This window comes from Ostrinia furnacalis, unplaced genomic scaffold (genome assembly GCF_004193835.3).
Source record: "Ostrinia furnacalis isolate ACB-3 unplaced genomic scaffold, ASM419383v2 OfSCF7370, whole genome shotgun sequence".
In the NCBI taxonomy this organism is placed as follows: domain Eukaryota; kingdom Metazoa; phylum Arthropoda; class Insecta; order Lepidoptera; family Crambidae; genus Ostrinia; species Ostrinia furnacalis.
In genome coordinates, this window is record NW_021137609.1 from 8,479 (window position 1) to 80,567 (window position 72,089).

Below are 72,089 nucleotides of genomic sequence, written 5' to 3' on the forward strand. Positions count from 1 at the left end.
AACACCAATGGCGAGAATATCGAAACCTAGTTTCGAGCTACCATTGGTGGCGCTAGTGTCGCTAATTGAGGCGTGCTTAGGCGGTGGGGGACCGGAGCGGAAGTCACGTGGGCAGATTATACGTCAAAACTAGTACTCAAACAGGAAAAGACAGACACTACTCTCTCATTATAAAGGCTTCGAATAACGGTACAGTACTGTTTAATAAAAAAATATATCTTAATGTCGTACTGCAGTCTTAATAATATCCTAATTATGAGGTAGCCATAATGAGGGGACTAAGTCCCGAAGTCTGAAATTGTGTTCCACAGCTGGACTATATAGTATTTTTGCACTTAAATAGGAAAAGAAGATTGGCGCCGCAAAAAGATACTAAGTAGGTATTCTTCTTTTTCAATATAATATGAGATTAGGAGGCGACTTGTAAAATACACCAGACAGACCAAAACAGCTGTTTACTATAAGTGCTAGAACTAGAACTCTTTTGAACTAGAACAGCCACTGAACTAAAAAATACTGGTTAAAAGAAAAACTCTCAAGGCCAGATGACAAGTCCATAGAGCAACTGGTCGTCCAAGGTAAAGTCGAAGGAACCCGATCGCGTGGCAGGTCACCAATGCGCTGGACCGACCAAGTGAAATCAGCAGTGGGAGACGGCGTATGTGACTGCACACAACACAACACTTAATTCAAAATATTTTTAATTTAATTATTTCACTCGATATAAAATGTTTTTAATTCAAGTAATAGATTGAAATTGCGTCATGATGTTTGCATGCAATATGTAATTGGCTGAGTAGGATAATGAGCTTTTTCCTGTATTCCATCTGTACCTGTACCCTACTTAATGGCAAATAAAATGTTTGAGTTTGAGTTTGCACCAGACAGTCTGCCAATAGAGAGAGATGGTGGTAGATCGTGCGAGTTGTATCCGCCTCTACAACCGATGTGAACAACGCCTCAACATGACCACGACGACTCTGCCAAGAGCGAAACGAATAAAAGAAGAAGAAGAAGAAAAGAAAAACGTTTTGAAAGTTCCCTAAATACCCTGTAATTAAATTAGATAAAGTTTCAGGGAAATTAATATCGTTGATTCTTTTGGGCCTAAAGATAAGGTTTTTAATTGCGAAGTAATCTTGTTAGGACAGTTCGAGCAATAAATTTCTACGTGTCTTATAACGAGATTAATGGTTTCCCGGCATTTTTAATTAAGCACAATTTTAATATGCTCTACCGCAGTGCCACAGTATAATATTAGACAGATGTAAAGCCTGGTCCGTGAGCACGTAGGAATTTTGTCCAATGACCCCAAGCTACCCATCCTTATCGCTCGCGTGTAATTATATTGCTGTCGCGACTGTGCGACGCGCGCCCGCAGTGAGTGTGCGAGCGCGACAGCAACATAATTAAGCGCGAGCGATAAGGATGGGGAACCAGGCTTTAGTAGGTTTTGTATTCGCGAGGTTTGAGATAGGATGTACTACAATGTTGGTTCGTTTCAGCCAAATGACGTCCACTGCTGGTCAAAGGCTACCCCAAAGATTTTCACAACGACCGGACCTGTGCTGCCCGCATTCAAGTACTTCCCGCGACCTTTATCAGATTGTCGGTCCATCTAGTTGAGAAATTCTTGAATAAATAAATGAAATTGAAAAAGTTGAATATTCTTTTAGTAGAGTAACAAGACCGATTAAAGAAAAGTCTATTCTTTTAGTAGGATGACAGCATAAATGAACTAATCAATCAATAGGTACCTACCAGAACTGGATCATTTCATCATTTGGTCTTGTTCTATTCTCATCTCTTTTGATACTTTAACAGATAAACTTAGCGTATAATTATTCAAGTTTTTGTACGTTACAAAACAAGCCTTGGATAAAGTCTAGTTTTCCCGTGGCCATTCCTGTAAAACGGTCTCTACATTCTGCCTTAACTTTTACTGTGGCTCGCTAACTGGGAATAAATCTGAATGTTCAGTGATCCCTATTTAATTAGTACAGACAAGGGATCACACTGGGGATTAGTATAACCACATTTCAGATAACATGTGGTATGGTTTATGTATCTCAGTTATTTCGTCGCTTGCCTCTCTAACTGACGTAACTGACATTTTGCAAAATTTTCAAGCGATTAGATAGATCGATTCGTCTTGCGAAATTGATTAAGATGGTGTAGATAACTCAGTTTCGAAAAAAATATCAGCCCCCCTAGACAAAACGCACTTTTTGATCGAATCGAAAATCGAATCCGTCAAATTCCATATAAAAAAGGGGCTTTTCGACCACTTTTCGACTGGTTTGCGATTATAATGGCACTTTGTCTAGACCCACAGATACGTCAGTTAGAGAGGCAAGCGACGATTTGTGGTATAGTTCCAAAATACTGGACTGTCCTGTCGATGACATTGACGGTGGGGCGCCACCGTCAATACCGGATCGCTGGTTCAGATTTTTGCCATGTTGGAAACCATATACTTGAACGATGGTAGCGCCCCCCTGTCATTGAGTTTGGCGGGACAGTTCAGCGTGGGTCATCTATACAGGCAGCGCCAAATACATAGTTCGTGACACCCAAAGTGTCCAAAAAGTTACACAACCTTATTCCAATTGTGACAACGACGTGTTGCGAACTTACGATGAATAAAATAATTTTTGCCTAGATACTCGTAGACCACCAATTTTTAGTTAGCCGATAGTTGGGTCGGGCTGTTAATCAGTATGGCCATTGGACATGTATGAAAGTCTGCACATTACAGCGATTTGGCAGATTCTTCATACAAATTAGAATCGGGCCAACAATCGGCTGACTAAAGTCGATGGTCTGCGCCTAGGCTTAATATGACCCATTTTTAATGCCAGTAAAATAATAAGTTTAAAACCAGACTACAGCTTTTGTTAGGAGCTTTAGCGATCGTAATTCCAAACAAACATGAGCTGAGCTTTTAAGTTATCAATTTACATAACAAATTATTTGTAGACCTTTATCTCTTTTCTAAAAAGCTTTGGGACTATTTACATTCGACACAATACATTTCGGCTTAAATTTAGGCGCTATTCTGCGTTGGGAAGGGCATTGTTCAGCGCTAGTTAGCATTGAGCTCATTATCGCCGTTATGCGCCGGCATAATGAACCGCCGTAATCTGGCTGGGGCGACCAAACTGATGAAAAACTTGGGACACTGAAATTAGTGAAAGAAAAACCTTGATTTCAAGCAATTTTGAGTATTAATTTTTAATTTACCTGTGAGTATTGGAATGTGTGGAATGCACAAGACTTTTTCACTTTCAGAGCCTGATCCCACATGTTGGAAGTCGAATGCTGATCTTGGTGAGAAGGAATCTAGTAAGGAAGGATATAGGAGTTTACCCCTTCATCATCATCATCATTTCAGCCATAGGACGTCCACTGCTGAACATGGGCCTCCCCCAATGATTTCCACAAAGGTCGGTTGGCCGGTTGGAAGCGGCCTGCATCCAGCGCCTTCTTGCTATCTTGATGAGGTCGTCGGTCTACCTGGGTGGGTGGACGTCCTACACTGCGCTTTCCGGTATCTTTCCTTACTCATTTCGTTATTATTGTTCTTACAGGCCTCTTGGCTAGGGAGAATTATATGAACATCAGGCTTGCAGAGCCAGTTTGACCAGGGTGGACAGTCGTTTGCTTCTAGTAAATTAGAGAGGATCGTGCAGTATAGACTAAATAATGACCCGAGAGGTTTTAAAGTATGATATCGACATCGAGTCTTTATTTCAGTATTTTTCTTTGTCTGTTTTGTGTGTGGTGTACTACCCAGTTAATATAATTAATATTAGTAACTTGTTCATCCTACTCACACGTTAGAAACTACGCACCTGGGTGGTTCCCATGGCGGACGGCAGTACCTTTGTCTACCCGCTATAATGGTGTAAGTGGTAAGCGGCTCAAGGACCGCCCCCACTTACAAAGTTGAAGGTTTTGTTAAGAAAATCTTAGCATTAATATCTAAGTGGATATGATAGGGCAGATATGTCGTAAGTGTGCCGCTTGCGTTAAGCCTTCTTAAGTATTTATCAGGTTATGTGTGATGTGTTGGATAGTAGGTTATGAAAATGGTTGTTTGGTTTACTCGCTGTTATGTGAGTACAAACAGAGTCAGAACAGTAGTTTAGAACTTGAGATGACGATGCTGATAATTACGAAGAGTATGTTAACATGCCCTCCCTAAATGACTTTTAAAGTATCAAAAAGTAATGAATAAGAATAGAATAAGGATACCTTTATTGATGTAAAACTCTGTAACATTTTATATTGAAACCCTGAATCCTAAACTAGTGTAAACTGTATTTCAGGAGCCAGAGTCTTCCCAATTTATAGGTGAATACAGACAGTTGATATAAACACATCTCAAAGAAATTATGTACATAAATTCTCAATAGAGATACCTAGTTACTACTTACGTTAATACATACTTTCTCTATTTTTTGAGATTAGGTACATAATAATTAAGTTTCTATCAAAGGATAAGTAAAGTAACAAAAACTAAATTAGTACTTAGGTAGATGCCTAATGCAATTCGATCTTAGACCTCTCAATCTGAAGAGTTTTCAAGAACTTAGCAATTAGTGCAATAATAATTACTCGTGCATTCAGGTACAGTTTGATTGAATTACTGCCAATATCGACAGGTATTTACTAGGGATGTTATGGATAAATGTAGTTTCGGTTACGGATATAGGAATAATATTATACCGGTTTCGGTTACGGTTACGGATATCTGCTTTAGAATGCAATTTGCAATAGTTGTCCAACACGGTTCTATCATAGCCGCACACTTTACATCGAATAAAAAGTAATAAAAAAATAAAAATTGAAACTAGATGGCCTTATAAAGGTAAATCAGGCTGTTATGCCTTTACAAAATAACGCTATACAAAAAAAAAATTAAACTGCCTACATCCGAAACTATCCGAAACTTTTGAATCGGTTACGGTTACGGTTTCGGATATTTTTTTATTTCGGATGTCCGAAAGTTTCGGTTACGGTAACGGATATCCATAACATTCCTTGTATTTACCTAAGAGGATCGGACGCGGATGCAAATTGAATTCGGCTGCAATGCGAGCTGGATTTTCGAGAAAAGCTGAAGTTCTTAGTTAATTCGTTCCGACGAGCTCAAAGTAAAACATTCGCCACCTGTATGCCGAAAGAGCCGATTGGCTAGGGTTGTCGCTTTTTCACGCACCACCAAAAATTACATAAGTAGCTATATTTAGAAAGTTGTAATTAAACACTATTCTTTCCAAAATTTTGTGTGGCAATGAACGCCCGTATTCACAAACGATGCTTGCTTAAGTGAAGCAGCAAATCGGACGCACAGAGTTGAATATGTGATTGGTTAGCGTGTTACCCTGTGCATCCACGTGCACTGTGAGTAATGTTCTTGAATACAGGCGGGACTGCGGGAGACTACTATAATAATCCTAAGCAAAAAAACCTTAAAATCATCAGGTGAAATGCAGGGCAAGAGCTTCATCGCTGTGGAATTTCGGAGAGTGTCAGCTTAATAACTGATTTCATTAGTTAAAAATCTTTTATTACCCAAGGTGTTTTTACCGACTGTGCAGATGCGATTTGATTCACTTCATTCGTGTTGTAAATTTATTATTGGTCTTGTATAATTAAGCAGTGTTGCCAGCCCTATCCTTCACGCGTTTTAGATTCAGCCGATATTGTTAGCGGACTCCGCTGTTGATATTCGTGTCTGTCTCCATTAATTGTGCTCTTTGTCAGAACGCGATGGCCGACCATGGATTCGATGGGAAATTTAACTAAGTTTGCTAGATTACGGATTATGTCCACTGTAGCGGAGATGAGAGGAGCGGATGTGGCAATATTATTAAGAGGCAGAGGAGCGGAGATTTAAAGCCATTGCAATGGTTAGATAGTATGGCTTACTATGGGCCTCATAAGAAGGCTCACGGTCACCCAAAGAGCGATGGAGCGTGCTATGCTCGGAGTTTCCCAGCGTGATCGAATCAGAAATGAGGAGATCCGTAGGAGAACCAGAGTGACTGACATAGCTCGCAGAATCGCTAAAATCAAGTGGCAGTGGGCGGGGCACATAGCTCGAAGAGCTGATGGCCGCTGGGGCAGGAAAGTTCTTGAGTGGCGACCACGAGCTGGAAGACGTAGCGTGGGCAGGCCTCCCACTAGGTGGACCGACGATCTGGTGAAGGTCGCGGGAAGTACCTGGATGCAAGGGGCGCAGGACCGGTCTTTGTGGAAATCCTTGGGGGAGGCCTTTGTCCAGCAGTGGACGTCTTTCGGCTGAAACGAACGAACGAACGAATGGTTAGTATGGGCTTTGGCAGAACTCCGCTTTGCTTTTCTTCTCTCCTCTTCAGTGGTCAGGCAGTCTAAAGATGAGCTATGAGTGAAGTGATAACAATAGAATAATATTATTTTTATAGCCACGATAGCCGAACGGTGAAGGGGCCGGAGTGGCCGACTCGAGATCCGAGGAACGCGGGTTCGAATCCCACCGACGCTTGACTAATATTGTGGTGAGCCCGCTCGTAACACAAGCTTATTTAGCTTAACACGAGGGGCTAATGGGACTAGTAGTAATTGGTGCAATACAAATTGCCCAAATTTAAAAAATATATATATCTATTTTTTCTAAAATACAAAGCGTTAGCACATTTTTTATTTTTACATCGCTCGACTCCATGTTTCTTTTTTATTTAAATCAAAACTTATAATGAAAGTTATGCTAATTTTATAATTAAAACTTGACATTAAAAGGTCTAGACTGTTTTTTATACCTAACTAAGCTACGTAGTTTCAAGTTGTGCCGTTTTTCACTGGCATTTGATTAAACTAGCTAGAGCAATCCCCAAAATGGTTTCGTCATTATTACGTAAGGTGAAAGCGACTAGACAGATAGAGTTGCTATAAAGTAGTTTTCTTTCTTGTTACCAATTTGTATCAGCCATTAAATTAGCTCTTTGTGAACTACAAATAATACTCTTTAAAAACATTCATGAAGTTGTTACTGCTATATTAAATTAAGTATTTTTAGTGTAGTTATACTTTCGTTCGTTCGTTTCAGCAACTGCTGGACATAGGGGAGGCCTATGTCCAAGGATTTCCACAAAGACCGGTCCTGCGCCGCGCGCGACCCTCACGAGTTGTACTTATTTTTATTTCCTCAGATGAAAATGATACAGAAAACTATATTTCGATATTTTTAATAAATAAAATTACTATCCGAAATATAAAAAAAGTACAATCTCGATCACACCCAATCGCGTTCACGTATTGCTCCCTCGTTCACAATTTTCCCGCGTTCTCTTGCAACGGTTTAAAGATGGCGGCAGGAAGCCATTTTGATAAAACGTGACAGGAATGACACGACTTAACAAGTTCCCGCTTATTTGGGATTTTTGGGAAACGTCGTCCCAAATATGTAAACTTATTCATAAGAAGATGACAAGATATCTTCAAGGAAAACTTAGGTACAAAGTAGGTAAAAGTTACCATAGACTACTTACAGACTTTTTCGCTCGTATTCACAAACGATGCTTGCTTAAGTGCAGCAGCAAATCGAACGCACACGTTGATAGAGCTCTGTGATTGGTTCGTGTGTCACCCTATGGGTCCACGCACACTGTGAGACCTCATAGTAATGTTTGTGAATACGGGCGTTTATCGGCCGATAGTTTGGTCGACTTCTTTGTGTGCGTTACTTTGATAGCTTGTTCATTCATTTAACAGCCTGACCAAACTATCGGCCGACAAAAAGGTTGTGGTCTGTAGGGAGTCTAGTGAAAAACTACCTGTGATGTGAAGCTCTACCTCTGGGCTTCGGCTTGACACTACTTTTTGGGACACCCTATATAATTTACCTATACATAATACCTACCTACCTAAAAACCTCAATAGTGTGTTGGCAACTCTTATTAGGTCTCATTTCAGTGTTTACAGAAAAAAAAAGACTATAAATTTACGTAATAAAAACACCAAAAAACACAGAAGGTAATGGCAAAAAGACCATTTTGCTTTACCATTATTGAAATACAATGACATTACCCAAACAGCCTTTTTTCACTTCCAAAACCAACCACAAAATTAATGCCAGCCACAAATAAGTAAATCATCTACATACGTTACAGTTGACCACCCATTAAAATCAACAACTTTATTCAGTTAAAATAGGGGCTATTTTCCCTACAAAATGAATATCTGAAGTGCTGTGGTGTACAATACCGCAGTATTAATGAACAACGGACTCCAATAGCCGTTCACGACAGAACGAGTTTGCATACAGCTCATTGAAACCAGGGTCGTAGGATATCCATAACCGTAACCGAAAGTTTCGGATATCCGAAATAAAAAATATCCGTAACCGATTCAAAAGTTTCGGAAAGTTAGTTAGTTTTTTTCATAAGCTTTTTTTAAACCAAAATATCGTTACAGATGCCAAAGAAATATCTCCTGTACCCGTTTTATGTATTTGTAAGGAATGAACCGTGTTGGACAACTATAGCAATTGGCATTGTAAGGCACAATTAATATCCGTAACCGAAAACTTCCGTAACCGAAATATCCGAAATGAAAAAATCCGTAACCATAACCGAAACCGGTATAATATTATTCCTATATCCGTAACCGTATCCATAACCGAAACTACATATCCATAACATCCCTAATTGAAACAATGTGGAGCAATAAATACGGATGGCTGCGGCGAGCGAAAGCTTTTAGCAATACAATAAAGCATTTATTGAACACATAATATTAATTATTTTCTGCTGTTTTAAACACTGGTACACATGCACTTGAATAGAGTTATTCGTCATCTCGCACCTCTAAAGATGCTAGTTGGCACCTTCTGTTTTTTATGTCATCAACTCGCACCTTTTTGAAATCTGACGTGTTTATGTATAGTCATCTACAAAAATGTTTTAAAAAATGACTTAAAGGAATGTGTAAGCCACTTGCAATGAGTTTAATAATAAAACAAAATGTACTTTTCAGATAGGTTTATATTCTAAATCAACATGCTAATAAATATAAATCGGGAAGAAACAAATTATCAACAACTAGCGGTCGCGTGGACCTCGTTTAATTACTAATGATGATGATAGATGGAGTTTCACGGCTTCCCCCGCATGAATAAATTTACGAACGTCAAATTTTTTGTCCAGCGCTGTAGATTTTAACCAGTGACGATAGATGGCGCTTTTTACCCACGTTTTATTTATTTATTGAAATTTAGTTGGTCACATATCGTCATAAATTATAGCCTATATGTTAATCTGGGTTATAAACAATAATACTGTAAATTTTGTACAAAATCCGTTCAGTAGTTTTTGCATGAAAGAGTAACAAATATTCAGACANGTAGATTTTTACCAGTGACGATAGATGGCGCTTTTTACCCACGTCTTATTTATTTATTGAAATTTAGTTGGTCTGTTAATCTGGGTTATAAACAATAATACTGTAAATTTTTAACAAAATCCGTTCAGTAGTTTTTGCATGAAAGAGTAACAAACAAACATTCAGACATCATGACATCATCCAAACTTTCGCATTTATAATATTAGTAGGAAGTAGGATATCACAATGTCCTGAGGATACCTAATACCTAGTATGTAAACTGTCTACTAATATTTAAGTAGGTATATTTAAAAACAAAGCTAGATTTCTAGCTATTTAGTAATGGCGAATTATAATAAGTCAAGCCGCAGATATATTTTTTTGCCACGGCATCTCAGATTTTATAACTAAGCCACGGGATATTAAAAGGCTTCAAATATATTAATTCGCGTTCTTTTAAATGCCACCTAAATATCCCAAAGAAAGTGTCAAATGAAGAACAACAATTATTATTACCAATTTTACAATTAACTAACAATTTACATTGTACAGCTTTAACAAACAATCCAAAAAAAAAATAATTCAAGCTTGAACTAGAGAACATCAAATCTTATAAATTTAGCTTCTGAAATAATACATTCGTATTCTTTTAACATGAAAAATGGCCAGGCAATGAAAATGTACAGAGGGAAATGCTTGGAACATAATTTTTAACATTGTAACTTTGTTTGGATTAGCTAGTTAGGGGATGAACATTATCAAAAGTTCTCCACCGCAGCCTTTGAAGGTCCCATTTTTGGGTTTTTCGCTTATATGTCAAAAACTATCTAAATAAAAACCCAAGAATCCTAGCGATATGAATACTTCTAGAGAATTAAAATTATTTTAATTTGTAAGTCAAGTTTTTGTATATCTTGTATAGTTTTCGAGATATCTGCTCTTCAAAGTTTTGTAAAACATAAACATTTTTGCCTTACATTTTCAAACTATGAGGAAATAGTTGCCATAATTTATTATTAGATGACAAGTTTGGGTTAGGGTTAGGAGAATGTTGTTTTAGTCTACCCACAAAATTTAATAAAATTTGAATTTGTGGTTCCTTAAAAATTCACATAAAAATGTTAGTATGGAAATAATCAATTTTCGTAAAATTCTTCTTACAAAACGCTAATTTAATAAGTAAGGAACTGGTATAAATAATTCCTAAAAAAAGGCTATTATTGCAAACAAATAATTTGAATTTGAATAGGTAAATAAAATTATCTCTTGGTAGAAGAGAAAAGAGACACGAGTTTCATACATTTCATACAAAAAAAAAATGTTTAAATATCCGTTGTTTTTTTTACTTTGCTTAGTTTGGGACTAGAAGCGTAGCGTAAAATGTTTAAGGATATTTATTTATTTATTTCATTTTAAAGGAGTAAGAATGGATTTAAGTAAAAAAAATATGTCATTTTCACTTCTTTTCAGTTATTTTACAACGTAAGAAAAACCAGATATTCTACAAAACGAATGTACATTTATTAGTCTAGGTCTTTTAGTTTCGACGTCATTGTTGAACAAGGATACCCCTTCCCAGTGGTTCCAAAGCGCGGTTAACATGCGAAAATGCACTGATTCAAAGAATCCCTTAAAGTTTGATCACTACATGCCCGACACACTGAGAGTTTTTTAGTTTCAATTCGTTTTTATTTGACTGTACTTTTGAAAAGGTGCGAGTTGACGAACAAAATAATAGGTAAAATCGGAATTTCCCAACTCGCGCCTGCTAGCGAGTTTGACAGGTGCGAGATGACGAACAACCCCAAGGATGGTGACATCTTAAGCTGCGGCGAGTAAAAGCTTTATTTATAGCAATACAATAAAGCTTATTGAACGCAAATTAATTATTTTGTGCTGTTTTAAAGGCTGAAAGGATGCACTGTCATAGTGACATCTCTTTGCGGGTCATTNTCGAGCTCCGCCGATCAGACCCAGTTCACGCACCGACACACCGAGCGGCTACTTCAGATCCCAACAGTGGGCGGTCGTGCACAAAATCAAAATCAAAATCAAAAATATTTATTCAGTTTAGACCACAAGTGGCACTTATGAACGTCAATAGAAAATAATAAAAAAAGAAAAAGGTAGCCCTTATGGGGCACTTTACATGTCTCCTTATCTTTTGGGCCCTACCAGCGCTTCGAGACAAACATATGGCAAGTGCTGAGAAGAAACGCCGGAACAAACTCAGTTCAAACAACTAGGTTCAAAGTATGTAAAAGTTACCATAGACTACTTATAGACTTTTTCGTCCGTATTCACAAACGATGCTTGCTTAAGTGCAGCATATCGAACGCACAGCGTTGATAGAGCTCTGTGATTGGTTCGTGTGTCACCCTATGGGTACACGCGCACTGTGAGAACTCATAGTAATGTTTGTGAATATTATCGGCCGATAGTTTGGTCGACTTCTTTGTGTGAGGAATCGGCCGATACCAAATCAGTGTAATGTGCGTAGTAAGAACTATTGACCCTTTTAATAAGAATAACATATTATACATTAACTGAATATTTGACTGATACTAATTTGTAATATAATTTTGACATGATAGTTTTGTAAGCATTAAATTTAAATTCTAAAAAATGACATTGAATTATTATGTTATGTAACTATTAATTTTTGTTTGTATCTTTATATGGGACTAATAATTTGTATGCCACTCATAGGCCAAACATAGAGCTCTACCCATTATTTTGTACCACCTGAATTCTACATTTACCTATGTTTTACAAATAAATGATTTGATTTGATTTGATTTGATTGATTTGCGTTCTTAGACACTTGTTCAACATTAAGCCGACCAAACTATCAGCCGACAAAAAGTTTGCAGTTTGCGGGGAGTCTAGTGAAAAACATAGGCACCCAGTTTAAATTAGCAGTTACGGGTTAGATTCTCACACAATATACATCCGGGTGAACATTATATTATTTACCTAAACATAACACTTACCTAAATAACTCAATAGTGTATTTCAGTGTTTACAGTAAAAAAAAAACAATGAACCAAAAAAATCACGGAAGGTAGGTAATGGCGAAAGGACGATAAAGGCTTTTGTTTTACCATTATTGAAATACAATGACATTATCCAAACAGCCTATGTTCACTTCCAAAACCAACCACAAAATGACCGCCCGCCACAAATAAGTAAATCATCTACATACAGTTGACCACCCATTAAAATCAACACTATGGCACTTTATTCAATTAAAATAGGGTATATTTTCCAACAAAATGTGGTGTACAATACCGCAGTATTAATGAACAACGGACTCCAATTATAGCCGTTCACGACAGAACGAGTTTGCATACAGCTCATTGAAACCAGGGTCGTTATGGATATCCGTAACTGTAACTGAAACTTTCGGATATCGGGAATAAAAAAATATCCGTAACCGTTTCAAAAGTTTCGGAAAGTTAGTTAGTTTTTTCCATAAGCTTTTTTTAAACCAAAATATCGTTACAGATGCCAAAGAAATATCTCCTGTACCCGTTATATTTGTAAGGAATGAACCGTGTTGGACAACTATAGCAATTGGCATTGTAAGGCACAATTAATATCCGTAACCGAAAACTTCCGTAACCGAAATATCCGAAATGAAAAAATCCGTAACCATAACCGAAACCGGTATAATATTATTCCTATATCCGTAACCGTATCCATAACCGAAACTACATATCCATAACATCCCTAATTGAAACAATGTGGAGCAATAAATACGGATGGCTGCGGCGAGCGAAAGCTTTTAGCAATACAATAAAGCATTTATTGAACGCAAATTAATTATTTTCTGTTGTTTTAAACACTGATACACATGCACTTGAATAGTGACATCTCAAGCTGCGGCGAGTAAAAGCTTTATAGCATTACAATAAAGCTTATTGAACACAAATGAATGAGGGGAGGAAAAAAAAGAGATGTCCCTCATGAAAGCATGCACTGTCACTGTGACAGTGCATGCTTTCATGAGGGTTTTCGCGATTGAAAAATCCGCCAGATGGCATTACGTAGTCGCGAGGTCCAAATGCTGCATGATTGGTTATTTTTGACATGACATAGACAGATATGTCAAAATCCACCAATCACGCAGGATTTGGACCTCGCGTCTACGTATTGCCATCTGGCGGATNGCGATTGAAAAATCCGCCAGATGGCATTACGTAGTCGCGAGGTCCAAATGCTGCATGATTGGTTATTTTTGACATGACATAGACAGATATGTCAAAATCCACCAATCACGCAGGATTTGGACCTCGCGTCTACGTATTGCCATCTGGCGGATTTTTCAATCGCGAAAACCCTCATGAAAGCATGCACTGTCACAGTGACAGTGCATGCTTTCATGAGGGACATCTCTTTTTTTTTTAATCTCTGTGCATGTTTCTAATGAACAAGCGAGAGGCTTATTTTATTGAACTGTATTGTATTAAGTGTATTATTATTTTCTGCTGTTTTGAATACTGATACAATGTCACTGTCACAGTGACAGTGCATGCTTTCATGAGGGACATCTCTTTTTTTTTTAATCTCTGTGCATGTTTCTAATGAACAAGCGAGAGGCTTATTTTATTGAACTGTATTGTATTAAGTGTATTATTATTTTCTGCTGTTTTGAATACTGATACAATGTCATTATGCACATAAAGTAACATCTCTTTGCCTCAGAATACCGTTTGTTCTGTATTCTGAGTTCTTTGGATATTTTTGATGAAGCTTATTGAACGCAAATTAATTATTATTTCCTGCTGTTTAAAGACTGATATTATTATTGTGCACTGGCACTATGGCGACATTTCTTAGCATGTTTCTGTTCTTGCAAATACCTAGGTAAATTAATTATTTCTGTTATTTTAAAAGACTTATACATAGGTGCACTTAAGCATGTTTCTGTTGAATATAAGTGGATGCAGTGACAGTTATTTACTAAAATTTATTGCAAACTTTTTTGCATTGCTTTGGTTTGTTTACTAAATACAATTTAATAGTCACAGTTCACTGCTGGCAGGCGTAAGGCCTTCGTCAAAAGCAAATTCCTGCTGTACCTATTTCATACAGCACTGAAAACCATCAAGGTATTGTTTTACTATGTTTTCTAACCCAGTTTGTACTCAGAAAATAATTAGCACATTCAATTATTTAAAACTTTTTTAAAGTTTTCATCATCATCATAGTCATTTGGAGACTAAAGAACGACTCTCTAATTTACTAAATCTATTATTCTATTAAACACATGTTTAAAGCTAGGTGCATAGAGTGCTTAAATATTGAAGATAACATATTATCTTCAATATTTAAGCACTCTTTAGATAGACCGACATTTTCCGACCGTCTGTTCGTTCTGTTTTCCTGAAATATGCAAAGTGAAATATGTGTGCAATAATTCATTTGTTAAAATAAGTCATATCCATGCTGCAGCGCCGGGAGTGACGTCACTGACGCTGTCAGTTACCGCGCGAGTTACAATGCCCAGTTTTAACTTATTTTATCCGGGTGGTAAGGGTTAACCTCCACTGGGAGGGGCCAGCTAAATATACTGGTTTTGGCAGGAGAATAAAATGTTTTGTTACTGTCAATTCGTACTTATAACTACGCACGCTCTCTGCACATGGAATGGAAGCTAAATTGAGTTTTAAAATCCAAAATAATAATTATTGTTAGAATTTTGGCTTATGTGATTTGGTTGTGCTGTTTAGTAATGTACTGTGGCAAACTACACTTAAAACTTAATGTTAATAAATCATAAATCAAACAGAATTTTAAGGGCGCTACATTGTTTTTATTTGTGTAAAATCTCTTTCACCTTTAGCACTATATTCCTATAAAACTTCTTTCTTAAAAAGTGGTTTTCTTTTAAAAAGATCTTTGCACAGTAAATCACCATCTTCAAGCAAGCAATTCCTTTCACTCGCTGCCAAATTACTGTGACACACAATCCTTAATGAAAATGTGCGATGCACCGCCACACGCCGCGCAGTAAATAATAAATGGCGGCGGCCATGTTTTGTAAGAGCCGTTTTTAAAATGGCTACCCAGTACCCAGAATGGAAGGAATAATTATTAAGGAGAGGAAATTAATTCTACGGATTCAGACGTCAGCATCGCATTAAAATTTATTGCCTTGAGGCCTCGCTTTTATTAACAATTATTCTGCGATGATTCATAAAAAAAAGAAATATTTTTTATGATACATCAGTTTAACGATGTGTAGCTCCTGCCTGCGGGCTTTCAGGCATTTCATATTATTAACTTACATAATACATAGTCCCATAGTGCTTTTACTCGTAGAGATGGGTAGATAATGTTATGTTAGGGGTGGGTTCACCACAATACCAGTCAGATCTCTAATCGGTAGTAGAATATTTAGGCTGGATTACACCATCTTACTGTAACTTTAACAAACTTTAAAAATCTGTGAGATCTCATAATACAAAAACACCGATTATTATCGTTATTTTGAAAATTATAAATAACTTGAAAAAATCGAACTGCCTAAGGCGGGTAATAATAAGATGCGACTCTTAACGCTAAAAATTAAATAACTATTATCGTTATAGTTACGGTTAAAGTTACATGGTGCAACTCAGCCTTAGTTAATTTTAGCTGGAAATTGTAACCTGGCACCTTTAAGTATTTCCTATGTCATTAAATATTTTTTCATCATCATCATTTCAGTCACAGTAAGTACGTCCACTACTAAACATAAGCCTCCCCCAATAATTTTCAGATTGACCGGTTGGTAGCGGCCTGCATTCAGCGCCTTCCTGGATTTTTTCAAATGAAAATACTATTGAATGAAAATACCTTCTTATATTGATAGAAATGAACAAGTACCGCATTGCTTCTCATAAAAGCCAAACTAAAAAAAATGTGCGATTTCCCATCGGCAAAGAACAAGGAAAAGTTGCGTTAAGTTATCTGTCCCATAAACATGGGTAAGTAAAGCCCGTCGTATCTAAGGACTTCGCCTGGGGTCATCACAGCCTGGGTAGGTCAGCCACTACAGTTTGAAGTGTCTGGTAGGTATTAGTTATGTTGCGAGGTAAACTAGTCTAGTACTTCCACATCGTATTGCATCTACTTTTATTTTGAAGTAGGCTGATTCAGGTCCAAAACTTTAGTTTATAATTCGGAAAAATCATCAAAAGAGTTTAAAATACAAAAGTTTTGAACTCTTAAATTCTTATTGTAAGTAAGAGGAAGGATGAAGTCATTAACGAAAATGTTATTTTTAATAGCCCATTAAAAGATTATTATTACACTTTATTCGGGCCATTGCATCGTTTTGATTCATGGATGTTTAAAACACATGAAAAAATATTAACTGAACAATTGTACACTGAACTGTTATTTGAGATATTAGAATAGAATAAATGAACACTAGTTTTTAGTTCCTAAGAATGGGTTGGCTGTCCTAGATGTACTGTGTCCAAAGTTAGTCGTGATTGTAACATACGGCCCCTGGACTCTCCTTACTCCTGATCAGCTTCCAAATATCCGAATTTTCCATTTGTTCGCGACACATTCCTAAATATTTTATTATTTACGGTGGCACAAAGTTAGCGCACTGATTTGAGGGCTCGTATATAAATTAAGCCTTTATTAGATGTGGTAGGATTTATAGGTTTGGGAAAATACTTATGTGAGAAAACCGAAGAGGTATGAGATCACTGGTGTTATAATAAACTAACGACCGCCCGCGACTTTATACCTACGCGTGGATCCGAGTTTCGCAAAATCCGTTCTTAGCGGATGCCTATGTCATACTCGTAACATCTACCTGCATGCCTTTCAGCCCGATCTGTCCAGTGATTTAGGCTGTGCGTTGATAGATCACTGTCAGTCAGTCAATCACCTTTGAATTATCCCATCCCAACTAATATTATAAATGCGAAAGTAACTCTGTCTGTCTGTCTGTCTGTCTGTCTGTCTGTCTGTCTGTCTGTCTGTCTGTCTGTCTGTCTGTCTGTCTGTCTGTCTGTCTGTCTGTTACGCTTTCCCGCTTAAACCTCGCAACCGATTTTGATGAAATTTGGCATAGAGATAGTTTGAGTCCCGGGAAAGAACATAGGATAGTTTTTATCCCGGTTTTTGAAACAGGGACGCGCGCGATAAAGTTTTTCTGTGACAGACAAAATTCCACGCGGGCGAAGCCGCGGGCGGAAAGCTAGTATATGTATATTTAGATAACCTATTGATTAAAGTACGTCGCACACTTATCAACCCGGAAAGGGATCGTAACCGTATCAACTCGAGGCGGTCAGTATTCTTTGTATGAAACTCCATATTGCAACGCACACTTATCCGCAACGTAACGTAAACGCCTCGCCTCGCACTTGACAGCTCGCGAAAAGGCGATACGGTGTTGATCCCTTTCCAAGTTGATAAGTCTGCTATGAGCTTTAATCTGCGTCTTGACCCGCGTGAAATTCAGTTTGTCACCGAAAAATTTACTTATTAGACATGACACTTACGGCCGAATACTGAAACACTACTCAAATCTGTCACTCAGCTGACGGGCTCCTAAATTNGCTTAGCGTTGAATGGCATTTCAGCCCCCTTAGACAAAACGCACTTTTTGATCGAATCGAAAATCGAATCCGTCAAAACTCCATACAAAAAAGGGGCTTTTCGACCACTTTTCGACTGGTTTGCGATATAATTTGCACTTTGTCTAGACCCACAGTATGCGAAAATTCATTTAAGTGACGTTTGAGTGCAACTTAATTTGAGAGGTGCTTAAAAATTGAGAACTGCTCAGATATTGTTTTGAGTATGCGAAATGTAAGTTTAAGAGCTGCTTAACTATTTGAGAAGCCGTCAAATATTTAAATGGCGTTTCAGTATTCGGCCGTAGGAGCTGCTTAACTATTTGAGAAGCCGTCAAATATTTAAATGGCGTTTCAGTATTCGGCCGTTAACCTTACAAATTGGCCAGTTAACTCATTATTGTTAAAATTATAAATCATAGAAAAACTGACATCAAAATCCGTTCAGCAGTTTTTTTTGTGAAAGAGTAACAAACATCAATCCATTTCACTTTATATTAGATTAGAAGAAATATGGAAAGTGAGTTTATCACATAATATATGGTAAGATTACTCGTAAATGGGAAAAAATAGTAGGTAAATCAACTGAAGCCAGTAAAACCTCTACAAAATCCTACCTCTTTCCAACCATTTTGGCGGGAGAGAATTCAAAAACCGAACGGCCATTGGCGAAATCAATCGCTCTGAAAAGCTGTATCCAAAAAGAAAAAAATGTCTCAACTCCCGCAAACCCGGTTCTATTTTTAAAACACATTGACAGGAAAATAAGAACTCCATTTTGTGCTGGGGTGTGTCATGTGCAGGGAATGGACACTTCCGGTCCGGGAAACTTTTTTAGGGAGAATTTTGCGGCTGCGTTTTGATTCCGTGTTTGAAAATTTAATTCGGATTCGGAATCAATTTGGTGAAACGGGTTTTACTGCGCAGTGGGATGAAATGGTTCTTTTGCGTCTTTTTTAATGTAAGTGTGATTCTTATAGGAAAATACAGGTTTTTATTAAATTGGTTACGTTATTATAACACAATAATTAACTACAAATTTTAAATTAAGAATACTGGGAAGATGTCATTTTGTGAAAGAGCAAAATTCATGCGAACGAAGTCGCGGGCGAAAGCTAGCTTGTAATATTGCTTCAAGGTTTCATTTCCGTCAGATTGTGCTGACTGTACTGTGGATACAGCTGACTTTATTAAGCTGGCTGTTGACTGTACCGTTTCAATGTAACACAAGCATGTTAGCTAACCGTGAGGGGTCACAAATATAGCCAGTTCAATTTTGCCTTTTTTGTGGGGGTTTGGTAGGTTTACATAATAAAATCATTCTCTTGACAACGCAAAATTAAAGATTTTACGTTACAAGAAGTTAAACTACCTTTATAACATAACTGTAAAACGTAGAAGCTATTTTATGCTACGAGCTACGTGTTGCTACGAACTGTCACTGAAATGCTACGCGGCTACGAATTAATTGCGTCTCAGTTGTACAACGCTTGCTGAGTATGTATATCATGAAGTGGTACGAAACGCTACGGTTTTCTGTAAATTATCTAATGTTTCATTATTACTGACAGTGTGGTGTTTGGAATGAAGAATGCGACAGCAATATAATTACGCGCGAACGATAAGGATAAAGAAGGTAGCTTGGGGTCATTGGACAAAATTCTACGTACTCGCAGACCAGACTTTAGTCACGAATGTTACGCAGAAGTCGGTAGCCACCTTTACACTGCCGCAGTGAAAATCACTTTAGTATCAACCTTTACGAGCGTCACTACAAGCACAGATTATACTTCAAAGACACCCCAAGGTTTATAACGTCATAAATTGTGCGCATACACCTGTTCACGTTTTTATTGGCGTTATTTGAATTCTTACAGCCGTGTGTGTGTGACAGTTTTAATTTATTACGTTCTAACCCTTTTCTGGGGTATATCTTTGAGGAATACAGTTTAGATACGACAGGCATCGTCATCATCACCTAGGTCATTTAACTACAAATTTAGTCTCCACTGTACAACCATCTCTATTTACCAGAGCAAATTAAATCGATTTGGTAAACACTCCCACTACCACTTTGTTCAGCACAGACGGTTTGGGAGTCACATGAATATGATAATTGGGTACTTCTCATTTACACTCAAATTTGATGGTCACACAATAATAGTTCATAAACGGTATAAGTTAGAACAATACCTTTGAAATCAGAAGATAAAATATCTATTTAGCTACATACAAAATAAATTTTATCGTAATAGAAGCAAAAATAATACGAAAAAATCACATGAAACAATAAAAAACGGGGTCATTTTTCGCGTTCTCATCGTGTCACACCTTCGGTTGCAATGAAACATTTGGTTACTGCATTCACAATTTTCATTCAATTTGTGTGTAGCATATACTAAAATCATCGTAATTAAATATACTTTCCACACAATAGTCAAAAAAATATCTTCTTATAATTATTTTGAATTGAGAAAGCAAAATACGTTGGTCACACGATTTTAGGTACCTAAAATTTTGAGTAATAATACAAGATTGCCGTTAAACCGAATACCAGGAACCAATCACAGCGTTCTATTCGGTTAACGTCAGTCGCGCTTCGGCCATTGGGGAGGTTAGATAGGTCGATCGTGGCTCCGGGAAAAAAATACGTAACTTTTTGTGATTATCCATAGACATACCGTCCCTTGCTTGAACAATATTTTCTACCTCTAAAATTTAAACAATTTAATTGAAACTTAGGCCATTGAAAACTTAACATGTTAGACTTATTTGTGTAGTATTCGACTTGAACCGTTAAATTCTAACTTAAGGATAATTCATAAAAAACTAAAATTTTCGTCACCTTCGTGGCATCACCTTCGTGGTGTTTTATACACGAAGGTGATTTTAGGCCACGAAAGTGATTTCTTGTTTTGGTTTATTTTAAAATATAGTGACTGCTGTTTATGTTTTTACAATATTTTAATAACTAATAAATTATACGTGGTAAGTAGAGATCAGTACATCAATAAATAAATAAGGGTCTCGTATTTTTGTTATCTGTCTGTATGTATGAGTGTATGTATGTCTGTATATGTGACTGTGTATCTGTTTGTAAGATAAATTTAATCTGAAGTTTGAGTTAAAAGTTGTACAACAAAAATACGAGGCCCTCTGGCCTAAATAAAAAATATATTTTTGTTGAGGGACTGATAATCAGTTAGAGTTATTTTTTATTGAAGTACTGATAATCCGTTTTTTGCTTCTTTAGCATTTCAAAATGCCACCAGTGTCATCCTTAAAACCAATTGCGTAGAATCTTGTAACTTAGTAGGTGACCTAATCGGTAAAATTTTATCTTGTATTTAAGTAAGTAGGTACTTATTTATATTATGTTATTGCTATTTATCTATGAAAATAAGACAAAATATATGTTTTATAAACACTTAAGAGTCATTTACAGTAGTAAAGTTTGAAAAAATTATTGCTGTGAAGTACAGAATCACTTTCGTGGCATCAAAAAATTCAAAACGTTAAATCTTTCAAACGAGACTCACTATTTGACTGATTTACTGAGAATACAATCTTCACATCAAGCGCTACAATTTTTGTTTACAAAAAGTTGAAATAAGTAAGAAATAAAATTCGCCACGAAGGTGACGATGAGAACCGTGGCGATGAGAAATACCCAATTATTATAAAACGAGAATCTCATTTTTTTTTAAAGATTATTAGCAATTTGTACTGCACAAATTACTAATAGTCCCGTTAGCCCCTCGTGGTAAGCTAAATAAGCTTGTGTGTTACGAGTGGGCTCACCACAATAGTCGCGCGGCGGTGGAATTCGAACCCGCGTTCCTCGGATCTCGAGTCGGCCACTCCGACCCCTTCACCGTTCGGCTATCGTGGCTATAATATAATAATATCAATTAGAATAATAATCGTTCGTTCGTTCGTTTCAGCCGAAAGACGTCCACAGCTGGACAAAGGCTTCCCCCAAGGATTTCCACAAAGACCGGTCCTGCACCGCTCGCATTCAGAATAAATAATCATTAACAACTAACTAGCCTGGCATCTGTCCTGACATTAAAAACCACCTAGAAAAATGAACGTCTTTTATTTATCCCATTTCTAGGACTTTCTTATTTAATCTTTTCATATAATATTTACACGAATGGGTTATTCTCAATTGATGCATTTACAACGAACAGGCTTTAACTTTTATCTATCGATAGAGTTTATATTATTTTTTAACTTATTTCTTGTCTATTTAATTAAATTACTAAATTTTACATCTAAAAACTTAAGCTTTGCTCAGGTTTACAAAAAAGTTTCCATAAAGACAAACCAAAACAAAAGAATTAGGAATTAATAATTGCATTAGTCTGTTTCGCATTTCATACAATTATACACAAAGCCATGTTTATTGTGAGCATTGGGCTTTAATGTAATTTTCAGTCGGCGTCCCGGCGAATGATTAACTACCCTCATAGAGATTAAAATGGTGGTTAAATATCCTTGGAAATTTAATAGCGTCATCTAGTCCCGAAGTTGAAGAAGAGAAAGCTTGTATTTTGCGTGTTAAATAATGGACATTTTTTTTTAAATACTTATGCATGCACTTTGTTATAAGTACACTATAGCTTGTTCTGAGGAAGTTTCTACGCTGATGAGGCGGTGTTTTTTTTTGGGTTCCGTAGTCCTGACAAGGAACCCTTATAGTTTCGTCATGTCTGTCTGTCCGTCTGAGGTTTTGCTTGGAAACTATTGGTACTAGAGAGCTGTAATTTTGTGGAGATATTATAAAGCAAAGTCGCTTCGCTGTCTGTCTGTCCCTAGTATGCTTGGTTCCTTGTGATTTCCATCTTTTACAGAGTAGAACCAAATCTTGTCCCAATTTGATTCCAACTTTTCAACACGTAATAACGCCGGCACTTATTATTTGTACTTGCCATTGAAAGCCCCCAAGAATGCGCAATCAGCGGGATTTCTCGTCTTTCGGCTCTTGTAAACATTCATTAGTGCTAATCGATGGGTCTTTGACCATCGCCTTGGAAACAGGCACATTCTGAACAAGCAGTCAGACGATTTTATTAAGTGAATAGACAGTGTGCAGTTGGTATTTTAATATAGGTACAAGGGTAACTTATAAATCAGTACATGTAAGATTGCAACAATGCTTTAGTTTATGAATTAGGTCGAAAGTAATTAGGTATTGCATTTAGACATATTTTTATCAATCAAATAAAGAACACATATTATTTTACCTTGGGTTGCACCATCTTACCTTAAACAAAACCTTTTTTATAAAAACACCGGTTAACTTTAACCGTAATTATCGGTCAAAGTTAAGATGATGCAACTCAGCCTCAAAAAACTTTTTGAAGTATGTCATTTTTTTCAGGAAACCAAGAAGATTTTCTACTTAGTTATTATATGAGTTATATGCTATGTGGTTTGTAGAAATACCTACCAGTTACTTTTTGCTACTAATATAAACCTTTTATACGACTAAAGCCTGGTCCGTGAGCACGTAGAATTTTGTCCAATGACCCCAAGCTACCCATCCTTATCGCTCGCCCGTAATTCTGTTGCTGTCGCGCTCGCACACTCACTGCGTGCGCCCGTCGCACAGTCGTGATAGCAATATAATTACGCGCGAGCGATAAGGATGGGTAGCTAGGGGTCATTGGATAAAATTCTACGTGCTCACGGACCAGGCTTTAGTAGGTACGCTATATCATAATAGCTATATATAATAGTAGATTATATCTACTCGTCACTATTTCCCCATGAATTTTTAATATCAAACAACAATTACCTGAATTCCTTCATCAAAGGGAATACGCTACGTACTTGTATCAAGTTTAATTTCATATCGCTCGGTAGCAACACTATTAATATATAAATTAATACGTTTCCGAGAGCCCTTGAAGCTGGCAACACGGCGAAACCATTAATGTAATGCAGTAATTTCGTGATGGTAACATTAAATTTAGCGGACCCGATATCGTCGCGTTAATATTTAACGTTCACATTCGCTTTGAGAAGTAAAATATTAAGTTAATTGGGTATTTGAAGCCGTTTACCATATTTTCACGATTAAACTCTAAAATAACTTCTTTCTTGCTCTGAAATCCAAATTAGGTCTTATCAACTGTAAAATTTCATTAATTTCAGTTTCTTTTGAGAATAATAAATAGTCGGCAAACAGGTAAAAGAAATCTTAAAGTAACCTACCAATAAGTGGTTAAAGTTATACATACTCGTGTTTTCCAAATTGCTCCGACTGGGAATTGAATCCTGCACTGTTCATAAAAGGTATGGTATCATAACATTATTTATGAGCATTGTGAGCATGATTGTGAAAAAAAGTTAAAAACTTAAAGATTAATGTATCGAAAACAATGTTACAAAATGCTATTTTAATATCATCTTTGTGATTACTTTTTCTACGTTACGCCACATTTAGTCTGCCACTCACTTTTTTAGTAGGTATGCCTTACTGCTTAGAGTAGGCGTACACCGTTGATTTTTCGTCGGCCGATAGTTTAGTCGGGCAGTTGATCAGTATGGGCATGTATGGGAGTGCGCACACTACGCCGATTCGATTTGGCCGATTCTTCAACGGTGTGCGCCTACTGTTAGGCATGCCTACTAAAAAGTGATTAAAAATCGAGTGCGGAAGCATGAATTTCAGACAAAATGAAAATATAATACACAGTCCTTTATATTTGCGCAGTCATCATACTGTCATCTGATTGATCCCACGCCAGCTTTGATTGAAAACAGAAAAATCAATTTCCATTTTCAAACCTCACGATATCTCCCGGTTCTAATAACTCCCGGATCCGTTATTAATTTTTAATCCAAGCGCGGGTGACGTCACTCAGTCCCCGTTTCACACAGAATCCAATTTGGTTAAATCTCTAATTATAGAGTCAAACATTGAAATGTGGGTAGAGAGAGAACTCAGAGACCCGTTGCCCGTGATTGCCATTTGGGCTGCAAGTGGATTATTTGCAATTTGTTGGTAAAAATTATGTGGACGAAGTTTTATTGGTAGAATAAAGGGGATTTTATTGATTTTATAGAGTCTAGATTATTAATAGTAAGAATCTGCACTATTGGAATATTATAAATCGTGCATCAAATCAATGATTTGAATAGAAACTATATAAAATAGTTATCGCAATTCTAACACAATTTTATTCCCCAGTCACCTCTCCGATTTCACAGAGCTCTAGGTCAAATTTTAAAGAACTTTAAAAAATTGAACTGCCTATGACGGGAATCGAACCTACGACCTTTCGCTTGCCGGACGACTGTTCTTCCATCTGAGCTACTAGACATGGATCAACATGTCGAAATTAGAATCTAGATCAAATGTTAGTCCTGGCAAAGGACGTTTAAATATAATCTGGCTGCGAAAATACATCACGAAAAAGCCTGTAATACTTATGTATGCACAAGTAAACCAGTTATAATACGAAATATTAGTAGGAAATCACATTATTTGAGTTTATAATAATTTTCATAGTTCACGCAATACACCAAACGATTATGTTTCTAAAGAAATCAATTTTTACTGCTTATTTGTAGGTATCTACAGTAAATATTAATTTGTATAAAATAGCGTTTAAAGGGGATAAGTATGCCAGAGAATATCTGTTTGGTGTCAAAACCCAATTCTGTAAATTCTCAATACTTTGGTACAGAGTTTGACATACCAGGTAGGTACATATGGTTCCTTCCTGGTAGGTAGTTACATGTCAAGCCATTACGTCACTTTTATGACGTCGTAAACTAAGATTCTGAACGTTCCATACAACGCGGAATTTTTATCGCATGTTACTTGTATATTAAAAATTCCTTACCTTCGTTATTATGTGATGCTTCTATTGTATCGTTGGGCTTGTGGTAGCTTATTGTTAGGNCATTTATAATATTAGTTGGGATAGTACTCGTGTTTTCCAAATTGCTCCGACTGGGAATTGAATCCTGCACTGTTCATAAAAGGTATGGTCATCATCAACAGCCCTTTACAGTCCACTGCTGGACTATGAGCCTCCTCCACTATAGTAGAGGGTTTTGCCATAATCTCCACGCTTGGCAGGCGGGTTGGAGATCGCAGTTTAAAAGATTGATGTTTTTCAGAGAGCGCTGCTGCCCATTCTCTGTTTGATGTGTAGTCCCTAAGTCGCCTCTTACGACACCCACGGGAAGAGTAGGGGTTGGTGACAAATGTATTCTACTCTGCCGTCACCACACGGCTTAAAAAAAGGTATGGTATCATAACATTATTTATGAGCATTGTGAGCATGATTGTGAAAAAATGTTAAAAACTTAAAGATTTATGTATCGAAAACAATGTTACAAAATGCTATTTTAATATCATCTTTGTGATTACTTTTTCTACGTTACGCCACATTGAGTCTGCCACTCACTTTTTTAGGTAACTATGCCTTACTGCTTAGAGTAGACGTAGACCGTTGATTTTTCGTCGGCCGATAGTTTAGTCGGGCAGTTGATCAGTATGGGCATGTATCATATGGGAGTGCGCACACTACGCCGATTCGATTTGGCCGATTCTTCATACAATTTAAAATCGGGCACAACTATCGGCCAACTAAAAATCAACGGTGTGCGCCTACTGTTAGGCATACCAACCACAGAATAATAATAAGTACTACGTACAGAAGTTTGACTTCGCGAAGGTATTTAAAAAAATGTATGCTCAATGTCATTAACAATATGGTGTAATTTAGCTTGTCTCAAGAGTCAAGCACCATTTTTTTGTTGAGCGTCAAGCGTCAGTGATCGGCACTGCGCCGAAGCTATAGGGCTGACTTCGGTAAAATGATGTGACGTGAAGTGCCAAACTGCGGAAAATGGCGGAGGAAATCTAAGATGTTTTTGTATGTCATTGGAGGAAATACATCATTTAGCATGAATTATATTAACTACTTATTTACCTCTCAGTGTCTTGAGGCAAGTTAAAAAAGTACAATTCTGTGTTTTTATTATTATTTAGGCAGTTAAATACTGCACAGTATTTAGTAACACCATTTTCTTTATTTTCTTCCATCATACACAAGAATGACGCGTGCGTGAGTCAATGTTCGCTCGTATGTGAGGCCTTGTCGAATAGTATCCTGTAGGTGGGCCATCGTGCGTGTTTTGTTTTCGATGTAAACTCGCGGAGATGAACAGGCCTGTACCTGCTAAAAATTGATTAAAAATCGAGTGCGGAAGCATGAATTTCAGACAAAATGAAAATATAATACACAGTCCTTTATATTTGCGCACTCATCATACTGTCATCTGATTGATCCCATGCCTGCTTTGATTGAAAACAGAAAAATCAATTTCCATTTTCAAACCTCACGATATCTCCCGGTTCTAATAACTCCCGGATCCGTTATTAATTTTTAATCCAAGCGCGGGTGACGTCACTCAGTCCCCGTTTCACACAGAATCCAATTTGGTTGAATCTCTAATTATAGAGTCAAACATTGAAATGTGGGTAGAGAGAGAACTCAGAGACCCGTTGTCCGTGATTGCCATTTGGGCTGCAATGTGTGGATTATTTGCAATTTGTTAGTAAAAATATGTGGACGAAGGTTTATTGGTAGAATAAAGGGGATTTCATAGAGTCTAGATTATTAATAGTAAGAATCTACACTATTGGAATGTTATAAATAATCAATGATGAACCTGTCGAAATTAGAATCTAGATCAAATTAATGTTAGTGCAAAGGACGTTTGCTAAAACACATCACTAAAAAGCCTGTAATACTTATCTATGAATTCTGCACAAGTAAACCAGTTATCTGCATAAGAAATCACATTTTATTATTATTTGAATTTATAATAATTTTCATAGTTCACGCAATACACCAAACGATTATGTTTCTAAAGAAATCAATTTTTACTGCTTATTTGTAGGTATCTACAGTCAATATTAATTCGTATAAAATAGCGTTTAAAGGGGATAAGTATGCCAGAGAATATCTGTTTGGTGTCAAAACGCAATTCTGTAAATCCTCAATACTTAGGTACAGAGTTTGACATACCAGGTAGGTACATATGGTAGTTACATGTCAAGCCATTACGTCACTTTTATGACGTCGTAAACTAAGATTCTGAACGTTCCATACAACGCGGAATTTTTATCGCAAGTTACTTGTATATTAAAAATTCCTTACCTTCGTTATTATGTGATGCTTCTATTGTGTCGTTGGGCTTGTGGTAGCTTATTTAGTTGTGATAGGAGCTATTTTCCAACGAAAATGGGTAATTTGATCTGCTGTTGAAATAGTATTCACAAACATTACTATGAGGTCTCACAGTGCGCGTGGCTACTTGCACAGGGTGACACATGAATCAATCACAGAGCTCTATTCAACGCTATGCGTTCGCAAGCAAGCATCGTTTGTGAATACGGGGTAAAGCCTAGCCACAGACTACATTAAGTACATACTTTTTGTCGACCGATAGTTGGGTCAGGCTGTTAATCAGTAAGGACGGACGTGTATGAAAATGCGCATATTACACCGACTTGGTATCGTAAATTCTTCATACAAATTAGGGCCCAACTATCGGCCAACTAAAAGTCGGTATTATTTTTCAACAAAGTGTAGATATGTCTAATGTACTATCTACAGGGCCCAGGCACACCACTTATTTTTCAGGCGCCGCGCGAGATTGCAAAACGAGTGTTTGCTAAAAAAAAACGCCTGTAAAAAACAAAACGCACCATCATTTGTATCCCAAATATTGGAATTATTGTGGGCTGAAATAATGATGTAAAATGATCCTTCACACACATCATTGCTAATGCTCATTTGATTTACGAGGAGGCATAATGTCATTAATGTAAAATCCCGTAATCTGGCTATTGACTGTAGGTTCATAACACGTTACAGAAATTGAAGAAAATCAGAAAAGAAAGCAGTTATGTACTCATAGAGCAATGAAAAAATACCACATTTGGTTGTCAACCTGAAACTGTAGCGTTACCAACATAAAGATCCTACTAATATTATAAAGGCGAAAGTTTGTGTGGATGTTTGTTACTCTTTCACGCACAAACTACTGAACGGATATGGTTGAAACTTTACAGTATTATTAGTGGATGTTTGTTACTCTTTCACGCACAAACTACTGAACGGATATGGTTGAAACTTTACAGTATTATTATTTGTAACCCAGATTAACATATAGGCTATAATTTATGCCAATCTGTGGCACTAAATTTCACGCGGGTGAAGCTGCGGGCAAAAGCTAGTATAAAATAAGTTTAAATTACTTAAGGCACTTTTAGTTTATACGAAATTATCCTTTTCAGGTCCTAGCGGTCTTTTTCTTACATAATAAACATAATTTAGATTTTTTAAATCCTCAATTTTTGAGCCGCAAAGCCTTCCCAACATCGCGCCTTAATAAATCATGACAAAGGCCGATAAAGATTTGTGACCGCACACTACACCCTACCTCGTATTGATACGGCGGCCATTATTTCCAAGAAACTTACGCACCCTCGAATATTCTCCCTTAGAGCCAAAGCACACGATGCGTTGAGGCACCGGTGCGACGCCGGGACTATTCCCACCTCTCGTTCCCACCGCTGCTACCGCTAATCTCAGGAACCACTGCAGCACTGGTCCGATTAAAAAAAAAATGTGTTGGATAGCCTATTTATTGAGGAAGGCTTTAGGCTATAGAACATCACCCTACAGTCAAAGGCCGCAACTATAAGTGTTCGGTTAACGAAAGTGCCCGGAAAGCTGCGGTCCGCGAGGAATGGCGCCGTACCTATTGCGAGGAACATCACTAATTGTGATTCACACTGATGACCACAGCCACTCTGACAAGAGTGTGCCGAATGAGAAGAAGAAAAAAAAGACAGTCAATGGGGGCGGAGCTGTAATGAAAATTTTTGCAAAAACGGGAAATATTATTTTCATGTGTACGAATTCGCGGGCACAGCTCTGCCGCACAATTTATAAACGCNTAATAAAAACCATGATGAAAACAATCTCCTGAACACTGAAAATATTCTATTAAAAAATAGAATAATCAAAACAAAAACATTAGGAAATGTTTCAATAAAATATATTTGAATTGACTGAGCAAAAAGCGCCATCTATTGCAAATTAATTCAAAATCACGCCAATAGATGTCGCTAGTGGTATCCCAAATCCAAATATCGAGTAAGAAAATCAATTTGTGAAAACAGCCAAAACTGCAACGCTACACTGCACGCGTTGATTTAGCCGAAACTTCATTGGTCACGGCGATCTATGCACGCGCAGTAATAGCCATCGCCATTACCACCGACGCGATTTGCACGCGTTGGTTTGGCAGAAGCTAAATTATCTGTGGCGGGCTCACGAGCGGTGCGGCGCCGCAACGCAACGCATCGTGTGCTTTGGCTCTTATGCACCGAATATTTTCCTCTTACTGCCGTGGTCAGAATAGAAAATATGACCCGTTTAAAAAATAAGCGCTCTTTGTTATATTTCTTTTTGTGTGGCTATAAATAATATATTGTGCTACCTACTTACGTATAAAATAACAGAATGATAAATAACATTATTTGCCTCCTGTTCACGCAGAACTACTTAATAAAATGCATTCTTGAGTTTGAGAATTTATTGTACTTTGGACAATATTACATTGAAATAAATTGCGAGTTAACGTGCCGGCCGGCACGTCAAGCCGGTTCGGTGGCTGATAGGCGAGAGAGGGATACAGTGAATGGAAGAGTGAACGCGCGCGCGGACCGAATGAGATTGAACGATAGGGATGTGAAGCTGTCTGTCATAGACACCTCCTATTCTGGGCTACGAGTAAACATATAAGTAAGCAAATTATTTTCATTGTTTCCTGTTCAGATTATCCTAACCTATTTACTAATATTATTATTATAAACGTGAAAGTATGTAAGTATGGATGTTTGTTACTCTTTCATGAAAACATTACTGAACGAATTTTGATGAACTGAAGATAAATGAAACGAACTTTATAGTATTAAACATAAGAATAGGCTATGAGTAGTAACGATATGTGACATCGTCGTGAGCAAAGCCGCGGACAAAAGTTTGTATTAAATGAAGTTGCATAAAAATAAATTAACGAATAAAAGTGTCATTAATTTATAAGTATATGTATTAAAATAATAATGGAAGTTACCAAACATAAAAATGATTTAATCGAGTCATTCACACTCCGCTTCGTGTAACAAGATGGCGCGGCGCACGTACCTGAAGTGGTAGAAGCTGAACACCACGATGAAAGAGAAGAAGTATACACCTGGAACAAAAGAAGCTATTTAATAATTCAACAGTATACCTACACAGATTCGTAGTGTAGTATACGGATCTGAGACGTGGTCGCTTACTACGGGCCTCATAAGAAGGCTCAAGGTCACCCAAAGGGCGATGGAGCGGGCTATGCTCGGAGTTTCCCTGCGTGATCGAATCAGAAACGAGGAGATCCGCAGGAGAACCAAAGTACCGACATAGCTCGCAGAATTGCTAAAATCAAGTGGCAGTGGGCGGGGCACATAGCTCGTAGATACGATGGACGTTGGGGCAGGAAAGTTCTCGAGTGGCGACCACGGGCTGGAAGAAGTAGCGTGGGCAGGCCTCCTACTAGGTGGACCGACGATCTGGTAAAGGTCGCGGGAAGAGCCTGGATGCGGGCAGCGCAGGACCGTTAATTATGGAAAAACTTGGGGAGACCTTTGTCCAGCAGTGGACGTCATTTAGCTGAAACGAACGAACGAACGAAGTACCTATACTACATTTCAGCACATATAGCTGTTAAAACTGATGGCTATTGGGGCAGAAAAGTTCTCAAGTAGCGACCACGTGAACACAATATGGCTCGTAGAAATTATAGCTGTTGGGGCAGAAAAGTTCTGGAGTTGCGACCAGGAACTGGAAAACTTAGTTATAGGCAGGCCTCTCACTCGATAGACTGACGATGTAGTCAAGGAGCGTTTCTAGATCCTCAAAAATTTCAAGAGACTGACTTTAAAATTTAAAGTCCTTCCACATACAAACTTGTTATATTATTACCTACCTCTTAACTAATAATGATGACGACTTATTACTATAATTATTTACCTGCCCCAAGGAACGTGAATAGACCACTGACACAAGCCAAGTTAGCCAGCCTGTGTTGTTCATCTTTGATTTTCGCAGCTGCAACAACAAAAATAAATATAATTATTAGACTGATAGCTAAATGGTTCCACTTATGTGAAGGCACGGTAGCGCCCTCGCCAAGACGTGCGAGAAATACCTCTGTAGAAGAAAGAAATCGATGCTATGTATGCCAAATAAGCGACATCCAGATGTCTGAAGATGGACTGAAGGTTTTTTTTGTGAAAGAATTTGTCAGGGTAGCTTACCATCCTTGAACCGTATACAGGCGCGGCCGATCTTGGTCATGGCCAGGGTTAGTATGCTCATCCATACCATCGCAGCCACCAGGAGGTATACCTAGAAAAGGAGATTTCTGCCTCAACACCAGATCAGATAGACTGGTACCTATCTAACTACCTACTCAAACTCAGATTGCTAGAACTATTGTAAGTGGTACAAAAATGCTTAGCTGGCTTGTAGACTATTCACCATTTCCTGGTCTAAAGCCCGGTTTCCGAGCACGTAGAATTTTGTCCAATGACCCCAAGCTACAAGCAAACTCACTGCGGGCGCCCGTCGCACAGTCGCGACAGCAATATAATTACGCGCGAGCGATAAGGATGGGTAGCTTGGGGTCATTGGACGAAATTCTACGTGCTCGGCGACCAGACTATAGCTAATGTTAGGTTACTTAGGATTTAACATAACTCTTAATGTGATTCTTACCAGCATAGCACGGCAGTTCTCCGTGAGGGCCACGACGATGAGCAGCACTCCTGCGCCGGTCACTCCACTCAGGACCGCGCCAGTCGCTATGCTCATGACTGAAAAGATAAGCAAAAATATATCCAGCATCTTCATTAATTCAGTTTTAGTGGATAGTAATAGAGATCTAAAGCTGTTTATCTTAAAAACAGAAAATCTTTCATGTATTTGCCACTAGTCCACTAGAGAGGGTCATAGACAAATGACGTAATGATGATGATGATGATGGAAGGGGTAATAGTATTTCATTACTTACATTGCGACATAGGAGTTTGGTGCATTTCGTCATATTGCTTCCCATGCGTTAGAATCAACGTCAGTAAAATGGATCCCACAAGCACCTGCAACAATTTTCGTTAAGAAAGGAAAAGAAGAAGGAACTAGTAGAACTCAGTCAAGAATGGCGGTGGACCGACGATCTGGTGAAGGTCACGGAAATCACCTGGGTACGGGTAGCGCAGGACCAGTCATTGTGGAATTCCATGAGTGATACAGACATTTGGTAGAAACGAACGAAATTTTACGTGGACACTATTTCTGTTTTTGCGCAGGAATGTTGTGACTTCTGGTTGAAAAATGGGACTATTCCCAACTCTCGTTCCCACCGCTGCAACTCCTGTGTAGCCAGGATCTACAGCTTGACCGCCATAAAAACCCAACCAGTGAAGGTCAAGTTTGTCCCGGGGGAAAGTTAAACTGTCATTGGACCCGCAACGAAATTAATCAGAAGAACATAGGAGTTCGAAGTTAAGGTTTGACTTCCCTCCATATATTAGACCTCCAGGTGACAAACAAACAAATGTATAATAATCATTAAGAAAAGATTACTTCTGGTTAGTAAATAACACTTACCTGGCAAAATGCAATGAGGAGTACCCCAGGGAACAGGTTGCAGACCCCACAGCAGCTCTCAAAATGGCATCCTGGTTTGTGGACAGCAAAATGGAGAGGAGCATGCGTTGAACTCCTACTGGAACTCCTCCCACGCTTGTCGCTAGACTTCGTCAGCTCTTCGGTTGTACTTTTCGGCATACTGGCAAGTTACTTCTGGCAATTCTTCTGGCAATTAAATTGAAGACGCGGAAAACATGATCTGAAAACTTTGCTGTGACGTCAACTGTCAGGATTTACAAATGACATTTGCTAGTTTTTTTAATGTTATGGCGACTGTAAAAAGTTTCAAATACGTTATGGAACAATGATATTATAAAGCTCTCCGCTAAAACTCGCGCGGGTGCACGGAGAGGGTACAGTCAGCGTCCAATAGTTCGTGACACCCAAAGTGACCAAAAAGTTGAAAATACAACCTTATTCCAATGAGGGCTATCGTTTTAGCGCTCACCAGTTGGCGCCACTGTAGAGTAAGGTCCTGTCACTTGCTAGTAGCGAAGACAGTGGCATCAACTGGTGAGCGCGAAAGTGGTAGGAGGACTAATCGTATTTGCACTAGAGGTGGGCGCCACGCCGGCGCGCCGCCGCCGCCGCGAATTTTTTCACGCCGCCGCCGCCGACGACTAGCTGTCGGCGCGCCGATACTGATACTGTATAAACTATTTGAAATTTATTCCTCTCCTATACTGTACTAATTTGTGTTTCAAACGCAGAAGAACTACTTTTTTATTGAGTTGAGCGGCTATTCTAATTCAATAAAGTCCTAGTATTACTGCGACCGGTACCGATCTATTGTGATCGCCGCTATTTTCCTTACAGTTCGCCTCCGAGTCCTGCATCCATTATGAATTGCAGTATCTTTTGGGGGGCGATATGTTTTACATCTTGTGGGCTTAGGATGTGTTTGCCCAGGTGTAAGCTTCGCTTGCGCATCAAAGGTCCGCAGTCCGTGAGAATGTGTAGTGGCGCTTCATCTGCCTGTTGGCACATCCTGCACGTTCTTGATTCGGACAGTTCTATAGTGGACAAGTGCTTGTTTAAGCTGCTGTGTCCAGTGAAGGCTCGAACTAATATGCGCATTTTGATCCTACTCAGTCCTATGATCTGCTTTGAGCATTTTCGGTCATAGGCTTTTATAAGAGTTTTGGAATGAGTTAATCCTAGCGTGTCTGACCATGCCTTAAAGGATTTGTTTAAATAGTTGTTCTCCAGGGTAATTCGAGCGAGACTTGGGAATACCACAAAAGAGTTCTGGACCATATTGTGTTCCCTCCGCTCCCGCTCTGGCCAGTTTGTCGGCATTTTCACTGTCCACGATTCCCGCGTGACCTGGAACCCATCTCAGCGTTACTCTGTTACGTTTTCCTAGGGTATTCAGTCGACTCATGCAGTTTTCTACCAACTTTGAGGTGATTAAGTTGGAGTTTAAGGCCATCATCGTGGCCTGACTGTCTGAGTTAATGTAAATTATGTGGTTGGTATAATTATTCGCAGGTTAGCTTCCGCACATTCAATAATGGCGTAGACTTCTGAAAGATAGAGGCAAATTTACTCAGGCTTTGAGATAGCCTAAGCTTCGGCTGCTCTCCATACACGCCAAAGCCTACGTTAGGGCCCATTTTTGACCCATCAGTAAACCATATAACAGAAGAACTAACTATAATATTTATTCTTTAATGCCATATAAATTGGTACACAAGGCGAACTTAATGCCGTTGATAACTTAATATACTAACAATTAATCAAGTACATTATTCAAGTTACTGCTTGGTCTAGTAAATAATTGATCGCGAGAGGCGCCGGTCTCTCTTGCTGTCAAGAAAAAAATACCCGCCTTCGTCTGGCAGATAACCCACACTATTGGACTTGCTTTAAGCGAATCAATCACACAGAGATTAGAAAATATGTCTCGGAATGCAAATAGGAACCACAACCTCTGGAAGGCAACAAAGTACCTCCCTCAAAGTGTTCTCCGCTTATTAGGTCCGGTAATACATGAGTGCGAACTGACAAGAAAAATATCAGACCTTTGCTACATGAAAAGCCGGTTTATTTAAACCCATTGACACGGATAATTCAAAAAATCCACAATTCAATAAAAAAAAAGATCAAGCATTGGACTTGATCCGAGACTTGCAGCTATGCCTGCCTTTGATTCCTACTGATGATGATGATTCATCCGACCGATTTCGGTCATGGTGACCACTTTGACTTAGCTGTCTTAGCGGCGCTGGTGCGCCCGAAGATGGCTTACATAGCCTTAAGATGGCTTACATAAACTCCTTGCACATTGAGAGTAAATTACCCGCCGCCAACATAATTATAGTGAATGGCGGCAGATGGACGGGATTTACGTCATCGCGTTTTGCGTCGAGTTCAGTTATGCGCTGCTCGTTGAATTCGCGGACTCACCTCTACACAACACAATCTCCCGCCATTCTAGGTGCTGTGCTGCCAAACCTTCCCATTGTGATTTGAGAGGGCTCATTTTGCATCTTTTCGTATGCTGCTACTGGATATCTTTGTACTTGACTATCTGAGGATTTGACCGCCATGTTTCCGCTTACCCTCCTCAAGTTCAAAGTAGAAGATTGATTCCTACTACGCTAATTGAGGACGAAAGACGCAGGAGGACAAAGTGACTGACATAGCCCACAGAATCGCTAAAATCAAGTGGCAGTGGGCGGGGCACATATCTCGTAGAGCTGATGGCCGCTGGGGCAGTAAAGTTTTTGAGCGGCGACTACGAGCCGGAAGACGTAGCGTGGGCAGGCCTCCCACTAGGTGGACCGACGATTTGGAGAAGGTCGCAGGAAGTGCCTGGATGCGAGCGGCGCAGGACGTTTTTCGGCTGAAACGAAAGAACTAACGCTAAGAGAAATGGCTAAGCTAAAGAAATAGCCAAAATGGACCCTCGTAAAGCACTTGCATTTGATCTGATCACCATAAAGTCCATGGTCTTGACAATGACCACACTGAGTGAGAAGAACCTCGCAAGTCTCTTAACTTTGGAAATGATCCGTAAGGCTGTCAAGTCGCCTAACGAATTCTCTTATCGCTCAATTAATCTGACATTTGTATTGTTAAAATTATAGAAAAGGATCATTCTTGCTCGTTTATTCCCTTGCCTCTAAGTATGACCCATGTAATATAGTATACCCGACCATAAATTTTGGCAGAAACCATACCAACCATAATCAGTACAATGTTTGGAAAAGAAAGAATCCTGTACGTCTGCATTCGCTGCGGCTTCAGCTGGGTTTATTTATCATAAAGGACTACTCTATGAAATTAAAAAGTACCTTCTAGCACACTTCTACTACCTACCTGCTGATGGATTCTTATCTCAGTGACAGATAGTTTTCAAACTCGGTGACAAAATCTTCTCTTTTTAGCTGCAGAGCTGGAGTACCCCAGGACTCTGTACTTGGTCCGATACTTTATAACATCTACTATAGTCTGGTCCGTGAGCACGTAGAATTTTGTCCAATGACCCCTAGCTACCCATCCTTAATATCCTTATCGCTCGCGCGTAATTATATTGCTATCGCGTTCGTACACTCACTGCGGGTGCCAGTCGCACAGTCGCGACAGCAATATAATTACGCGCGAGCGATAAGGATGGGTAGCTAGGGGTCATTGTACAAAATTCTACGTGCTCACGGACCGGGCTTTAGTAAAGTAGCCCAGACACCAGAAAGCTGCGGCATTCCTCAAATGTAACTGTGATCTTATAGTGACTAGACTGTTGCAATGTCAACTGCTTGGCTGACCAAGTGGCGCATGTAATTAAGCCCCGAAGTCTCACCATAATTATCATTTAAGACGTGAAACTTATCCTCCGGCCAATCTAGACCTCGACACATTGCTGTAATCAACCTGCATTAAAATCCTGGACCGTAGGATGACATGGAAAGACCATAAATATAAATAAAACAGTACTGAATATAATATTCCACCGACAGTCAACTAATCCAACATTAACTATGTGCATCCAAAGAGCTCAAAAATACATGTTAAGGGTACTTTTATCGTCACATTGGTACGCTCGCCTTTAGGAAATACACGAGAACCTGATCTCAGCCAAACCCGCTATCCAAATATCAAAGTATCTATGATCAAGAGAGCTAATTTACTAGGGTAAACCACTGCTTTAGTGGCTCAAACCCCAACCAACTGCAAATCACCCTATTAGTCTNGAAGAAACCTACAATCTGCTCTTTACTGCGTTTATGATAACATGTATCTTCCGTTCTAAGATAGATAGAAAAAAACGGGTCTTTGATTCTTATAGATCGCGATGTCAGGATTCTGAATATTCAAAACAATCATAAACGCAGTAAGTGGTACTTACTGCGTTTATAAATTGTGCGGCAGAAAATATCTTTGGCGGGTACATAAGCGGTGCGACGATACGGTGAAATCTTTGAGGTGCGGCGCCGCAACGCATCGTGTGCTTTGGCTCTTACGCACCCACGAATATTTTCCTCTTACTGCCGTGGTCAGAATAGAAAATATGACCCGTTTAAAAAATAAGCGTTATATTTCTTTATATTTCTTTTTGTGTGGCTATAAATAATGTATTGTGTACCTACTTACGTATAAAATAATAGAATGATAAATAAAATTCTTTGCCTCCTATTCTGAGCTACGAGGATAAGCAAATTAAATTATTTTCATTGTTTCCTGTTCAGATTATCCTATCCTACTAAACGTAAAAGTATGTATAGATTTTGTTACTCTTTCAAAACATTACTGAACGGATTTTGATGAAACTTTACAGTATTATTGGCTATGATTTGTAACAATAAGTGACAACGTGAACGAAGCCGCGGGCAAATGTTTGTATTAAATGAAGTTGCGTATTTGCAGAGGGGTGGAGTACGTTACTAGCAGAATGTTTAGGTTACTGTGAAAATAATCGCATCTGATTTATGTACTTTTCCTAAATTAAGTTAAGTTAAATTGTTTTTAATTACTTAAATGTTATTCTGAGCTTTGTTACGTCTTGTTTGAATGGTGTAATTGGTACTACCGTTCTATTCATGAATAAATAAAATAAATAAATAAAAATAAATTAACGAATAAAAGTGTCATTAATTTATAACGATGTATTAAAATAATAATGGAAGTTACCAAACATAAAAATAATCTAATAGTGTCATTCACACTCCGCTTCGTGCAACAAGATGGCGCGGCGCACGTACCTGAAGTGGTAGAAGCTGAACACCACGATGAAAGAGAAGAAGTATACACCTGGAACAAAAGAAGCTATTTAATAATTCAACAGTATACCTACTACAGATTCGTAGTATACGGATACAGTATACGGATCTGAGACGTGGTCGCTTACTACGGGCCTCATAAGAAGGCTCAAGGTCACCCAAAGGGCGATGGAGCGGGCTATGCTCGGAGTTTCCCTGCGTGATCGAATCAGAAATGAGGAGATCCGGAGGAGAACGAAAGTAACCGACATAGCTCGCAGAATTGCTAAAATCAAGTGGCAGTGGGCGGGGCACATAGCTCGTAGAGACGACGGGCAGGAAAGTTCTCGAGTGGCGACCACGGGCTGGTAGACGTAGCGTAGGCAGGCCTCCTACTAGGTGGACCGACGATCTGATAAAGGTCGCGGGAAGAGCCTGGATGCGGGCAGCGCAGGACCGTTCATTATGGAAAACCTTGGGGGAGGCCGTTGTCCAGCAGTGGACGTCATTTAGCTGAAACGAACGAACGAACGAAGTATACTACATTTCAGCACATATAGCTCTTAAAACTGATGGCTATTGGGGCAGAAAAGTTCTCAAGTAGAGACCACGTGAACATAATATGGCTCGTAGAAATTATGGCTGTTGGGGCAGTTAAGTTTTGGAGTTGCGACCAGGAACTGGAAAACTTAGTTATAGGCAGGCCTCTCACTCGATAGACTGACGATGTAGTCAAGGAGCGTTTCTAGATCCTCAAAAATTTCAAGAGACTGACTTTAAAATTTAAAGTCCTTCCACATACAAACTTGTTATATTACCTCTAACTAAGAATGATGAAGACTTATTACTATATTATTTACCTGCCCCAAGGAACGTGAATAGACCACTGACGCAAGCCAGGTTAGCCAGCCTGTGTTGCTCATCTTTGATTTTCGCAGCTGCAACAACGAAAATTATTATATTACTAAACTAATTTATAGCTAAATGATTCCACTTAATATGTAGAAGCACGGTAGCGCCCTCACCAAGACGTGGGAGAAATACCTCTCTGTAGAAAACAGAAATCGATGCTTATGTATCTATGCCAAAGATGCGAAATCCAGATAGATGTCTGAAAATAGATTTTATTTTCGTAGACAATTTCGCGAAGATAGGGTAGCTTACCATCCTTGAACCGTATGCAGGCGCGACCGATCTTGGTCATGGCCAGCGTTAGTATGCTCATCCATACCATTGCAGCTACCAGGAGGTATACCTAGAAAAAAAAAAGATTTCTGTGTTATACTAGACAGACTGCTGTAGCCTTTACCTACTGAAAAAATACTAGTTAAAAATATTTCTATTTTTTTCCCCTGTGGTTGTTTCTGATTGTATGATCATCATTTTCCATCAGGTGAGAACAGATGGAAAATATTCAAATAATCAGAAAAGCCAAAAGCTTTCACGTTGTGGGTGAAACAGTTTCATCCCATCATACCCTATCTTACTATATCCTACTGTATAGTTAGCAAAGCTTCTGACCAGCATAGCACGGCAATTCTCCGTGAGAGCCACGACAATGAGCAGAACTCCTGCGCCAGTCACGCCACTCAGGACCGCGCCAGTCGCTATGCTCATGACTGAAAAGACAAGCAAAAAAAAATATCCAGAATCTTCATTAACCCTTTAATTCCGATTTAAGGGATAGTCATATTGATCGCTGTTATACTCTAGACGAACTAAATCCTATAGGTGTTTTCCGCTAGTCTACTAGAGAAGGTCATAGACTATTGACATTTAATGACGATGATGAAGGAAGGGGTAATAGTATTTCATTACTTACATTGCGACATAGGAGTTTGGTGCATTTCGTCGTATTGTTTTCCGTGCGTTAGAATCAGCGTCAGTAAAATGGATCCCACAAGCACCTGAACAATTTTAAAATTCGATTCAAAAAGGAAAAGAAGAAAAATCTACGAGTAGCTCAATCAAATTTATAAGCTCAATGAAGAATGGCGGTCAATAAACTAAACATTTTATTTTTGCAAAATAGCACATAGCCACTCGGTCCACTCAGTGCATCCACGATCTGGCGAAGATTACGGAAATCACCTGGGTACGGGCAGCGCAGGACCAGTCATTGTGGAATTCCGTGAGTGATAAGACATTGGTAGAAACGAACGAAATTTTACGTTGTTTTTGCTAAGTGACCCTACTGTACTGTTGTAACTTATTGCTACTGGTTACGGGACTATTCCCACCTCTCGTTTCCACCGCTGCAACTCCTGTGTAGCCAGGACCTTGATACAGATCCTGGTACAGCTTGACCGCCAATAAAAACCCAACCAGTGAAGGTCAAGTTTGTCCTGGGGGAAACTTAAACTGTCATTGTACTCGAAACGAAATTAATCAGAAGAGCATAGGAGGAGTTCGAAGTTAAGGTTTGACTTCCTTCCATTGCAAAGCAGATTACAGGTGACAAACAAAGGTATGTAGGTACTTTTATGAAAAGATTGCTTCTGGTAAGTAAATAACACTTAGGTACCTGGCAAAATGCAATGAGGAGTACCCCAGGGAACAGGTTGCAGACCCCACAGCAGCTCTCAAAGTGGCACCCTGGCTTGTGGACAGCAAAATGGAGAGGAGCATGCGTTGAACTCCTACTGGAACTCCTCCCACGCTTGTCGCTAGACTTCGTCAGCTCTTCTGTGGTACTTTTCGGCATGCTGGCAAGTTACTTCTGGCAATACTTCTGGCAATTAAATTGAAGACGCGGAAAACATGATCTGAAAACTTTGCTGTGACGAACTGTCAGGATTTACAAATGACATTTGCTAGTTTTTTTAATGTTATGGCGACTGTAAAAAGTTTCAAATACGTTATGGAACAATGATATAAAGCTCTCCGCTAAAACTCGCGCGGGTGCACGGAGAGGGTACAGTCAGCGTCCAATAGTTCGTGACACCCAAAGTGACCAAAAAGTTGAAAATACAACCTTATTCCAATGAGGGCTATCCTTTTAGCGCTCACCAGTTGGCGCCACTGTAGAGTAAGGTCCTGTCACTTGCTAGTAGCGAAGACAGTGGCATCAACTGGTGAGCGCGAAAGTGGTAGGAGGACTAATCGTATTTGCACTCATCAAGATGGCGCCACTGTAGAGTAAGGTCCTGTCAATCGTCAGGGGTGCCAACTGTTAAGTATAAAAACGATAGCCCTCATTGTAACAAAGACATGTTGCGAACTTTTTAGCTACTTTGGGTGTCACGAGCTTTTGGAAATTTGACGCTGCTGTACCCGCCTATACATGTAAATGCACGAATTTTAAAGCTAATTTATTAATGTATAAACCAGTCAAAGAGCATAAACTTACTAACATGACAACGAGATTCGTTGAGAAAAACCAAGGTGTATCTCGTACGACTGTCAGAGGACAGGCAAACGCAAAATATTGGCTGCTACTCACACCGGATTGTAACCTTATAATCTTTCCTTGTTAGAAAACCTTTCAGAAAATGTAATATAAGTAAATATGTTCATCTCAGGGAGTTGTCCTGCCGAAAGAGAGTCCAATTAGTTTTAAAATACCAAGTATTTTTCTTCTTCTCCGTCGCTATACTTTTGATAGAGCGACTGTCTGTGGTCATTACATCTGGTTTGATCAGCGAGCTTTACGATCCGTCGTCATTCCTCCTGTACTGCAGCTTTATTACTTAAATGCCATACCTTAATCATCATCATCATTATCATTTCAGCCACAAGACGTCCACTATTGAACATAGGCGTCCCCCAATGATTTCTACAATGACTGGCTGGTGGCGGCCTGCATCCAGCGCCTTCCTGCTACCTTTATGAGGTCAATAATATAATGTCATAATATAAGAAAAATATAATTATTCATAATTGTGTGTGTTAGCTATACTAAAATTTCAAAACAAACGGCGAACAAACCTCTTCTCCACAGTGCCAGCCGCGTGCTTAGCCGGGCCCGGCGTATCTTCGATATGCAGTTTGCTTGTGAAGTATTAGCACATACCTATTGGTAAAAAAGACCATAGTTCCATAGGGGCTGGATCCCGCACTCATTAGATTCACTTGATTTTGGAAATTGACAAACGCTTATGTGGTTGCCGAATTAAAGAACACACCGCTGATGCGCACGGGCGTCCTTCCGAACTCAAAACTCTTGCGTCACGGGGGGCGTCGCAATCGCAATCGCGAGCCTTAGCTACATAAGATTGGAAAGAATGTTGCCAGTTTGTGATTAAAAAATGCAATTAAGAAAACAGCAAATTCCTTCCAGTTTGTGTTGTTTTATCTTAAACTAAAATTAAGAAACTAATAAATATATTTCGGTACGAAACAGTGTTATAGAAGGAAAAAGGTGTAGAGGAAATGGAAAGAATTCTTTCTTGACGATGCATTGTAGAGAGTGCTTTCACACGGAATTTTCAATGTACCTATTTGCTTTTTGAATGTTCTTTGCGTTTCACTCTGCTGCCCCGTTTTTACAGACAATATTTGCTAATGGAAATAAACAATATTATTGGTTAGTGCGTTTTTGATTTTAACATCAGGGAAATGTGGGAGAAATAAAACCGTGAAATATATTATGGCGTGTATTTATTTTACCTTTTACACGCACGTTTCACTCTTGCATCCATCCGCCATCTTCCTTTTTCTCCTCCAACTCACACTCCTCTCTCTTTCATTTAATTTGTGTTCCATTTCTCACATTTAAATAAATAAATATATAGTACCTAATTTATTTCAGACCATTAAGATCCATAAAGAGTTGTGTTATTAACAATATTATACTTAAAATCTAAGTTAGTAGTGACATAAATCAGTGAAAAAATCGGTTTCTGGGTCCATGTAGGTGAATATGAATCCAGTGCTTAAAGATGGATGGCCTATCTTTGATAACCGGCATTTAATATTGTCACGATGCATATTATCCACATTATATGGGACTTGACTCGGTGTCCCATTATGATATACTCGTAGGTGACCCAATCTAAAGTTCATAATTTTATGACTCTACTAACTCCGAACCTGGGACCTAGCGTTAAAATGGCCGCCACTAAGCCATGGCACTAATGTTACGCGCTGCTTAACAAAGGTGTCCCCGGGGGTGTATGTTCCCAAACGGAATGATTTACCCCGACGTAGATTCGAGAACTTTGCTTCACATTAATCTTGCGTTGTATCCGTATGTCACAGGGAAGGTATAATCCACGCCAGTAGAATCTGGCAGTTTTGAAAATTATTGTGCTTTACTAATACACGTATACCTACATGTAAAAAAAAAACTAAACTTTAAAAATTACCAAATCAAAACTAGCTTTCTTGACTCTCGTTACACAGGTTAACCTTATACGAGAGCGGCACATATCTTGTAATTGTAAAGTGTTTATTTAATAAAAGTATTTTTATTTATTTATTTATTTATTATTTCCGCCCGCGGCATCGCCCGCGTGGAATTTTGTCTGTCACAGAAAAACTTTATCGCGCGCGTCCCTGTTTCAAAAACCGGGATAAAAACTATCCTATGTCCTTTCCCGGGACTCAAACTAGGTAAATTTCATCAAAATCGGTTCAGTGGTTTAGGCGTGAAAGAGAGACAGACAGACAGACAAGAGTTACTTTCGCATTTATAAATTAGTATAGATTTATTAGACTAAAGAGCTAGTGAACGCCATACCTACGTCATTTTATAAAAGCTGAAAGTTTGTCAGCGTATGCTCCCAATATAGGATAGAATGTTGGTGAATCATGAAGGATAAAATTAAGCCCAACTATCGGCGTACTAAAAGTCGATGGTCTGCGCCTATGCTTACATTTATACCGTACCTATATGGTACTCGTATTTTTATGCAATTATTTTGTAATAAACATGCCTAAACTGATGGCATTAGATAAGTGGGTATCTAATACTCTTCCGATACTGCGGCTCTGCTCGTCGCAATTTTGGGCTTAGAGGACATGTCTTTACATGGTACCTTCTAACAATACATATACATTTTGTGTAGTGGACTACTATACCGAGCTCGCGTGTTCGATTCCCGCTTAGTACAAACATTTGTTTGTATTGGTTTGGGTGTTTTTCTATCTATAATTATGTAGGATTATTTACAAAAAAAATATTCATATCTGTTGTCCCATAGTAGGTACAAGCTTTGCTTAGTTTGGGACTAGAGGAGCAGTGTAAAATGTTCAAGGATTTTATTTTATTTAAATGAGAAATATTTATCTATATTATTAGAATAACTGGCAGATTGTTGGTACATTTTACTACACTGTGCAACAAACAGACAAAAATTTGTTTCCTATAAACAATAAGGTAGTACCTACCTATATTGGTTTCGTTTAGTACAAATGGAAAAACAAAAACAATGACTAGGCAAATCGAAAACACTGTGTTGTGCTGTTTCGGAACTTTAAATAATTATGATTTTATAAAATCTGCCGAATTCTTTTTTTTCTTAAATAAAACACATAATTAGTGATACATGTAAGAATACGTCTATTTCTAATCAATGATTGAATGGTCATGAAGATTTGTATAGTTTTTGGAGTTTTATTACTTAATGCTTTATCGGGTTTTACTGCTCGAATACGATCAAAGGAAAAAGTTGGTATTTAATTTCACTAAGTGCTTGTTGATTTTTGCAGTTGGATGCAGGCCGCTGCCAACCGGTCAACATGGAAATTATCGGGGTAGGCCGATGTTCACCAGTGGACGTCTTATGACTGAAATGATGATGATGATGACGATGATGAGTGCTTTCGTCTTTGTGGTATCTTATAACCCTGTGTTTATTCGTCGCGTCTTTCCCGTAAATTATGGTCTGTAAAGGTAGCAGGAAGGCGCTGGACGCAGGCCGCTACCAACCATCATTGGGGCAGGCCTATGCTCAGTAGTGGACGTCCTGTGGCTGAAATGATGAAGATGATGAGTGCTTTTTGTGGTACAGTGACTCCTAGTAAGTATTTTTCATTTCTAATCTTCACCGTTTTTTTCGTAAATTGTGTTTTTAGGGACCTTATAGAACCATAGCTGAAGGAGTTCAGGAGTGCAACAAAACAGTTCTCCCTTATTCACCGAAGAGACCGGTTCTGTTCAAATTCGAGGTATACAACGACACAACGAACACTACATTCTTCCGAGGCAACGTTACGTTCTTGAGAAGTATAAGGGATTTGGAGGTAAATACTATGAATATCTTTTGTAACACTTACTTACGGGACTATTATCACCTCTCGTTCCCACCGCTGCAACTCCTGTGTAGCCAGGATCTACAGCTTGACCGCCAATAAAAACCAAACCAGTAAAGGTCAAGTTTTTGCAACCCTCTAGTTGGGTTTGCCACTGATCGGGCGCCTTATGCGCGTACCGTCGATCGCCAAACGGCAACTCATCAGAAGAACATAGGAGGAGTTCGAAGTTAAGGTTCGACTTCCCTCTACTGCAAAGCGGATGACAGGTGACAAACAAAGATTTAGTAACACTTACTTAGCGAGTAATGGAAAGATTTAAAAGTTCGAGATCAGTTTTAAAATCCTGGATGACCTTATTTAGAAGAAGTCGAAAGTAATAGACATAATAGTGGAAGAATACGGGACTATTCCCACCTTTCGTTCCCACCGCTGCATCTCCTATGTAGTCAAATGAACCAATATATTTTCAGATACGTGGCATGTGTTATTTATGGAATAAAGGTAAATGGCGGTCGCATATGACGTTACCAACGCTGAGCTGCAAAACGCCCTTAATTATGACGATTGTTAGCTCAGTGACAAATTTCAAAAACGCACTGAACGCAGATGATTGCAGTATTCGCAAGGTTAGTCATAATAAAGTGTCAAAAGACCTTTCATGGTTTGTTTAGACTATTATACAGAGCTCATCATCATCATGAGGTGATTCAGCAGAAGCACAAACCCACAAGGTGGCCCGACGACATCATAAAGGTAGCAGGAAAGCGCTGGACGCAGGCCGCTACCAACCGGGTAACATGAAAAGCATTGGGGGAGGCCTATGTTCAGCAGTGGACGTCCTATGGCTGAGATGATGATGATGATGATGATGATGATGATGATGATGACAATCCTCTCAAATGTTCCAGCAGATCGAGGAATTGACTTTACTTCAAATAGCGTTATGACCTGACTTTTGTAATGTTCGCATATTAGTTCCTTAATCTCCAAGGTGAAGCGTAAAGAGGTTTTTTCTTATGGGGAGATCTATGTTCTCCCTCTAAATTCTGGTCTGTGAGCACGTAGAATTTTGTCCAATGACCCCAAGCTACCCATCCTTATCGCTCGCGCGTAATTATATTGCTGTCGCGACTGTGCGACGGGCGCCCGCAATGAGTGAGTGAGTGACTTAGCTATAGCCCGGTCACTCACTCACTCACTCACTTGACCGGGCTATAGCTAAGTTAAATTGTGCTTATGCTAGGAGTGGGTTCACTATTATTCCGCCCTTGAATCGGCAGTCTGACACTGGTACCGTTGTGTTTGACCCTTAGTTATTGATATATAACTAAGTACACGGGACTATTCCCAACTCTCGTTCCCACCGCTGCAACTCCTGTGTAGCCAGGATCTACAGTTTGACCGCCAACAACCCAACCAGTGAAGGTCAAGTTTGTCCCAGGGGAAAGTTAAATTGTCATTGGACCCGCAACATAGGAGGAGTCCCTGAAACCCATGAGGACTCGTATTTTATGAAGATTAACGAAGTAAATGATTGAATTAACTAAAGAAACCTTCTATTTCAGGGCAATTACCAATTCAACCACGCGAATCCCAACTGGATGGACCACCTGTGGACCCAAGAGAGAGCCTATGGGCGTGTCATGTGGAAAATTGAGCTGACCAACAAGATTTATACCTTCGCTTGTCTTATTGTTACCGAAAATGTTGTGTATGCTAAGTAATAAAGTTATGTTATCATTGTATAATATTATTATTTATTTATGTATTAAGAGTTCCCAGAGACTACATGTCGATAGGTTGGTCAAAAGCCTTTTATCCACTTGAACATGCTTAGCCAAATGTCACTCACTAATATTCGCTCAGCATGCAGTGGGAAAAAGGCTTAATTTTTACGAGGAATCGATACCAAATCTATGAAATATGGGACCTTTCATCCCAGCTTGTTCCATGTTCATACTGATTTAACACTATTGGCCGATAAAAAGTCTGTGGTCTATGGGGATCTTCATCCCATGTTTGGTAAATGTCAAAGACAATGCCAGAAAGACAATGATGCCAGATCCTGAACGACCAAAATGGGGGGATTCAAGAATGGGTGGCGATGGGAGCAGCTGAAACCCGACAGGTTCACGTCTCATCATCATTATTTCAGATATAGGCCTCCTCCAATCATTTCCATATGTGTGGCCTGCAGCCAGCGCCTTCCTGCAACCTTATGAGGTCGTCGGTCCACCTTGTCGGACGTTGCGCTGCGATTTCCGCTGTTTCAGTCTGACGGTGCAAAAATAGCACTTAATCTAACAACATAAGGTGCTAGTTAGCTTAATGTGCTTTCGTCCGTATATCCGGCCACGTGATATTGTTATAGAATTCAACAATAATTGTTCTTGATCTAATGTCATTATAATTGTACCTAAGCAATACCAGCCTTTGCCGGGGACTTTGCTCGCGTTTTAGGTTTTCATCACTAATTTATTTGCGATGTCCAGTCTTTTGGTACAAAATAGGTAATGGCTTTACCTGGAAAGTTTTCCGGGAGTAATGAAAATTGGTATTTTATACATTTCAATGTGCTCTTTATGAATTTAAACTTTGTGACCTCGTATGGTTGCCGCTCGTGCCGCCATATAATTCCTTTCGGATTAATTTTATGATAAAACATGCTTAGAGAAACTAAAACTAGAGAAATTTTCCTATTAACGTATTGTTTTTTTTTTATAATCAATAGTTTTGTCATGGGAGCGCCAACAAATCCGAACAGAAGAAACTACTCCCACTGGGAATCGAACCCTGGACCTCTGTGTCTCTGTGTGTGTATCTATTTCTTTTAAAAAATAAAGGAATCTTTTCTTTGAGAAAATGTTTCTATCTACAATTTAAGAGTACTTTCCCTCCAGGTGGCATTACAAATTTCCACCCCGTATAGTAAAGTCAAAAGTGGTCAAACAGACAAAAACATAACCTTATAACATATAAATGTTAGTATATATGTCATGGAAAATAACAATAACTTTATGTAAATGAGAATAGAATGAGTTCTATTTAGTAAACCCATTGCATTTAGCATGTAAGTACAAAGGGTAAATGAAAATAATATTAATAAAATTATAGTTTAGCTGATCAAAGATAAGGTGAACTTCAGTACCTACCTAATTTTTAATATGGGCCTTTCAATCAAATTCAGTCATTTCAGTCAATCAAAATCAGTCATTTCATGAAATGATGTGTGTTTAAGTTTACATATTTCAAAATAATCTTTGTTTTTTTATTTCATGTTGGTCGGGACGGGAATAGGCATGTACACGATGAACAAAATTATTATAGTTTTTGGAATTTTATTATTTAATGCTTTATGGGGTTTTGCCGCTCGAAAGAAGGATAAAGTAAGTATCATAGTATTTTTTATTTGTTATGTAAATATTTAGTTTATTCATAATATGTATAAGTACTTACTCGTAGGTTATAATAAATATGTTTACATTTATTTATTTCTGTTTCGAAGCTTCTCTAGTAACTGGTTAAATTAGTATTGTTTTTATTTGAAAAAGTATACCAAAATTCTCAAAATAATGTACATTGACGATATGGTTGCCTGAAGCACCTGGATGCGGGCAGTGCAGGGCCAGTCGTAGAAATTCTTGGGGGAGGCCTTTGTCCAGCAGTTGACGTCATTTCCCAATGGAATCATGTAATAAGGTTGAGAGTAGACGTCAGTTAGTTTTGAAGGGCAATCGAATCACAATCGTACTTATACAAGGTGACTGAAACTGAACCCGCCATAGCTGCTAATACGCGTATAGAGGAGGTCATTTGCTAATTATTCAACCTTACTTTCTATAGTTTAGGAGATATGTCAATTTTTAAACTTTTTTCAGATTTTTCCGAAATTTTACCTAAAAACTGCTTAAATTTTTTTTTCGCATGATTTTAACCGATTTTTTTATTTGATACTAATATCGAATAAACTTTTAGTTAAATAATATAAATTTCAGATCCAGATAATGATTGAATAACTAGCCACGAGCCGCCAAAGTTCAACAAAAGTACAAACCACGATAAAAAATTAAAGTTCGATTTCGATTTAAAAAAAGCTAACGGTGATAATGGATTGCCAATGATCTTCGGAAAAATCTAAAAAAAGTATAAAAATTGACATAATATCTCCTAAACTATAAAACTTTAGTCATAGAAAGTAGGGTTCAATAATTAGCAAATGACCTCCTCTATACGCGTATTAGTTATGGTGGGTTCAGTTCCAGTCACCCTGTATAAATATGTTACACAGAGTTAGCCTCTTGATTGAGCCATTGTCCGCGATTTGTGGTTTATCTTCCTACTCCCAACTATCCCAGATCCCCTCAGAAAGCAAGCAGCCTATCTCGGCCCCTACAGGCTTCTTGCAGCTATGCTGGTGATAAGAGAATTTGAGCCCGTTGAGAGTGAACGTCATTTGGCTGCACAAATCATGGTAAGAAATCACACGTTTTTCATGGGTTTTTCAGGGACCCTACAAGGCTTTTGCTGAAGATGTGAGGACTTGCAACAAAACTGTGCTCCCTTTATCGAAGAATCCCCCAATTGTGTACGCGTTTGGTGTCATGTATGATACAAATAAAACAAAGTTGGTGCGTGGTAACGCTACGTTCCTGAGAACTGTGAAGGATTTGGAGGTAAGTAGGTAGGCGACTATTCCCACCTCTCGTTCCCACCGCTGCAACTCCTGTGTAGCCAGGATGTACAGCTTGGCCGCCAGTAAAACCCAACCAGTAAAGGTCAAGTTTGTCTCGATGAAAAGTTAAACTGTCATTGGACTCGCAACGAAATTAATTAGAAGAACATACTTAGGGAGTTCGTTGAAGATAATTTAATCCTTTTTTTATTTTCTCAATTTGTCTTAATTTTTTTTCTTCAGCTCCGAGCCTCGGGCTATCTGTGGACTAATGGAAAATGGAGGTCGCACATTACATTCCCGACTCTAACATGCAATATGCCCATGGTCTTGACCATTCTGGGACATTTAACGAATCTCAAGAATGGTTTGAACCCAGATGAGTGCAGCATCAGCAAGGTAACTGAATTTGTAAGTCATCAGCATCATTATTTCAGCCATAGGACGTCCACTGCTGAATATAGGCCTCCCCCAATGATTTCCAAATTGACCGCGGTTGGTAACGGCCTGCATCCTGCGCCTTTCTGCTACCTTGATGAGGTCATCTGTCACCCTGTAAGTGTAATTTGTCCGTTGTAGTAAATCTAATTTTTAGAAAGGATTTATTTATTTATTTATTTGAACACCAACAAGGTTACATTGAGGCTTCACAAAAGTAACTATAAAAAAATTACTTAATTATAGGTGAAAACATCATGCGTTAGAGACTAAAGCAACAGCAATTAGGGATTAAAAACTAAAAATACTTATTTAATATGGTGTAAAGAAGTCCCTATGCTTGTTCAAATCGGTGAGATTTGTCCAAGCATGTGGACTTGTATTTACGTAAACTAAGGAAAAAAATATCAACATTAACATTATTGGACCTAGACAGGATCAATCGTTTGTCTCTTGTTTTACAACAAAGGGAAGTTGATTTTTTTTCTATGATAGTTTATGGTGATGATGATGATGTAGTTGACAGTGTCATACTTGGTTTTCCAGGGAACTTACTACTTCATCGTGAACACGAACTGGATTGACCACCTGTGGGCTCAAGAGAGGGCTTACGGTCACACCATGTGGAAATTCGAGTTGACCAATAAGTATAACTCTATCGCATGTGTTATTGTAACAGAAAACGTTATATACGCTAAACAATAAACCGAAGACGTTAAACTTTCATCGACTTATAATTTATAACTAGAACTTAAATATAAATTCATCAATTTTAAAGTAGGTACTGCAAACCATTACCGCTGTTAGAGCTAAATGATACCATTGTATTTTCTTCGACTATTCCACAATTCCAGCACTGGACTTTGATAAACATATGACGTTGATGCTAATAAGACACCGGCCTAGTGTCGAACTCGCGGACCGAGGGTTCCGTACAAACTTAACGATTTGCAATTTTTTCTTTATCTGTACTGTAAGAGCTGAGTTCATGGGTCTATAAGGTTTTGATTACCTTGTGAGGATCGAAAATTTGCGGCATGTACGGCTGCATCTTTTGATAGAGAAGTTTGATTTTTTCCAAGGGACAGTAGACCTGAGTATTTGAATATGAATTTCAGTTAGATACCTCCACGCGTTCTTAAGAAAAAGACTCTTGACAGACAGACTGACAACAAAGTGATCCTATTTTTCCTTTTGAGGTACGGAATCGTAAAAACAAACCATGAACCATCACCTTGTTTTTATTTTGCTTATTTCACGGGTTTCACTTCTATTTCAGCGACCACACATGCCAGAGTGTGGTCAGCGGTGTTCAATTGTAATTTCCAAAGCACCCTCCCATACACTCTGTTTTCTGCCCACAAGTGATCTATAAAATTGGGCTCGATACCATCTTTCTTGTATTTGCCCTAAAATCAGAATATAAGTTTCTAAAACGCGACATGTCTCAAGGAATAGAAATACAAAGTGCGTCGCGGCGACACGTTGCTGCTGCGAGAGGTATGGGCTACGGATACCTACGGTTGTAACAGAATAAAAAATTGTAAATATTGTACAGCTTTACATAAACTGGTGGAAGGTACATAGGCGCCTGCTAAGAGTTGTCCTGTGGTAATCAAGGTGGGTCCGCGCAGCGGATAAACTGAGCATAGGTGGAACTCGGGTTAAGGTTCGCTACGGCAACTCCCCTATGCTCAGAAAGAAGGATACTGGTGGATTTTTAGTGGGTAGGCCCCTCCCACCTGTAGGGGGGAGCCCCACATAACCCGTCGCTTGACCACAGCGGCGGGTATGCAGAGCTCAATGCATTTTTACCACCTAAAAAAAAGTTGTTACCAACTCGACTGTTGCTCGGTATGTGGTACAAGAGGTAGGTCATGCAGGCGACAAGGCAAGTAGGGCTATATGAACTTACCGACGCATTTTTTGATAACATTAGAGTCGTTACAACCGTACCCTGTCACAGCCGTACCCGTCCCCAGTCTACCAGTGAAAAATACCTTCAATATCGTGCACTCGTCGGTGGTCTTGCGTGTTGTCCACGACCTAATAACGATCTGTACTATGGGGTTCTTGCACGACATTTCTGAGAACATAATATGAGGTCGCCATTTTCCTTTATCCCACAGGTATCCTTCTGCTTTCGCCTGTGAAGAATAATTACTTTACTCAATGGGGTAGAAGATGAAAAAAAAACATCCCCACTTTACATGTAGGGGAGCTACCCTAAAAAAAATATTTTCCAAATTTTATTCTACGGTTTTGGTCGGCGTGTTCAATATACTCGTACATACCTCCACAAAATTACAGCTCTCTAGTGCCAGTAGTTTCCAAGCAAAACCTCGGACAGACAGACAGACAGTCATATCGAATCTATAGGGCTATATTTCACTGGGACACCATAGCGGCGCAACCAGTCGCCGGCTACCAACAAAATGTATACAGCTTTGCGCAACCAAACGGACACCAGGTGAGTAACTCTCTGTAGAGCTGTATGTATACATTTTGTTGGTAGCGCGACTGGTTGCGCCGCCATGGTGTCCGTAAGCTACCAAACTAGACACCATACAGGCACCAGAGCCACACCACACTGAGACAGTATCAAAATGAATAACAAATCTACAACTTCCTCCCAACATTTCTTTTTATTATTATTACAAGCTTTTTTACAAGCTTTATATTGACTTCACTTGTTAGTATGTGTGGGACAAATCTTGCAACTGAAATTAAGACCAGTTCTCCTTAACCGATTGAGCTGCAATTTGGTATACTTATGCAAGTACGATGACAATGCAATATTATGGTACCATTGAGCTGGTCTGATGATAGAGTCAGAAGGTGGCCNTGACGTCATTTCCCAATGGAATCATGTAATAAGGTTGAGAGTAGACGTCAGTTAGTTTTGAAGGGCAATCGAATCACAATCGTACTTATACAAGGTGACTGAAACTGAACCCGCCATAGCTGCTAATACGCGTATAGAGGAGGTCATTTGCTAATTATTCAACCTTACTTTCTATAGTTTAGGAGATATGTCAATTTTTAAACTTTTTTCAGATTTTTCCGAAATTTTACCTAAAAACTGCTTAAATTTTTTTTTCGCATGATTTTAACCGATTTTTTTATTTGATACTAATATCGAATAAACTTTTAGTTAAATAATATAAATTTCNACAAGCTTTATATTGACTTCACTTGTTAGTATGTGTGGGACAAATCTTGCAACTGAAATTAAGACCAGTTCTCCTTAACCGATTGAGCTGCAATTTGGTATACTTATGCAAGTACGATGACAATGCAATATTATGGTACCATTGAGCTGGTCTGATGATAGAGTCAGAAGGTGGCCATAGGAACTCCTAAACGAAACGGCGGAAACTTATCGAGTTTGGGTTCGTTGGATTCGTCTTCCCGAGCACTTTGGTGCTAAATGATGACCAGGGCCCAGATTGAGATAAAACTAAAAAGTGTAAAATAAAATTATAATAAAAAAAAACTTTTTTAAAAACAAGCTTTATTCTCTTAATGCAATTGTACTAAAACGAAAAAAATAATTTTATGCAATGTTCAAGTAATTTCGAAAGCTTGTAGCGCAAACAGAGAAAAGAAGAATAAATTCCATGCGCGATACAAGCTTTCGAAATTACTTGAACATTGCATAAAATTATTTTTTTCGTTTTAGTACAACTGCATTTGAGAATAAAGCTTGTTTTTAAAAAAGGTTTTTTTTATTATAATTTTTAAATCTCTATCGGAATAATCTGATCAGGAATTATCCCAAATTGATGGTCTACTTTGAATTTCGATAATAAACCTTTCTGTATCGAAATTACCCATCGTATGCAATCAACAAACAACCAAAATATTAAAATAAGCAGTTAAAAAATAAAACAACAGTGCGACACGTTCGTGCTGCATGCAATGAGGTGGCGGCGTCACTGGCGGCCGAGTGAGTGAGACACCATACAGCGCTTGAAATTAGTGGTGGCGCGACCAGCGAGGAGGCGCACGCAACCAGTAACATTCAGCACACGCGTCCGAGTTGGTCGCGCCGCCAAATTGGTTGCGCAACCAAACGAACACCAGGTGAGTAACTCTCTATAGAGCTCTATACATTTTGTTGGTAGCGGCGACTGGTTGCGCCGCCATGGTGTCCCGGTGAAATATAGCCCTAAGTGTTCCTTGTCAGGACTACGGAACCCTAAAAACTAGCCAAGTCTCGAGCTTGTTTATCTCTAAAAAGTAATGAAATCTGCGATTTCTTTATTATTATAGTTAACGTTTTGTGTCTTGGCCATTGAAGGGTACCCAAGGGTACAAAACCTGGCGCTCCATGATACCATTGCACCAATCTGTCGCCAGAACCGCTATCCATTGACGATGGAAAATTGCCACTTGGAAAACGTTGATTCAATAACCAGTCAATTGTCGGCTTAATAGAGCTGCGTATTTCAATAATACTTAGTACATGATTATCTTATTAAAGATTGTTCGGTTGTAACAGCCAAGTCACGAAATCGCAGTAAGGAACTATAGACTTGGCACGACTTTGTCTAGATTTCTTAGAGATAAACAAGCAGCTCCATCGAGACTTGGCTAGTTATTTACATATGTTTTTAGTGGGTCAATTTGTATACTAAATTAGTAAACACGATGTTGTCTCACCTTAAAAAAATGGATGTCTCTCTTCAAAGTTAAATTAACTCTAGCAAAGTTTAATTTATTTCTAGTGTACATCTCGTACTCAATAATGACTGGAGGATCGTTTTTAATAATTGGTAGAGCTGTTTTGTTGCACTTCTTTACAGCTATAAGCGTACTCCTGTAAGGACCCTGAAAATATTGTTGTAATGTAACAATATAGTCCAGTCAATGAATGCCTTAACGACGGTGTAGAGAGAAATCCGTGGAACACAATTTCTGACCTCGGGAATTTATTTAGCCTAGTTAGGAGGTGAACATAGCAAAAGTCCCCGCCCTTAGCCCTTGAGCCGGCGGGGAGAGGGGGGTTTAAAGGTACCACTTTTCGGTTTTTCGCTTAATCCTCGAAAACTATGCGTCCTAGTGACATGACTACTATGAACCAAAAAAAGCTTATTCAATTTGCTACAGGTGAGACCGTCAAGTTTTTCTATATCTTGTATAGTTTTTGCGGCATCTGCTCTAGAAGGTAACAACACCCAACACTAACATTTTTGTAACTCGACATAACCTTGTAGAGACGTCGTTAATATAATATAATAGACTCTAGCTTGATTTTTATAATTTCGAATTACTACTTATTGGTGTAATTTAACGCTGCATTTACACGAAATTAACATTTTTATTGGAAGCACTGTCGTCGAAAATATTGTTTGTAGGTCAGACGAGAATTATTTCTTGTCCGCCAATATTTAGCTCTCATTGATCGCTACTACAAAGTTATGTCGTTACTTTTGATGGCAGCTGTCATTCTAATCAAGCTATATTGGATAGACTAATAATTGTAAATTAGGCTGGCAAGAATACAGCACCTATTTTTATACAGTCCGCTATTTCATTTGTACTAATATTCGTTAGGACCCTAACACTGTACATGAAATATATTTTCAAAATAACTATCAGGGGGTGATTAGTGATCGATACTGATGCCAAAAATGCAATCAGTAAAATTTTTGTCTGTCTGTCTGTCCGTCTGTATGTTCCTTATAAGGNAAATTAAGCTGAAGTAATTTAATGACGTTTTATAAATTTTAAAATGTAGGTGCTCAGACATTTTTGAGCAAAATCTTAAATATTCAATATTAAAAATTCCTGACGTGATGGAATTTTTTTATTATTTTTCTCGTAATCAGCACATCAGAAACTATAGAAAACGTTACTCAGATTTCAAAGGGGAAAACCATTGCAGACCTGTGACTTAGTACATGATTATCTTATTAAAGATTGTTCGGTTGTAACAGCCAAGTCACGAAATCGCAGTAAGGAACTATAGACTTGGCACGACTTTGTCTAGATTTCTTAGAGATAAACAAGCAGCTCCATCGAGACTTGGCTAGTTATTTACAGAATGTTTTAGTGGGTCAATTTGTATACTAAATTAGTAAACACGATGTTGTCTCACCTTAAAAAAATGGATGTCTCTCTTCAAAGTTAAATTAACTCTAGCAAAGTTTAATTTATTTCTAGTGTACATCTCGTACTCAATAATGACTGGAGGATCGTTTTTAATAATTGGTAGAGCTGTTTTGTTGCACTTCTTTACAGCTATAAGCGTACTCCTGTAAGGACCCTGAAAATATTGTTGTAATGTAACAATATAGTCCAGTCAATGAATGCCTTAACGACGGTGTAGAGAGAAATCCGTGGAACACAATTTCTGACCTCGGGACTTTATTTAGCCTAGTTAGGAGGTGAACATAGCAAAAGTCCCCGCCCTTAGCCCTTGAGCCGGCGGGGAGAGGGGGGTTTAAAGGTACCACTTTTCGGTTTTTCGCTTAATCCTCGAAAACTATGCGTCCTAGTGACATGACTACTATGAACCAAAAAAAGCTTATTCAATTTGCTACAGGTGAGACCGTCAAGTTTTTCTATATCTTGTATAGTTTTTGCGGCATCTGCTCTAGAAGGTAAGAACACCCAACACTAACATTTTTGTAACTCGACATAACCTTGTAGAGACGTCGTTAACACGTTGAGTGCGAAACCAGGTCTATAGACCTTGTGTACGTCTCGCTTACCGTGCGGCTAAGAAAATTATAGTCTTCCTTGTCGTGCGAAAGGCATAANCCCGAAATTCCCACGGGAACGGGAATTCGCGGGAAAATCCTTTTGTATGAAAAATCTAAACCGCTTAAGTTAGACGCTTGATATTTTTTATGTAGGTACCTTAGTAAACTTAAAGCTTAGTTACAATAAGGAATTGCCGAAATTCCCACGGCAAAGGGAATTAGCGGGAAAATCTTTTGTATGAAAAATCGAAACCTCTGGTGTAGACGCTTGAAATTTGGCATGCAGGTACCTTAGTAAACTTAAAGCTTAGTTACAACAGGATATTGCAAAATTCCCACGGGAACGGGAGTTAGCGGGAAAAAACATTTGTGTGAAAAAATCTAAACCGCGTAAGATAGATGAAGGGGGTAAAACGGGATCCAAGTCGCGGGCGGCCGCTAGTAATTAATAACCAAGCAACGCAAGCGTAGGTAGCAATTTTCCAAAAAATAAAAAACCTCGAAAATTTCGAAAACAGTGATATTTTTAACAGGTCAAAATTGTTTATTAGAGAGACCATAGTGGGGCTCTTGGTAGTTACAAAGAATTCCATTGTTTTTACGTCACCTATATTTATCGAAATCATTTGGTTACATAAACTTTTAGAGTAGGCGCACATAGAGATGGGTAGTGGGTAAAAACCCATCTTTGGCATCCCCCCCCCCCTCCATGTCCTTGCCATGATCACAAATTATTGTGTTCCTACTAAATTTCTTCTAAATCGGTTCAACGATTCTTGAAATAACACCATTTTATAAAATAATTGGTCACATCATCATAACGTGATCAATTTTACGATTTGGCCACGATATAAATGCATATTAGTGTTAAATTTGCCTTATTACTTATTAAACAATAAACTTAAATGAGAAAAATTCAATAAAAATAAAGAAAAGATACCAATTGAAATAATTATAAAGTTATTTGTTTTCACTCGGTGTAAACACCCACGGGTGGAATGAAACGGGTTTTTATTGGGTTTTTACCCTCATGTGGGTTTTTACCCGGGTGGAAACCCATCTCTAGGCGCACACCGTTGATTTTTCGTCGGCCGATAGTTTAGTCGGGCAGTTGATCAGTATGGGCATGTATGGGAGTGCACACACTACGCCGATTCGATTTGGCCGATTCTTTATACAATTTGAGTATGCGCACACCGTTGATTTTTAGTTGGCCGATAGTTGTGCCCGATTTTATCGTGTGCGCCTACTCTAAGTGATAAATTTTACTCTGTTTCTTAGATTAATAAAACCTAGATGGATATTCTTCATACAAACGCTTCGTCAAGAGTGAGGCAAAAATCTTATGTCATTAGTGTCAATTTTGTTGGGGAGTGTAGACAGTGAAGGCGATTTTCCCGAAAGTAGGGAAATTTTTAATACGTTTTTAATTATTTTATAATTAACAAAAACAAAACGCATCATGTACTTAGTTATTTGTTGAATTCAAAGTACCTACCTAATAACAATAAGATAAATCGATTTAAAAGTCTCGATTTCATAAAAAAGGAAGTATATTTGTTCGGCGAATAATTGGGAAATAAATTTTCTTGTGGTACTGGTATCATTCCCGTATTTAATTTTTGAAAGCCAAATTCAAGCAAAATACGCGTCGAATTGTAGTACTTATGAAATGTAACACTGGTCACTTTCTTTCGTTTTTCTGATGTATTTTAGACACCCTTTCACAGCACAAACCGTTTTAATTAATTCAAATTCGTCGGACGTGTTTACCAATTTTTCACTTTGACAGTTCATGTGACGTTTACGGGTGAGCCGTGCCGGCTCCCTAAAAACTGCCTCACCTTTCGTGCACTGACTATCTATCTAGGCTTTATTAATCTAAGCTCGTGTACTCATGCCCCCTATTTCGGGATAAGGTTTGATCACAGATAATATAATACTAGTTTTATGCATCGAGTTAGGATATTTTTATAATGATTTAAGGGTTTAATAAATTGAAAAAGCATAATATGACTTTAATATAAAATAAGTGAAATTGATGATAGAAGACTTAAGAAGTTGGAGCGCTAACCTTAATTACGGTGAGAGCAACTTTTGCACACCTGTTTTTGGCTCACAGAGTGTTTGAAGCCTCGTAAGTATTGCTCTCAATTTTGTCGCCATAATGTTGGTAGGTACTTGGTTTTTAGATAGTTTAATAAATAATAGAGATTTTGTGATAATACAGATTATTTATAAATAAAATTCCATTCGCTTATTAGTTGCCTAACCTACAAAATAAATAATTATTATAGCATGCATGCAGCCTTCCAAAAAATTGCAATACCTCAACAAGGTTACTAAGTTTTAAGCACTGTATTTCGTTATAAGACCTTATGTACCTACACTTAGGGAGCAAATAAATAATTATGAAATATGAATATGAACTTATTAACTAATGTACCTTTACCTTAACCTGCATCTCTGTCTTCCTGGCCAGAGAAAAAGTGACGATAATAAACCAAATTAAAGAAATAAACAATGATATTTTACTCATTGTAGGGATACACTCTTGTTGATTGAACCAGATTGCATTAAAATTGATGGATTCAGACTGCTGAATTACCTGAATAAATATAAAAAGTCATAAAGCTCAATCTAGATTTTTTTTTAGATAATGAATTCACTAATAATAATATTTGATTACTCGTACTAAAAATGGTTAGCAATAGTGACTTCATTAGTAGACGTCTGTCTATGTATTTATGTGACAACATAATATGTACGTATGAGTGTCACGTATGTACCTACTATCGCCAACAGTGTTAACTGCCCATTGAAAGTCATGTCATCTCGTTCTATCGCAAAGAATCGCCATTTGATTAGAGCGAGAGCAAAAACGGAAATGGATAGTTAACAGTGTGGTCGTGTGTACTTTTACTAATTCCAATGAGTTTTGGTATAGGGTAGGGATATATTCCTTCGGGTCCAATATAACAACGGTTTCAGGGTGCTGTTGGGCTTGCCTCGCTTCTGCAGTGCTTCAGAAATGTTTGCTCAGTCGCATACTGACGGCTTTTTTGCTGTCCTACGCAAGAAGACTGCCTCGTTGCTCAGTAGGATACGGGCGAGCCTCAACAGTATCCTGAAGACCGTGGCAGAGAGGTACGACTCTCCTATTATCCGACATTTCCTTCGGCTACTTCTTACCGAACGGGTTGGATAATTAGTGGTATGTTATAATAAATAAATTACTAACATAGTTGTATAAGGCACTCATTTACTAACCATGTGGATCATTGTTATCTTTAAATGAATAAATTGAATTGAATTGAAATATAAGGACACAGAAGTACAAAAGTACAACCCAGTCAAGTTAACTGCGCACCTGGAAGCCATGACGTCACATCGACGCTCTGGTACGGACGGGGCGAACGTGGGGAGGTGTGCTGAGAAATTGAGTTTGATATTGGTTTTTTTTCATAACGATATTTCTTTTGTATGTTGAAAAAATGATAAAACAGTAACATACCGAAATCAAAGCAGGAAAAGCTGCTGGCAAAAGCCAGCGTTATTTAAATTACATTTATTGTTATTTGAATCGAATTAAATGCCCGATTAAAATAAATTAATTTCTATAATGCAGGCTTCATATTGATTGCATGTGTGTGAGTGAACCTTGGCGACATTGCAATTTGTGTATCATTTTTAGGGTTCCGTAGTCATGACAAGGAACCCTTATAGTTTAGTTATGTCCTTTGTCTGTCTCTCCGTCCGAGGTTTTGCTTGGAAACTATTGGCAATAGAGAGTTTTAATTTTGTGGAAGAATGTAGGTATATTAATCACGCCGATAAAGTGGTAGGGTATTTAGGGCTTAGTGGTCAAGCCAAATTTAACCCCCAGTCCCTTCCTCTAAACACTATATTATTGGCTTCAAAAATCTGGAAAAATTCATAATAATAGTGCTTTTCATAAACTTTCAAGAAAAAATATAACGGTTAAGATAGATTAGTTAGTTAAGAGTTATAGTCGTTTACTATGTATAATAAAATTACTTACCTAATGAAAATTCCTTAGAAGAAAATATTGAAAGTGACTTTAGATAAAGTAATTGCTTGCTTCTGAAATATATTGTAATGAAGGACAACTACGGAACCCTACACTGCGCGTGGCACGACACGCACTTGACCATTTTTGGTGCATAATACTTGTAGGTTTATTTTCTGAATGAACCTTAATTTCGAACTCCTCGTATGTTCTTCTGATTAATTTCGTTGCGGGTCCAATGACAGTTAACTTTCCCCCGGGACAAACTTGGCCTTCATTGGTTGGGTTTTTGTGGCTGTAGATCCTGGCTACACAGGAGTTGCAGTGGTGGGAACGAGAGGTGGGATTAGTGCCGTTACCCATGTAGATGATAGCTCCAGCTTTTCAGGAACTTGATGGTGGTGCAGAGCAATGGTGGCTGTAACTTGGTAGCTCTTCAAAAACGATCAACCTATAGGTATGTTTGTGGCTGGATGGGTGACCATTTAGTTAGACCATATTATTATTAAGTGGCAATTATCAAGTCTCCGTCAGTAAAATACTCTCTATGTAATACTTCAACCACACCAATGCGTGCATATCGCCATCACGGCGCGATCATCGGGATATGACAGGTAGAGTGAACTGTCATGGGTCACGCGAGCTGTCATTGGCCTTTAAAGGTTCTGCCAAACCAACGCGATCAGACGGCGTGCAGCGATGGCGATCAATTTATATAAAGGTTTGGCCAAACCAACGCGATCACACTGCACGCCGGCTGATCGCGTGTGACCGCGTTGGTTAGCCGAACCTTTAGTCTGATCGCCATCGTTTCACGCCGGCTGATCGCGTTGGTTTGGCTGAACCTCAATCTGCACACGTTGGTGTGGTTGAAGCTTTAATGTGGTACATTAGCCAAAAGGTATATTAGGGTCAGCATATCCGGCACCAGAAGACTGTTAGGCCCGCTCACTCAGGCAGTTAATATCTAATGGATAATGGTGCAAGACAGCGATTAAGGAAAAGGGAACCAGCGACTGGGATCCTTTGGATCCTGGTCGATTTGATGACATCTGACTAAGGCTGGTCACTTTCCTTTAAATAAGTCATGTTCAAGTTACCAAAACATAAAATCATAATCCAAAGGAAGATGTCGTTAAAAAAAAACAAGCTGTTCCGTTACCATTTCTATTTATTATTTCCTTTCATGGGTATCACTTCTTCTACCACAGCGAAACAGAACAAGGTGTTGGAGGCGGAGTTCACTTGCATTTTCCAAAGTGCCGTCCCATACGTTCTTTTTTGTGTCCACAGATGGACTACCCTATTCACATCAACAGCAGATACGTTGTAGAAGCCCTGAAACCAGAAAACGTCTATTAGGTTCTCTGGTGTGTGAGCACGTAGAATTTTGTCCAATGACCCCAAGCTACCCATCCTTATCGCTCGCGTGTAATTATGTTGCAGTCGCGCTCGCACACTCACTACGGGCTCCCGTCGCACAGTCGCAACAGCAATATAATTACGCGCGAGCGTTATGGATGGGTAGCTTGGGGTCATTGTCAAAATTCTACGTGCTCACAGACCGGGCTTTAGATGACAAAATTTCAATTATTTGTCCGTCAGACAGATAATTAGAAAATATTAGACTTATATTTTTTATTTTCTTTCAGAATTAAATAATAACAGTGCTACATCGAGTTGAAATGGCGCGTTACGTCACGCTTGAGTAGATTTTGTACTCAAAAATGACGTCACGCGACATTTCAACTCAATATAATACTGTAATTATTCAATTATGAAAAAAATAAAAAAAATATGTGTCCAACATTTTTTTATTAACTGTCGATCCCGTCGAACTAACTGCGCACCTCGTTGGAATGCGACTCTTCCTCCCACTTACATGCACAACTCCCCACGTTCACCCCGTCCGTACCAGAGCCTCGATGTGAACTCAGAGTTAACTCGATCGGGTTGTAATCGCGTTCCTCGGATCTCGAGTCTGCAGTCCGACGGGTCCGTGGCCGAGTCCCCCAGTATTCGACGCACCCGTGGTTGAAGCCCCCGATTTAAATAAATTTAATATCATATTTTTTTCGGCTTTTGCACTAAGTACAGTCAACGAAAACCATGCATGTTTGACGCTATTTAAAATGATGTATTTATTTTTTTGTTAAAAATACTTAAAACTTTTTTAATTAAAACTTTTACTTGTAGTTAGTTAAATGCAGAGAGAGTAGAGTTATTTTAAAGACTGATTGTTACAGTTATTTTGATTAGGTAAAACGATTTACATGTTATTATAGGTAAATGAAACCTGTGATAAAATATGATAGGTTAAAATAAAACCTATTATATTTTTAGGTATCACTATGGTAAAATAATATTAAACATTTTTTTGTACGATCACTATAAATATTTATTCGTTTATTAGCTTTCCACCCGCGGCTTCGCCCGCGTGGAATTTTGTCTGTCACAGAAAAACTTTATCGCGCGCGTCCCTGTTTCAAAAACCGGGATAAAAACTATCCTATGTTCTTTCCCGGGACTCAAACTATCTTTATGCCAAATTTCATCAAAATCGGTTGCGAGGTTTAAGCGGGAAAGCGTAACAGACAGACAGACAGACAGAGTTACTTTCGCATTTATAATATTAGTTGGGATAAATATTTTTGTGACTGACTGTACATTTGATTAAAAATTGCTTCTATCTGACCGGGGGCGTCGACCACGGGTGCGTCGAACACAGGGGGACTCGGCCACGGACCCAGTCCGACACCTTTACCGGTCGGCTATTGTCGCTCAAAGGACACACACACCGAGTCCGCCGACAGCTCGGCGGCTTGGTGTCATAAGTACTTGTGATGGGAGCTGTTTTACAATGGGACAATATTATTTGATCCTCTAAAAACTAATTGATCTTTTTTGTATGTGCACTTTTAAAAATAAATGATTTTTTTTATTATATTTTATCTTTATATTAATTATTGGGTCTATATTAGTTGATCTACGGATAAATTATGAATGATCTTCATTAAAGGTAACATAATATTTATGTTTAACATACTCTTTTAATATTTGGTAAACAAAAATAATATTTGATCCTCTTTTTTAGTTATTGATCTTTAATTTTGTTAATTTGATGATTTTTATATCAAGTTTGCCTTTTAATATTGATCACCTAATAAATACATTTCGATCTATGTATAACTTAACTTTAAAATATATTTGATCTAACAAAAAATATTATTGGTTAATATTTTTAATTAAAAAATATCTTTTAATTTACGCGGTACTTTGTGGTTGAGTGACAATCGTCCGTCATTGGTTACTGAGTTGGCCAAGGGCTTAGCGGCCAATAAGCAAGCAGAATGGTACATTGCCATGTTTGTTTAAATTACAAGCTTTGCTTAGTTTGGGACTAGAGGCGCTATGTAAAATAATTTCTTACTTCTGACATCCCTGAACCCGACATCATAATTTTTACCTCTTTATTTTTTTCAAATCGCAAGGTTGATTTTCTCTTAGTATACCGATCTCGACCGTGATCAGTGACCATAAAGTCATCTGTCAACGGGTCGATTAGACACGATAAAAGCACTAAACGATATTTGTTTACTTTTAGTGCGACATCGGGTCGTAAGGACCTGATAAGTTTTTTTTTCCAAATATTTACTGTGTTTGACGAAACAATTGCAAAACAATATTTATCTTTCGTACTACTGAAAAGACCGAATATATCCATCCCGCACCAACGCATCCAGCACCTAAGGTCAATTCGACCCGATAACGCAGTGTGAACGTGTTAAGTATGCTTTTTTAATAAAAAAAAATCTTTGAACATCAAGTGCCTTTAAATAGTTTCCATCCTTTGACTACAACTTAATAAAAATAAGTACCATAACATAATTATTTTGCAGATTATTTGATATAGACAAAAAATAATTTATACAAATCGAATTATTTAAAAAAGTATCACAATATTGAATATTTGGTGCTCATTTCTTTTATTTTTGAGGACCAACAAGTAACGATCAGATATAATTTTTTCATCTCAATTTTTTTTTGCGTAGTTCAAAAAAGGTTAAAATATCGATCGATTTCATTTATTTTATGTCTCAAAGAAAGAGGATCAATCATTAAAATAGATGACCATTTAGATTTTTTTATTTGCCGTTTTTGCTAATTTAAAAAGATCATTTAAATACATGCCTTTTACAATCGGAGTGTGTAGCCTACCTAGTCATTGTTCATTAAATAACATTGTTGTACTCTTCGCCTACCAGTAAGGATCGGTGTTTTTTTAAAGTGATAACTATGTTACTTGTACTGTAACCGAAGTAGTATTGCCGTGTTATAGCAGTGCCTTTTGCCTTTCGAGTATCCCCGGAAAACCAGCGTCGTGGTGTCCCTTACACCTCGGCATAATGCTGAGTGGATACCGTTTCGGTGACACGCACATTACATACTCTATCTAGTTTTACTTTTGTTTTCATATTTTTTATGCTGTTTTGTGTCGCTGAATAAACTATTTCATTTTCATCTCATTTTCAATAAGAAACATGTCGACGGCTTGCATTATCTAATATACTAAGAGCTGGTGAACGCCAGACCTACGTCATTTTATAAAAGCTGAAAGTTTGTCAGCGTATGCTCCCAATATAGGTTAGAATGCTGGTGAATCAAGAAGTTTGCATCATCGTGGCTTTAGCAGCTTTCCTAAAACAAACTGTCTGGCAAGAAGTTGGAATTGTCAAAATTATCTGGCTGATGTGGAAGCAACTTCTTATCATTGCCCAAATAATTATGCATAAAAATCAGATTTTTTGGTATAAGGTTAGTCTGTATAAGATGTTAAAACTCAACGATACATGACGGCGAGTCGGCGGGTTTGGTGTTTTGATTGCAATACATGGTAAGTTATGTGAAAAAGTAGAAGTATGTAGGTATAAGTAGTTAAGATGGAAGAGCATTCGCCCGTCAAGCGAAAGGTCATCGGTTTGATTTCCGCCTAAAGCAGTTCGATTTTTTCAAGTTAAATTTAAAGTAGAACCTTTCGTATTAAGCAATCATCAGAGAGCGGTATGGTCGACCACGTACTAACAATGACCCGGACCAATGGGTTTTTGCACGACATTCCTGGAAATGTAATATGGGGTCGCCATTTGCCTTTACTCCATAGGTAGCCTTCTGCTTCTACCTGTGAAATATCGCATAAATAAGTATCATTAAAATTAAAAGTTTAGCTAAAATCAAGTGGCAGTGGGCGGCCGGGGTACATAGCTCGTAGAACTGATGGCCGCAGGGGCAGGAAAGTTCTTGAGGAGAAAGACTCCTACTAGGTGGACCCACGATCTGGTGAAGGTCGCGGGAGGAGCCTGGATGCGAGCGGCGCAGGACCGGTCTTTGTGGAGGCCTTTGTCCAGCAGTGGACGTCTTTCGGCTGACACGAACGAACGAACGATCGAAAATTAAAAGTTTAATAGAGTTGACCTAAATTGTGGTCTAATCATCACCTGGATTTTATCACCCAGGTGATCAAAGTGAACTCTAGGCCACACTTTGTTGTCCTTTGATCACCCAGGGATAAGAAATCCACTTTGATCTCCTGATTATATCCATGGTGATATTATCCATGGGTGATCAAAGAAAACCAAAGTGTCGCTTGGAGTCCACTTTGATCACCTGGGTGATCAAATCTAGGTGATCGTGATAGACCCATATTGTATGGAGGCTACCAAAAGATAGGCTAATACATCTACAACACTAGTACTACTATAGTTAGTTCAAACAAAAATATTTATCAATATTTAGTGTAGTCAATAAAGCATTATAGATGGAAATCCGTGGAACACAATTTCTGACTTTAATAATAAATAATAAATAGTATTTATTTTCTCATCACAAACATTACAATGACACAAGTAATTACGCACATTACAATTCAAAAACAAAGTTGTTTGTGTGAGACTGATGCCTGTGATAGGTATATTTGCATACCTGTAGTACAGGTACAGGCTCCCACCACCCCAGATATTGGCACAATTTAGAATTAATTAAACGAAACAACAACACTTTGGGACTTTATTTAGACTAGTTAGGAGGTGAACAACATAGCAAAAGTCCCCGCCTTCAGCCCTTGAGCCGGCGGGGAGAGGGGGGTTTAAAGGTACCACTTCAGTTTTTCGCTTAATCCTCGGAAACTATGCGTCCTAGTGATATGACTGCTATGAACCAAAATTACTATTTTTCACGATTTATTTCGCTCAATCGCGCTTGGGACTGGTGTCGTTACCTGGAAGAGATCGCTGTATACCGATAAGACCGCCTAAATCTTAATCTTGTGCCTTTTCACTTGTTTTGTGGTGTACAATAATTTAATATGTTTATGCACACAGAACTGACTTTGCTCCACTTTGCTCTTCTACTATGTTTTTCAGAAGAGACTACATGACTTGATAATGATGAGGATAATGATATTCATGAACGAAATATTAACGTGTTCTTACCTCAAAAAAATTTACGTCTCTTAGAACAGTAATGTTACCTCTGCCTAAGTTTTGTTTTGTAGAAGTGTCATAGTAAAGCTCATAAAGTATTGTGACTGTAGGATATTTTTTCATGACTGGTCGAGACGTTTTGTTGCACGGCCTCACAGCAGAAAGCACACATTTGAAAGGGCCCTGAAAAATATTAGCGAGTTGAGATGTATCATATATCTACAACGTGTCCCAAAATTCAAGAATAAGCCGGCGCCGCAGGGTGGACATAGTCATGACTGCTTTAGGAAAAATAAGAAAAAATATCTATCTCAATTATTTTTTAAGTTACACAATAAATTATGAAATTCGTCGAAAATTGACACCCCTTATGATATTTTACATTACCACGACTACAATTTTTCAAATACTTCAGTTTTTTTGTTTGTATCGGCAACTTAAGTAGTGCTGCTGTCCACCCTAATTCTTAAAACCCTCAGAATCCTTGCAGTTTTTACACAAAAGTTAATCAAAATATGATATTTCCTTAAAATTTTGAACGATTTTTACTTACACTCCACTTTGACTCGTCGTTTTGTAAAAAAATCAGTATGAACACTACTGCGGCAAGTTTTTTATAAAGTTGACGCAGAATTTGAATTTGAATTGAATGGTATAATACAGAAAACTAGTCGCAAAAAAGATATATTATGCGTACCATTTTTACAAGCACTTCGCTTGTTAGTTAGTATGGGATAAATCTTGCAACTGAATTTAAAACCAGTTCTCCTTAACCAATTATCCGTAATATTCTGGCTGTTTCCAAACATTAAAATTAAAATAGATTTGGTGTGTAATTGTTTACATTTTTTTATGTCATTTATTAATTGACCAAAGGATGCGTCAGGCATACAATTATTTGTAATTTTGCAATTTAATTTTTTATGCAATATAGGGCCATAACCAGAAGTTAAGAGAGTTGAAATTTAAAATGTAGCGGATTTTACGAAACTCCACCCCTAATGGAGTACAACGAGGTCCACGCGTACGAAGTCTCGGGCGGCCGCTAGTACTCTATAAATATTATGTACCAAGCGTGTCAGTCAAAACCACTTTTGAGTGCAAAAAATCATTCAAAAGTGATATTGACCAAGGGCATCAGTCAAAAGCTCTTTTGACTGCAAAAATCAGTCAGGTTTGACCGAGTTTTGACTGTAAAAATCCCGTCTTAGTGAGCGCCTACTAAAAGGAATCCCCATGCAAGAGACTCCTTCCTAGCACTTGACTTACAAAAGTTGAATATGAAATAAGCTTGTCCAAATGAGAGAGAGAGAGAGAGAGAGAGAGAAAGCAGAGACTAATTACAATTACGCTAATAGATTATTTTTTAAAATCTGCTCCAAAAAATCACAACTAATTATTTGTCTCCTTAGGTCTCTTAAGAAATCGGAATTTATCTGATATTTCTCTTATTTTTCGAAAGAAACTTACCTCTGTCTTGGTGGCTAAAGTAACAATGCTAACAACAAACCAAATTAAACAAATGAATATTTTACTCATCTCAGTACACTTTTGTCGACCGGATCTCTACACTTGATGGATGCTACAATAGGCGGATGATGATTGGAATAATTAATTCTACATTGAATTTGACTACTCGTCTCAATTGGTTTTTCCTTTATTACTAAATAAATATTATAATAAATATTATGATAGCTAGCTAGCTTTATTCCGCCCGCGGCTTCGCTCGCGTGGAATTTTTCTGTTTTATATAACCTTTGACCCTCAGCAATAATGTGGCTTTCTATTGGTGGAAGAATTTCTAAAATAGGTTCAGTAGATCCTGAGATTACCCCTTACAATTTAACACACAAACTTTACCTCTATAATATTAGTATATGTAGATAAATTCGAAATTAATCGTGTCTTTTTGTTTGTTTCAATAGTACAACTCGGTCGAGTTAACTGCGCACCTGGCAGCCATGACGTCACATCGACGCTCTGTTAGGCCTCAGCCTCGAACTTAGCGGGCAGCGGGGCGGGAGCGGCGGCGGCGCGGCAGCGGCAGGATCTTGTGCGTGAAATCAAATAGACCGGTTCTCGAAAACAGCGGCGCGGCAGCGGCGCCGGAGCGGGCAACGAGCGGGCAGCGGCGAAGGAGCGGGTAACGAGCGGGCAGCGCACTCCTTCTTTTGCCCACAATAAATCGAGCGTTAGGAATAAATTTGAATCGAAATAAAATTGTCGCCGTTGTTCAGACATTTCGTTTGCGAATAAAAACAAATATCTCGACAACACAACCCCGAACACAACACTTCGCCGCTAAAGCGCCGCGCGAGCTGCCCGCTTGTTTCGAGAACGGGTCTGCGTTGCCCGCCCCGCTCCCGCGCCGCCACCGCCGCCGCCCCGCTGCCCGCTAAGTTCGAGGCTGAGGCCTTACGGACGGGGCGAACGCGAGGTGTACGGATAAGTGAGAGGGAGAGTCGCATTGCAGCGAGGTGCGCAGTACGGTTAGCACGAAAAACTTTCGAGTTCGAATCGCCATCAAAAGATTTAGTACGAAAACTACAACAGCGCCCTTGTGAACGTGTCGTAAAGTGAATTTAGTATGAGAAATGATTGCACGAAACTTATTTTGAGAATGAAAATTGTCGCGTTATCGTTTAATTCAAAGATTGAGTATCGAATTGACGAATACGCAAACGATTCGAAGACGAAAGTGTTCATGCGAGATGTACAGTCTACAAGTCACTATACAGGGTGAAAACGGTGATATCACTCGATTTTTTCTAAACTACGTAACGATATTACAAAACAGACTACTGATCCTGAAAGTGCTTTACGAGCTCTATCAAACGATATCAGTAGTAGGTTATAGAAGAAACTGGATATATCAAAAAAATCAATGTTTCCAGCTTCATTACCCTCATCGCCCGCTGTATTATGGTGAACCCACTCGTAACACAACTTACCACGAGGGGTTAACGGAACTATTCATCATCATCATCATTTCAGCCATAGGACGTCCACTGCTGAACATAGGCCTCCCCCAATGACTTCCACATCGCACGGTTGGTAGCGGCCTGCATCCAGCGCCTTCCTGCTACCTTTATCAGGTCGTGGGATTTGAATAACTTGGATTGACCAGTCCCCGAAAGCAGCGCCTGTTCACAGACATGACGAGTGAACCAGCATTCCAGAACCTTGCTGCCCCATCGGCCGGCAGTTCTGCGTACTATGTGCCCTGCCCACTGCCACTTCAGCTTGCTAATCCGTCGGGCTATGTCAGCGACTTTAGTTCGTTTACGGATCTTTCTGATTCGATCAAAAAATAAATCTAAAATATAATTATTTCTATTGTGCAGTTGCATGCATTTTTGTATGTAATTCGTATTTATTTCTGGCGTTGATTTAATCTATGATTATATGTATAGACCTTGGTACGATTCATTCACTCACTCAATGTGCATATTTATAAATTAAACACCAAATCTAATCTAGACTCTTACCTCTTACTAATAAAACTTATACGCTCGTTGAACAGTGTTTTAAAGTGACGTTTAGAATGGAAATGTCATTTTAAAACAGTGTTCATCAACTGTGTAACTTTTTATAAGTAAGGGTTAAAATAA

At 38.5% G+C, this 72,089-nt stretch overlaps 2 protein-coding genes across 2 annotated transcripts; both read right to left on the reverse strand.

Moving 5' to 3' along the window:
• Window positions 1–31,158: 31,158 nt before the first annotated feature.
• On the reverse strand, window positions 31,159–33,889 carry LOC114364325 (uncharacterized). The gene is made up of 6 exons (XM_028320441.1): window positions 33,710–33,889; window positions 33,114–33,198; window positions 32,819–32,916; window positions 32,359–32,449; window positions 32,072–32,149; window positions 31,159–31,253 (listed from the first exon to the last, which is right to left on the reverse strand). The coding sequence occupies exons 1-6, from the start codon at window positions 33,887–33,889 to the stop codon at window positions 31,159–31,161; spliced, it is 627 nt and encodes a 208-aa protein (XP_028176242.1).
• A 5,020-nt stretch (window positions 33,890–38,909) lies between these two features.
• On the reverse strand, window positions 38,910–41,742 carry LOC114364327 (uncharacterized). The gene is made up of 6 exons (XM_028320443.1): window positions 41,477–41,742; window positions 40,775–40,859; window positions 40,474–40,571; window positions 40,117–40,207; window positions 39,813–39,890; window positions 38,910–39,004 (listed from the first exon to the last, which is right to left on the reverse strand). Exons 1-6 carry the CDS (start codon window positions 41,654–41,656, stop codon window positions 38,910–38,912), a joined length of 627 nt encoding a protein of 208 aa, XP_028176244.1. The 5' UTR covers window positions 41,657–41,742.
• Between the last annotated feature and the right edge of the window lie 30,347 nt (window positions 41,743–72,089).

What these genes read in the sequence shown, in the direction of transcription:
- LOC114364325 (XM_028320441.1), bottom strand. Translation starts at nt 33,889, where the DNA reads ATGCCGAAAAGTACAACCGAAGAGCTGACGAAGTCTAGCGACAAGCGT. An exon ending in TCCTCATTGCATTTTGCCAG is followed by an intron (nt 33,199 to 33,709) that starts GTAAGTGTTATT and finishes AAATTGTTGCAG; the next exon opens with GTGCTTGTGGGATCCATTTT. An exon ending in AGAACTGCCGTGCTATGCTG is followed by an intron (nt 32,450 to 32,818) that starts GTAAGAATCACA and finishes CTCCTTTTCTAG; the next exon opens with GTATACCTCCTGGTGGCTGC.
- LOC114364327 (XM_028320443.1), bottom strand. Translation starts at nt 41,656, where the DNA reads ATGCCGAAAAGTACCACAGAAGAGCTGACGAAGTCTAGCGACAAGCGT. An exon ending in TCCTCATTGCATTTTGCCAG is followed by an intron (nt 40,860 to 41,476) that starts GTACCTAAGTGT and finishes AAAATTGTTCAG; the next exon opens with GTGCTTGTGGGATCCATTTT. An exon ending in ATTCACGTTCCTTGGGGCAG is followed by an intron (nt 39,005 to 39,812) that starts GTAAATAATATA and finishes CTTTTGTTCCAG; the next exon opens with GTGTATACTTCTTCTCTTTC.